Here is a 72,089-nt window from a genome sequence, read left to right on the forward strand (position 1 = left end):
GGAGACCATAATGCCCTGAAACTTTCTCTTTATATTTCCAGAGAAGGTGATAACCAGATGTGAAGAAATAGAAGGTTTAAAGGGCATAGCTTAAAGTACAAAAACGGGGCTTAAGACATACAATGCGCAGATGAAGTTAGCCTAATAGACATCGGTTTATTTAACACACAATAATATGTTTGCAATTACTGCTCCTTTTATGGTCTAATGTGCGCTTCGAAACTAGAGGGGCACGTCTTTTCAGGTGGTTGGATAATAATTGAGCATATTACATGCAATTTAAGCTACATATTGCAAGCTTTGTGATCACAAACACTCCTAGCTAACCTTGCTGCTCCCCTACTGGAGGAAAACGGTTTGGACATGTTGTAATCGGTTGAAGATGCAGCCACTGTTATATACACGCTAGAGTCAGCGCAAAAGTCTCCCTAAGGACATTTACGCTTTTGCCACTTGAGGCGGCAGGGAGAAGATCCACGGTGGAGTAAGACTGTATTTATTCTGTTTGACATAATTTTCATTGACGTGGATTTCAGCGACGCATTGAGGGAATAATGGAATGGCTACCGATGAGGTTGGAAGTGCTGCTAGAATGCTTGTGTCCTGTGTAACTCTGACGTTACCATTAAGCAGAATAGCGCCATGCTCAGTTGATTAGGCTAAATACTGCTTTTATGTAATGTTCTCTGATTACACTTGTCGCCCATGTGAACTTGCAAATTTACTGATTTCCGAACTATATTTGATTCACTGTTGTTCTGGAGTGGTTCTTGTTTTTATTTTAGTTGTACAAATTGAATTAACCTAAGTTTGCGCTCACAATACACGCATGGGCACTCCACGCTGAAAATACTCCAAAATTTGTCAAATCATACAACGATCATACAACAAGTGGTGCTGCGGTGGCGTAGAGGTAGAACACCCGCCTCGCGTGCAAGGGGTCCGTGGTTCGAATGCCGGTGCCGCAATTTTCCACCGGATTAAAAAAAGAAGAAGAAAAAAGACATCCTCGTGTTGATAAATTTGTATAAACAGGCCTGGAGTGTGGCCTGACGCCGGTGACCAGAACCGGTAACCAGAACCGGTAACGCACTCCCTCACTAGAGCAGGATTAGCCACCCTGGTGCAGTACTTGGCCACCACCTCCTATATGAACGCAACACAGTTTCGGAAGAGAGCAGCAATTTACAATAGGTAGCGAGGCACTGGAAGTGGTAAGGGAATACATCTACTTAGGGCAGGTAGTGATGGCGGATCTGGATCATGAGACGGAAATAATCAGAAGAATAAAAAGGGGCTGGGGTGCGTTTGGCAGGCATTCTATGATCATGAACAGCAGGTTGCCATTATCCCTCAAGAGAAAAGTGTATAATAGCTGTGTCTTACCAGTACTCACCTACGGGGCAGAAACCTGGAGGCTTACCAAAAGGGTTCTACTCAAATTGAGGACGACGCAACGAGCTATGGAAAGAAGAATGATAGGTGTAACGTTAAGGGATAAGAAAAGAGGAGATTGGGTGAGGGAACAAAGGCGAGTTAATGACATCTTAGTTGAAATCAAGAAAAGCAAATGGGCTTGGGCAGGACATGTAATGAGGAGGGAAGATAACCGATGGTCATTAAGGGTTACGGACTGGATTCCACGCGAAGGGAAGCGTGGCAGGGGGCGGCAGAAAAATAGGTAGGCGGATGAGATTAAGAAGTTTGCAAGGACGGCATGGCCAAAATTAGTACATGACCGGGGTTGTTGGAGAAGTATGGGAGAGGCCTTTGCCCTGCAGTGCGCGTAACCAGGCTGATGATGATGATGATGATGACAACGATCTCAATATAAAGAGACTCCCATGGGAGAAGCATCAGCTGCTGGCTAACTCGTTTTGTCCTCCTTGAATGAATAACAACACATAAGCAAATGAACAACGTGAGTAAAAGCTCCACCCAACATCGTAGTTAAATTGTCGTATCGGAGGGGCAGTATTTAGTGTAGCTGCATCAGGTGACTGATCTGCACGCTCTGCCCACGACGCATTCCCTAATCAAATCAGTCGCAATTGTTTTCATGAGGAGTATTTATAGCGTTAATACCGTAATCAAATGATTAACCTTCACCACTATAGAGCGACTACGCCTCTTTTTTTACTTTTAACACAAATAACACATCCGAATTTCTCCAAGGGGGCCATATAGCTTAAATAATATTGCAGGTAATGGTCGGACATCCATAGTCGACATTGTTGCGAGCTTCAAAAGAAAGCGCCCTGCCGCTGTACAGCCGCCTCCTACGGAAAATGAATTAATGCCAGTTAAGCGTCTCATGCTCGTCGACAGACAACGCCGGCATTTGAATAATTATGTAAAATCGTGATGGAATAATGATTACAGTGACCCTTCTTTTGCTACATTATTTCGTGATCAGCTAACGTTACATGGTACATGGTATTTCCCAGGCATGCATCAGTCACCCTTCGTTCTGATTAGTTATGGTGCACTCGATCGCATACTACACATTCTCTTGCATACTTTTTTACCAGTGCTGCTTATTCGCAGCCTATACTATTACGTATAATGTACAGGCGTGGACAGCCTGGTTCGTGGCCATTTTACTTTTTTTTATGGTTGCGTTACCCATTATGTATAGCTATGCCAAAATCACAGGTGGAAATGAATCTTAGAAGTGACAAGAGAGAAAAGCTGCCAGGATTTATATTACCGACAGAATCCCAGGATGGTCACAGTGAATTTTTATGTCCCAATCAGATTCGTGAGTGGTGAAAAGTTGTACGGGTGAAAATCTCTGTCAGTGCCCTCCGGCTCAACCTTAAATTTGTTACACTATTTTGATGCTGGGACCCGACAATTGTCCGCGAACTTTTTGATCGTCATCACTTACACAAACGCGGATAGAACCCAGTCTGATTTCTCAGATTTCTTGGGCCGGGTATTCGACATTAGGGACTTTTAGCGTGTCCGGTATCCGGGAAAGCGCGGGCGGTTTTCCGGTTTAGCGGGGGCGTAAAGGTGAGCGGCCCGATCGGTGGCGCCAGCTGGTGGCGCAAAGCTCAACCACACAACCACAGAGCTAATTACTGTATTCTGCTTAGCTGCTGGGGTAAATATTCGACAGTGGCGTAATCGTGTTCACAATTACGCCGCTGCCAAAAATTTGCACGAGTGGCGAAGCAGGATATGGTGAGTTACTGCAGTTTTAGCTATGCGTTTGTCTGGTTGAGCTCTCCAACACCAGGCGGCTTCACCGCTCACGTTTACGCCCCGACCATCCGGTAACCCGCCCAAACCGCTCCCGTTTACCGGATTAGCGTACAAGCTAAACGTCTCTATTACTAGCGAAATACGCTGTGAAAAGTACCGTATTGTTTGTAATCGAGATTGTTGTTAATGCTGTAGGGGCTTTAATGTGAACTTTGACCGCATGCATTGAGATGAAGCATTATCAATCACCGCAAATAAGGCTGCCACTTATCAACAATTTCAGACCATGTACTTTCCTATCGTCACTTAGCGCAAAGATGGAAATATAATGGAACGGCGACAAGTGGAGCAAGGTACGTCATGTATCAGAGACGACGTCAGTGGCTGTCTATCTTACAGAGAGGCGTATTATTGAGACTTCCTTGCGAGTGCACTAAGGGGCATCTGAGGTTTTTACCGTGAAGCTGCATACGGTGTGTCCCACGTAACTTGAGTGGATATTTTAAAAATCAAAGGCGCGTCGGAAGCGAATTGAATTGAAGGTATACTGTTCGCACTGGCGTATAGTACCTCAGCCAGTTTTGTTTTCCACAAAGCTCGCTAATTATCTACCATTAATAACCTTTTCTTTATTATTGACTGAGGACCCCGCGTATGATACGCAGATTTGTAGAGAACCTTCAGAAACAACTGACCGAGTTGTTTTCCATACGATACGTCATCGTAGTTCTTTTTTTCTGTGTTGCAAATCTCTCAAAATAAGGATAGAAAAGGCCACATGGTGGAGCGCTCGCACAGTGACATTGTGCTGCTCTCAAGCGTGCGTTCGGTGATCAAGGTCGGCTGCATCGTGACTGGTGACGGGGAAGCGGCAGGGCGTTCCATATCTCCTCGGCAGCGCTCGGCCAGCAGCACGCATTTGCGCCGTCATCCGACTAGGGCCGACCTTGTTTACCGAACGCTCGCTTGAGAGCAGCATGATACCACTGCGCAAGCGCTCCGTCACGTAGCTCTTAATATTTCGCGGGCTTTTTTTGCAACTCGGAAAAAAAGACTTCGTGAGACGTACTTTACACGAAACAACTCAATTGGTGGTTTCTGAAGGTGCTCTACAAATATGCTTATCATACTTTGGGTCTTCAGGCGTAAATAAAAAGCTGGGTAATGAAATTTCCTTAGTTAAGGGAAAAACAAAAGAGAATGCCTGAGTTACCATAAACTATTGCAGATAGTATGCGTTTGGTTCAGTTTGCATGCTTCCGATGCACCTTTAATTTTCAAAATATTGGCTCAAGTTACGCGGGACACCCTGTATGGCTACCCTACGGAGGTGGTCAATGTCTATCCGTCTACTCGTCGCGTAGACACGAAACAATATTCTCCTCCAGTTTCTCGTAAATGCTCCGTAGCTTTCAATCAATCTTGGAACAAAATTAAACTGCTATTGATCGCTACGACGACTCAACCAATAGCCTGACTTTCATCTACGTATCATAATTAGTTCACAGAGAAGTTTTAAACGTCACGAAATTACCGTCTGCTTTCGTTACATGACCGTCTTAGGATGGACTATGGATACAGAAAATGACTGTAACTCTTGCTTTATCAAAAATATGCGAAAACAAATTGTATGAGAATTAGCCGCCAAGACAACTCTAATATTATGCCGAGTTTGGCCTACTTTTCGTATTTACGTAGTCAGAAGTTAGGTGGTAAACATTGTGCGATTCCCAAGTGCCATGCGGCGGTACTTGCAAAGGACATTACTTTAGATAAGTATGAGAACAAATGATTCCGCAGTCAAAATATATATTTCTGGTCTGCATCCATCATCATAAACAACAACAACAACAACACCTATATAGATAGATGTGTTGATTGAGGTAAAACGCCCCACAGGTTTTCTGCTCCTCCTTCACAGAGTGAAAGGGCTGATTGATGATTTTTTAGCATAATCCGCAAGGCAAGTTTTAGTGCTCTTGTCTCTGCTTTATTCATCATAAACACACAAAAACTAGTGCTTCCTCCGCTATTTTTGTTTCTTTCCTTTAGCTGAGTGGCGATATCTTTTATGCTCTGGAAATGTTCAATATGAGCGCACCAGCCCAGTGACACGTATACTTCAGTTACTTTTTATTACGCTTCGCAAACCGTTGCTACAGAAACACGAATGTTTCCAACACTTCAGCAATGAACAACTCCTGCCATCAACTCAGCAACACAATTGTAACTATACTCCAAGCTTCGCTCATGGAGGGCTAGAGTAGGCATGATGATCTATGAAGAAATCAGTTGGAGTGATTTGATAATGGCATTGTATCAACTGTCGCAACTTCAGTTTACTATTTGTAAGACACAAGCATGAGTTGCTTCACTGACTGAAAAGACGTCGTAAGCGTATTGTGCTCCACGAAACCGCAGCCTACCTTTTACCGACTGCCGGCTAAAGTTGTAGTCTTGCCCAAAATCGCGTCTTGGGCTTGTTGGTATAACACGGTGATTTTGACAATGCGGAAAGCAAGCGAAAGACGAACGAAATGGTTGCCAAAGTGAATTTCTCGTTGCTGACCCTCTCCGTACTTTTCTACGCCATTATTCGCTCAAATGACCACGATATATAGACGGGATCAGGCTGCGTTAAGCAAATGGTGCTCAAAGTGAACCTTTTTCTGCCTCTTCCTTCGACTTTTGCACTGCTGCTGCTGATGTTGCGGTAAATGTCTTGCATGCCACGTCCGTCGCGCTGTGGTTCAGGTCATGTACATACATTGATGGAGCGTGGGAGAGGAAAGTCAACGCGAGCAACTCCTTTGCACCTTTTTATCGCGTTGCATGTACACAATGCCCTCTGGAGCAGTGTCTTGATAGCTGTAATCACCAGTGAAGCCCAGCAAAAGCTTTGCAGAAACTGCAGCGCTTACGAGTGAATAACAGCCTTGCCATTCCTTGCTCGCCGTTCTATTCCGGGGGAAGGGCACGGCCGAAGAGGGAGAAGGTGACGCCAGAAGGAAAGGAAACAATACTACTAAATGTACGACAGCGATTGCGCGAACTGAAGTTGTGGTACGGGACGGTTCTGCTAGTTCCGGAAATTAAACATCGTACAAATTTGTCAGGCGTACAATTGATGCAAGTCGTGCAGACGCAAAGCTGCTCTAATTCATCGTATCGTCTAGGCGACTCTAAGGAAGCGGTCGCACGTGAAATGAACACTACTGCGCTGGTCCCGGTAGCTTTGCGGCTATAGCATTGCTCGAAGTCACGTGTTCGATCCCGATCTCTGGAGCCTCTCTTCGACGCAAGCGAAATAAAAAAAAAATCACAGCGACATTTCTCTTGCTGAACACGGGTTACGCGCAAGCCTACGGATGCTATTCACATATAATTGCAGGAGCAATTATATGGACACCCCAAACACATTTCTCTCGTCGTCATCGCCGCGATGTTCCGAAGAAAGTGCAAAGGGGATACAATCGTACAAGCGAGCCGTATGCTGTATGCCCGAGTGAAAACATGCGACTAGGAGGCGACGATTGCGGCTCAATCTCGCGCACACAAGGGAGGAAAGCGGGAGGGAAGCGTGCCCTCTTACGCCCCGCGCATGTCGTCTCCTGGTGGAGGGGAGGGAGGGCGCGGAATATGCTGGGCTGGGAAACGGGCTTCACGCTATTGAGGAGTTTCTTTAGGTACGGCGTCTTGCCCGATACACCAACAGTGACGGAACCTGCCTGGCACGTTCTTCCGGAGTCTCCTGGCCACGCATAGCCGGTGCCCTTTGTCCGACTTGTTCAGTTTGGGCCCGGTGCTCGGCGTCGACTTCGGCTTCGGTCGACTCATGGTTGCTCTGTCGTTGATTGCTTCGCTGCATCCCCGTTCTCGCTAGGCCACTCGATCACGAGATGAACCCGGCACCTCCATAACGCGCACTGAGACCGTTGCAACTGCCACAGCGGATGAACCTAGCGCGCCTCAGCCTACTCTCCTTCTCCGTGACGTTTCGCCGACGTCTTTCCTCCTGAAGGCGATGCTTTGTCGCACGCTCAGCACGCTCCTTCGTATTTTCCCCGGCGCGCCACTCTCTTCTCCACTTCCAGGCGCCTTCCTCCTTCGGCGCTCGCTTCCTTAGGGGCTTCAGCATCGCGTCGCCTATTTGGCTAGCTAGCCATGCACGCTGGGTCAAAAACGCTCGGCATATAGATTTAGGTGGACGCTAACGTACAGCGAAGTGTAAAATTATTTCTCAGTCCGCCACTGTGGTGTGCCTAAAATTCCAACTGTGGCTTTGGCACGTACAGCGCCATAATTCATTTAGGTATTACACTACTGCCATGGTGCAATGTACCATGCGTGACAATGACAATGCTAAACCTTCTCAAAGGCTGCGGACAATTGTCCACAAGAACGCCTCAAGCAAACAAGTGTCCCAGTGTGTTCTGTGGACTGCACAGACAAACAGTAGGAGTGTGTGCATGGTAACACAACATCAGTTCACCACTTTAGTTTTTAATTTTTGAAGAAATTACACATTCGTCCTCAACATCACCGCTAACTACAGTCAATCAAGGTAAACAGCGCTGAAAGCTCCGCTGACATCGTTATTTACAGCGCATGGGATTTTCTGAATTTGTTTACGCCTTCTGTCGCCTGACCACGTTCAGAGATCTCACCCAACACTACAGACTCTAAAGACGCACATTCCCGCCACCACACGACAAGTTAAACAGGAATGAGGCCGTAACTTTACGCTTGCTCCAGACACACAGCTACCCGAGCCCCGTTGTCCTACATCACTTCTATCCAGGTTTATATCCAACAGATGCCTGTAAAGCTTGGGGACAGCGAGCAACGCTGCGACATATGCTCTGGGAATGTGCCGGCAACCACGGTAATGGGACCACATCCGTTCGGGACGCGTCCGTAATCGCGGCCGTTACCACAGTACGGAAAGCCTTGAGCTCGCTTCTCCCCGACACCGCCCCGGCTGCGGGGCCCGCCGGGGACCTTCTCCATCGGCGTCGCCGCCACTGGGAGGCGGCTCTCAAAAGTTCAGAGATGGCAGACCAGCTCTGGGCCGTCCGACAAGCCAAAGATGCCGCCCGAGTCCAAGGACTTGGAGCCGCCACCTGAGGCCACCACAACGAAACTGCCGGCCATTCATTCATAAAGTTTCTTCTCTCTCTCTCTCTCTCTTATGTCAATCAAACTACATCGTCTCCTTCGTTCTCGTGGAAAGAATGTCCGTGAAATGCCCGTACTGCATTCTGCTTCAGCATTAGTCCTACGAACGTTGAGCAGTGCCTATTTCTTGACAATGTATAGTTTATTATGTCTGCATGCACAGCGGAAATACTTTCTCTTTTACATTTTTTACACAAGACGTGCTGAAGCTCCTCTGACGGAGTATTATGCGACTTACATATGTTTCCGCGTCTAGTTGTGAATTATGATGCGCCTCTGAAGCCCATTTCAGCTTCTGTTTTGGGGATAATACTCGTTGGTTTTCGTGGCGTTGTGAAAAGTAGGACGATGCCTTTACAGAAAGGAGTCAGACAAGGCGACACAATCTCCCCAATGCTATTTACTGCGTGCTTGGAAGAAGTACTCAAGCTATTAAACTGCGAAGGCTTAAGAGTAAGGATCAACGGCGAATATCTCAGCTACTTTTAATTGGCAGACGACATGTCAGTTCAGGAATACTGCGGACGACTTACAACAAGTGATTGAGGATCTTAAAAGAGCGAACAGAAGAGCGGGGTTCGAGATTAATATGCAGGAGACAAAGATAATGGTCAATTGCCGGGCAAACGAAGAAGAGTTCAGGATCGCCAGTCAGCCTCTAGAGTTTGTGAAGGACTACTTTTACCTATGTCACTTGCTCACAGGGAAGCATAACCATGAGACGAAAATTTACTGAAGAATAAAAACGGGTTGGAGAACATTCGGTAGACGTTGTCAGATCCTGACTGAAAGCTTATCATTATCATTGAAAAGACAGGTGTACAATCAATGTACTTTACCGGTGCTGACATAAGGGGCAGAAACTTGGAGACTGGCAAAGAAACCTGAGAACAACTTAAAGGCCGCGTTTATGCAGGCTACGACATTAAGAGACAGAAAAGGAACGGTTTGGGTCAGAGAACCAACGGGGATAGACGACATTCTAAGTGACATCAAGAGAAAACGATGGAGCTAGGCGGGCTATGTAATGCGGAGGATAATAATCGGTGGACCGTTAGGGTTACAGAATGGGTGCCAAGGGAAGGCAAGCGCAGTCGAGGATGGCAGAAGACTAGGTGGGGCGATGAAATGAGGAAATTCGCGGGCGCTAGTTGAATTCGGTTGGCGAAGGACACGGGTAATTGGAGATCGCATGGAAAGACCTTCGTGCAGCAGTGGACATAAAATAGGCTCATAATGAATACGTCTATCATGGCTTTACATTGGTTCCAGAGATTTTAAGTGATTGCAAAGAGGTAATAACACACATCCGTTTTAAGACAATATTTTTAAAGCACTCCTAATATGGGAACCTTTCTCTGCACACAAGGAAGGGACTTGATGCTGGTTTGCCCCTAAGATTTTAATTTTCTCGTAGTAAGACGGTATCACCAGGTGTTAGTTCCTATAACCATTTCCATACGCAATACATTGTTATAAATTCGAGATTATTAAAATAAGCGTATGTATTGGAATGCAAGCAGCATTTACGTATGTAAATTACCAGAATCAATGCAACTTCATCTCACAGAGCCACAGAAATTAAGCACGCCGAAGAAGTGCGTTTTTCTTTCTGAGAGCTAGCTATTTTGCATAAGCAATGCAACGGTCTCCTAATTACTAGGCAGCAGCGTACGTGCGCTTTTGTTGGCCAGTTACTGAGGCTACAAATGCACTGGAAACGAACCAATTTCCTGCCTCGCCATCTGTTCAGTTCTAGTTGCAGGTGAGACTTTACTAAGCACTACGTAACCTTCCTTTTTGTGCTCCTTGTGTATGTGTATTCTGCCTTAGCCATTAACCGTCGCTAACCTAACCAGTCTACTAAACCTTTCCGCCTTGAATGTTCTCGACAAATCTTTGTATGTCATGTACGGAGCTCCCATGTTGAGCTTACTTTGAGGAGAACTTGAAAACCCGTTATGACAAAAAAGTACATCTGCCACTCCAGAACAAGATTATCCTGTCTTTCTTTCGAAAATGACATCTGGCGTTTCGAAAGGGTGTTACAGGCCTGCACCACTTTCGCGTTCATGGGATGCTGAACTTCTTTTGTCTGGCCCGTCTGCAAGCAAATTAATTAATGTCAGACGACCTCTGAAGCCAGCGATTACCATTTGCTCTGTAATTCGTTTAGAAGTCTTCTTGCCAGGCAGTTCAACAGTAAAAAAAAAAAAACATTGTGAAAAAACAGGCAATCTGCTCTGTATACAGGACTTGACGTGCGTCGCATGCGGACATCTGCAGCTTGAATTTACACGATGTTGAAAAAAGGCTGAACGCGAGTCAAGCTTATGAAGAACAGCGCCACAGGCTGTTAGACGGAGCTTTTTTTCAGCTTGTACTTATTTTCGTTTAGAATGTGCTTAAAGGTACTCAAGACGTCGTACGAAAACGTTATTCACAGGGACGTTAGGCGGTTGCGGAGGTGTTCTTATGAAAGTTGTCGGACGTTTCGCGTTTCTTTTTCTTGTTTCTTGTTATGGCATGTTGGCCGTAAGCACGATGAACAGTTTTACACACGTTTTCCTCACGTCAGCCCTTATTGTGTTTGTGTTGTTGTGCACTGTACCTCTATCGTCACCGTCTCTGCAGGTGGGCATGCTCACCATTGCTTCACAGAGAAAAAAAATGCATAGCATTCGGTCGCTCCCGAAATGACACCATTACAACGTGCACTTTTCGCAAATATAAAAATGCTGCAATTACGTTACGCCACCGAAAGAATACGCTATTGGTGGAAATTCATTCGGGTGGCAGCAGGAAGCAACTACGCAGACGCCGAATGCAAAAATATTTCGATGACGCTTAAGCTTCACCTTTAAGAGTGGAACGCGATAGTGTACAAAAACCCATTACTGCTTTTCATGTTTCCTGGCAACTGCAGCTTATGTAACTGTAAAGTTTACCGGGAAACGCTGAGTTCGAGCGCTATGCATGAAGGCGAGCTTTCTAGTAGAAACGCGGCCTCTTGCGTGGGCCAATCTCCTGTTAGTGTTTCGCAGTTCAGTTATTTCAGTCTGAGAAGAACTAACATAAATGACATGCGCTGTGAGTGTTTTTGTTTCATTACAATTGTTTTGTGGGCTGCCGTTCTCAAACTTCCGGGGAACAACTTTGTAAAGAATGAAAAACAAGGTATGAGCATTTTTTGGCCGCAGAGAATTGGTTGGGTATGCGTGGTTCGGAATTTGGTAAGAAATTGTTTTTGCTGGGGCGACGCCTGCCGCAGGACGCCGGACTTGCTGCGACACGGCCTCGTTAACGCTCTCACGTTAAAACAGCGGCCCTCATGTTAGCCGATTCGTAAACTAACGAACGCCGAGAAGCGCAACTTTTGCCCGTGCAGTTAGCTTCTGCCGCTTTTCAATTCACCCTCAGTTTTTGTTCGCGAATAAGCGCGAGTGACCCTAGTTGCGCAGCTTGCTTTATCGTTGAAAGAACATTTTTCTTGACTCCTTCGGGAGAATGCATAATCCCCATCCCTTCACAGGTCCCTAATAAAACTTTAACGTTGGTAGCTTAAGTTACCGTGTCGTATTAGACATCGCCGTGTGAGTTCAGTAATAAAATTTTTCTAGACTTGTTCCTCCTGATGTTGTTCCCGAACCGTTTAAGGTTACTTTTCAGCATTGTGGGAAGAGATAGTTTAACGAGGTAGAATTGCTATGAACTTAAATTGCTCTGGTAATTAAAATTCGCTGTCTTATAAGCCGTCCAACGTGAAGCGGTCTGATGTGCCCTAGCAGCACGATACAATCGTGCAGTTAGTTTGCGAGTCTGTTAAGGTACTATTGTACCAGGGTACTGAGCTGTTCAAGAAAACTTTTCTTGAAGGGATAAACTTGTCGGTTAGTTTCCCCGTACAACCGGTATAATTGGGAAGAAATTCTAAGATTCAGGACAGCTCGTAAAAATCTCTTTTGTTGAAATCCCTAACACATATACAGTTATTACGTAAATGTTATATTTCGAACAATTATTAAAATTGAATAACGCTGTTACCACTTAGACCTCACACGGGCATTATTGATACGTTAGAAGGAGCAGCTTCGCCTGTGAGTTCGTTGCCGGAGATACAGCAATTACCCGGTAGCCACTGAAACACGACGTCGTGTCCTTCCTCTATCATGGGATGGTGGATTTCTCGTATCTCCGACATGAGTTGTTCAGAAGACCCGCGACGAAGAGATGACAGAAGGCATTGTAAGGCCGCCTTCCAATCACAGGATATTGCCCACCGATTAGCCGGTTTGCTGTTAATATAATCAACAGCACCTCCGAGGACAACAAGCTCCGAACCGGTTGACTTTGTCACGTAAGAAGTCTTGCATCTGTAACGGTTGCTCCTTGATCGCTGCTCAATGATTGACCACTGCGCCGGTAGGGCTGGTCCGAGTGGAACAGCCACACGTATATATGTGGACTCAGTGAAAGTACAAAGTCTTCAAAGCGTCCCGAGTTGCATGCTCCAAGGCCAAGGTAGGCAGGTCAATATTCTTTCTTATCCCTGGAACCATAAGACGCACTTGAGCTTGTTTTAAACACCACAAAGATGAAGTTTAACGTGCTGAGGGTGTGAATCCCGTTGGCAGGGAAGCATGACGGATGCTGACCTCTCTGGACAATAACGCCTATGGTCGTCATCGGTTAAGGCGTGCTTCCAAAAAATCCAGCAGAGACGCTGAGTCGTGCGCAGGCTGACGACAAGTGGAATCCTAATCGGCAGAATTATTCTCTGAGTGTATCGTACCACAATCTGCAGCCTGAGATGGTGGCCATTATTGCGTAGTGGTGGCGTCGCTCGTAGAAAGCGCGTGGTCCAGTTGAGTGTCCGATTACGTTGCCGGCATAGATTGCGGCACCAATGCGAGCGGCGGCACCATACCGGGGGACGTCTTGTTGAGGGTTAACACGGCAGTTTTCACTAAAATGAAACGGCAGTGCAGCCCATACAACGGGTTCCAAGGGCCATAGGATGCAACAATCCCAGCCATCTCCAAAACAACTATTCCTCTAAACAAATGCTACTCTATCTCCCTGATTGCACTTCTCTTCTTCTCTCACTGGCGGCGTTTTTGATTCTTGACAATGACATGACACAAAAATATTTTCGATAGAATGCCGACGATAGATGAGAAGATCACGCATGCACGACAAGATGGCATAACGACAATGGCACGCCGACTCTTGAACAATTAAGACAAACGAGAACGAATGCACGGTGATAACACAGTGATGGCGACTGCATGACAACAACGATATCGCTACGACTAAATGACGGTGATTGAACGACCACAATGGCATGAGGACGGCTGAATCATGGCGACAATATGAAGACAATCCCAGCACCACAGTGTACATGCTATGCTGTCGCTGCAGTGACTACGATGGCATCACGACAATAGGATGACGAAGCATGAATGACGACGAATCTATGAACAAGATGGCACGACGACAACTGGATGACATACTCGAATGATGACGAGGGCATATTGATGGTAGAATAGTCACACCGGCAACATAACGAGGACTTCATGACGACGTGGGGATGGCATGATGACGAAAGCATGACGACAATTGGATGACGACACTAAAATCAGTAGTACAGAATGACGAGGGAAGCACCACAATTCAAGTGCGACAATTTAGGATGATGATGAAGTGAAAATGACGGTATAATGACCGTATAGTAAACACATAACGAAAATTTGCTTTAAAAATAGTTCCACGGAAATCTGCGCCTACAGAGGCTGAATTCAAAAAATCACTGCACAAGCATTCCGCACAGATGGTTAACCAGCGAAGTTGAAACGTGCTGCCGCGGTATTTATTACGGCTCAATCCCGACGGTTCACTAAATGATGGCTTGGTAGGCTGTCAGATACTCGGTGCGCAGTTGCTGCTTGATCTCGGCTGCACGAGCCTGATGATGTGTCCGGGCTGCAGCATTGGCACGGCGTAGACGAGCTCAATCCCGGTTCTGCTGGCGGCATTGCTGATCAAAAACTTCCTGCTCCTCAGGAGTGCGTATGACGCGTGGCCGACTCATTTCGGAGCCAGACAGAAACTGCTGCGTGCGCCCTCGGCTGCGACGAAGAGCAACGACCTCACTATTTGACGCAGGTAATCGAGCACCACCTAGATCACAAGGTCTTTTTATTCGGATGCATCACGTTATGTTACCTGACCCGACTGCCATAGACTCTAATGGGGAGGCTCCCGAGTTGGCGACAGTGATTTTGACGTCACCGCTTTGATCACGTCAGCCCTGTGAATGAAAATTTTGGGACCGGTAGCATGACGTCACGAATCGTACTAAACAAGCCTTGTACTGTCTAGGTGGTGCTGGCTAATCGCGCAGCTCTCTTTCTGACTTTCCTTCTTTCGCGCATGCGCATGGGGTTGCCCCAGATGAGTTTTGGTATAGAGGCGACTGACAAACAGACAGACGGACGGACGAATCGGTTAGCCGTCCAGAGCTTTGCTGTAATAATAACAGTGTGCAGATTCGAAGCACATGCTGTAATCAATGTAAGGTAAAGCTTTCCAGAGCATGTTAAATGAGCAAATAAACACTATAATACAATCTTTGATACGTACAATTCTTTCTTTCTTTCTTTCGTCTTTCTTTTCATTATATGCCATGTCCAATATCCACAAAACAGATCAAAACTTTGCTATAATGCAATGCTAAATCAATAACCGTTACGCAAGGTGCACCGAAATTCAAACAGGACATAATTCAAGGGACTGTGTGAGAAGTCAGCGCAGTGATGTCGCCATAGCGAAGGCGATGTTTGATGTTCGTCGATGGAAGGATGGTGTGGACACGTGTATGCTTTGAGAAGTGCAGTGCTACAGACAGCCTTCCGTGCGACACTACGCTGGTTTCACAAGCAAACCCGGTGCTACTTGATGGGGCCGGCATATCTCGTTCACGCGATCCAACATTCTTGCGGAAGGAGGAAAAAAATTGTGGCATCTCATCACCAGCAGCCGCATGAGAATACATAACGTGCACTGACAACGCGGCTCGAGTGACGAATCAAGAATATTGCAGGCTATACTACGATGAAGACTTGCCTTAAGGTGTACACTTTGATGTGTAATATATCTTTGTCGTAATCGTGTGTATGAATTGAAACAGTGTTTTGTGGCATCTGTTATGCACTCTGCAAGCATTATTGGTCGTGGCACTCTAGTGGTGGCCAGCTTGCAGTAGCAGACAGGATCATTGATTGTAAGCCTGGAGAACTTTCTCCAGTCCAGTAAAGGGACAGGCGAGGAAGTAGACACATGTGCGGAAAAGAGCGTATGTGTCCTGCCTGAGGGATTTGTTTCCTCTATCGAAGTAGAGGTGAGAGCTTGGCGAGGGGGATTGACGGAAAGTACGTGTTAGGACGACTGCGTACCTACTGATCAGTAACAATGTTATCGGTCTTCGCTGCACGGCCTTGAGTCCAGTGTACCTTGATAAACGTTGCAGTAGCAATTGAGAATGTGTACGTGGGGCCTGCCAGCACCCACTAAAGCCGCGGCTCACCTACACAACCAAGCTGTTATAATCATCTATGCAATACACTGTACAAATCAATCCTTGAATACCATGCGTGTTTGTATTAACAGGTGTCGTTAGGTTACAAATAACTACGAACGGACTACACTATAACGAGATAACCTAATTCTAAAAGGCGTCCCGGTTAAGTAGAGCCAGAGTTTGAAAATATGACGGCGCGCTCTGAGATGACACGACTAAATTTATGTTGCTGACTATTTCATGAATTAGGTCACACTTTTTTTTTGTACTCTGCTTATTCGCCGAATTAGTCAAGATCATTTAACCAATTTCTGAAGCAACAAACTTAGGCAAAAATTTCTATTACAGAGTGGTAGAGCGCTTATGAAAACGTCCAAGTACATGGTTTTCAACTATCTATCTATTAGAAATTAGTGTTTTTCGCCTACTTCAGATTTTCGCAAAATAAAAAAGCATACCACGTGACATGTATGCTTGCGCGCCGTGATTACAGCGCCGCCAAACGCTCCGCTACAAGCGAACATAGCATTTAGCCGGGTGTGCTGCCGCTTATTGCTTATTCATAAAAGCTTATTGCTTTCATGAACCACCGCGAGGGAAAAGCATCGGTGGCGTAAATTGCATTGGCCACGTCTGCGTCACTGCTGTGTCGCTTTTTAAGCGGCAGCACACCCTGCTAGATGCTATGTTCGTTTCTATGAGAAATGCTTCGGAGCGCTGCAATCACGACGCGCAAGCGGCCATGTCACGTTTCTTTTTTTTGTATTTCGCGGGAGTCTGCAACAAGTGGAAAAACACTAATAACTGATAGATAGAAAGTTAGAAACTGCTTAATCGGACATTTTGCAGAGAGCTCTCCTACTTTCTAATTCGATCTTTTCGAATAACTTCGTTGCTTCAGAAGTTGGTTAATTTGCTTGGCTAATGCAATTTGGCAGAATACATGAAATTCTGTGACTTAATACGTACAATTGTCAGCGACATGCATTTGGTTGCGCCGTCTAAGAGATCGTCGGCATATTTTTAAACTCTGGATAGAGTTAGCTGGTACACTCTGTATATCATTCCACTAACTCCATAGGCCGGAGTTAAGGCGCATCATTAAGTACAACAAAAAGAAGCGAAGTAACTTGCAATTTCTGATCGTCAAAATTCCATGGAACACAAGGCGATTGGCTTGGGCTACCATTTCTGCTGCCCTAATGCTGAATGTACGCATGTGTAGCTTCCTCTCATGCGTTCTGTTCAGTGCGATAGAAAAAAAAACACCAATAGAAATCAACGAGAAGTGTTTATATTTACCTCGCCGCTATAAATACGCAGGCTCTCACATGCTACGGTCGTGCCGTAGAAGCCCTCATTTTAAGTATATCTGCTGCTGCTTCTGATCGCTGCGCATGATGAAGCTTGCTACGTATGAAAACTTTCTCTCGAAGGGTTACTCTGGGAAAACGTCTTCCCTCGCAGTTTGATGTTTGTGCGTCTCACGCTGCCTCGTCTAGTGAGAAGCCGCAGAAACGTTCCAGTTTGATGGATTGTGCCCGAAGGACCGCACGCAGAATTTTCGCCCTTCTGAGTTTCTCCTCCTTTGGTGCTCGCAGAAATGGGAACGCAGTCGTTGTCGAAACGCAGGCACGTTTCTTCGCTTCAGCGAGTGTCGTCTGCAATGCCAGTGCCTTCATAGTAAAACAAAAAAAAGAAACTTGCGAAAGTCAACGTTCTTGTGTCGTTTGAAGTTGTCTTCAGGCGTACCATGACGCGAAAAGGTACAAACTTCTATAGGACCTGTATATACCAGTAGGATCTGGTTTTCAAAATTTTCGCGTAGGGAACTTCGTCTAGAATGATGGTTGAAAACGTGATAACTTTTGTTATAATTGGAAATACAGAAGGTGCTGAATAGAGTGCCGGCTCTATACACAAATGTGAGAACCTCGACGACCTTAAAACGACTTTCTTATTTAGTACGCCAGTATAGCTTTGGTCATAGACGACAAGCTTGATGTATTCATACTATATTTCAGTGTGCATGCTGCTGTACAAACTATTCTCAAAAATATATTGATCAAACAGGAACCGCCAGTATGCGCGACAGTCCACTAAAATAATTATTCAACAAGTCATGCCACAGTTTATGAAATCACAGGCTCACTCTACAAAGGAATATTCCTTTACGCACAGATAAAGTTCTGCCTCGTTCATTAGCCAAACATCTTAAAGCCAGCACTAGTTTAAATCGTGAGATAGTCCTTGGAAAGCTGGCGCTATGATAATCATCCAAAAATAAAAGACGCACTAACGCGTGAAGGCACGCATCACCTTAATTGTGCTAAGTATTGCTAATGCGCTTGTTCTCCGTCTATTTTAACCGTCTTTGTCTATCTCCCCATGTGCTCAGTCTTACGTAAAGCCGAGTGGCGTTGGCGCTGAAACCACGCTGTTCCACTACGGAAGGCGCAGGCACCACTCGCTTCATAATAATAATAATAATAATAATAATAATAATAATAATAATAATAATAATAATAATAATAATAATAATAATAATGATAATAATAATAATAATAATAATAATAATAATAATAATCGTCAGCCTGGTTATGCCCACTGCTGGGCAAAGGCCTTTCCCATACTTCTCCAACTACCCCGGTCATGTGCTAATTGTGGCCATGTCGCTGCAGACTTCTTAATCTCATCCGCCCACCTAACTTTCTGCCACACCCTCCTACTCTTCCCTTCCCTCTTCGTATACATATTTTACTTCCTTATGTCAGCGGTCTTACGCTTGTTTTGATTAGCTTGGAATGTTTTGCCAGTTCAATCCTAGCTGTAGGGTTAGAGGCTATCATACATTGGCATTTCTTAATCATATCTTTCGTCTCCTGCGCTAGCTTATTGGCATCCTGTCTAACGGAGTTACTACCGCCTTCTAGTGCACACTTCTTATTGATGCCTATATGATTGTCGCTCATATCTTCGACACTAAGGTCCTCTTCCTGAGTTAAAGCCGAATACCTGTTCTGCAGCTTGATCCGGAATTCCTCTATTTTCCATCTTACCGCTAACTCATTGATCGGCCGCTTATGTACCAGTTTCTGCCGTTCCCTCCTCAAGCCTCAGCTAATTCGAGTTCTTACCCTCCTATGGTAACTGCAGCACATCTTGCCGAGCACGCCCACATCTTGTATTATGCTAGGGTTAGCGCGGAGTATGAAGTCTATTTCATTTCTAGTGGGGTCATTCAGGGGGGAGGAGGGCGGGGGGCTTCTCCACGTTCACTTTCGGCTATCCCGCTTGCGGAAGAAGGTATTCATTATCCGCATATTACTTCGTTCTGCAAATTCTACTTATAACTTTCCCCTGCTATTCCCCCATACCCATGCCATATTCCCCCACTGACTTGTCTTCAACCTGCTTCTTGCCTACCTTGTCATTGAAGTCGCCCATCAGTGTAGCGTATTTTGTGTTGACTTTACCCATCGCTGCTTCCTCGTCTTCCTAGGAGGTTTCGACTTCCTGGGCATCATGACTGCATGTAGGACCGTAGGCCTGTACGAGCTTCAATTTCTACCTGTTTTTAAGCTTCAGAACAAGACCTGGCCCCCTCTTGGTAATGCTATAGAATTCCTGTATGTTACCAGCTATATATCCTTATTAATCAGGAATCCGACTCCTAGTTCTCGTCTCTGCGCTTAGCCCCAGTAACACAGGACGTGCACGGTTTTTAGCACTGTATATGCTTCTTTTGTCCTCCTAACCTCACTGAGCCCTATTATATCCCATTTACTGCGCGCTAATTCCTTCAATTGTACTACTAGACTCACCTCGATAAATAACGTTCTAGCGTTAAACGTTGCCAGGTTCAGATTCCTATGGCAGCATGTCCGGACCCAGAGATTCTTAGCACCCTCTGCTGCCTCACAGGCCTGACCGCCGCCGTCGTCAGTTGCTTCGCAGCTGCGGGGGACTGAGGGCCGGGGTTTGATTGTTGTATTCATATAGGAGGTTGTGGCCAAGTACTGCGCCAGGGTGGCCAATCCTGCTCTAGTGAGGGAACCGCTCGCTTGGGAAGAGTTTAATGTTTTCATAAATGTGGAGCTGGTTTGGCTGCAGAAACAGCTAAATGAAGCGGACGCAGCATAAGCGGGCTCAGTGTAGGTGCGAACCCAGAGTTTTTGCAATCCGCTTCTGACAGTACCGTCGTGTGCCGGCATACTAGAGCACACGAGCTTCCCTGCAGACTGATTGCCCTGAGAGCGTATGTGCGGCAGTTAGACAAGCGGCATAAAACATGCATGCGCCGTACTTCTCAGGGATACACATCAAATCAACATTATTTCCTCGACAAGCATCAAACGTCGCTTCCGTTCTCGATGCGCCGAGGTGCTCGACGCAGCCAGAGCGGCCTCTTTAACTAATAATTAGTAGCGCACACTGTGGTAGCAGAATACAAAAAATGTTTAAGAAGTTACTAATGAAACATAAATAGTATTGATTACTGGCGTTCCTAAATTCTATTACTGAAGCAGCGGTACGCACGAGTTAGTGTTTGCTGTGCGAAATGCCAACAGCATGCATGGTGTGCGGGCGTCGCTGTCCTAATCTTTGGATAGAACTATGACTTATGCTGATAGAGTAGACTGCTACATAGTAACTTCCCAACAGTCGTACGCCGTAACCAACATGCATCTAATGACTTCATTTGAGTAGGCTTATGGTTGCGATATAGTGTCGGAAATTTGTTGTCCTTGCTACGCCTGGTGCCAAAATAAGAAAAATAAGTGCATAGGCATGACTTCAAGTTGAACGACGTACTGAGCTAATCGTACCAACCAATGGCTGCCAGGCCTTGCACTCGTTCTTTGCATATTTCGTTAAAGACTCGAGCTTTTACTCTTTCATGCATACAAAGGCTGGACAGGAACGGCAGCAAATAGAAGCGGGGCAGTATGTTTTGAAGCCCTTCTTTTTATGCATAAATATTCCAGCATATTGGTGTGCTTCAATGCCACCAAAGTTTTTCACGTGCGGCAATCAGAAAAATTGGTACGTGGGAATTTTGGAAGAGGGAAATACAGAAGATAGGTAACGCAATTGCGAATAGAAGAACATGGAGAGGATTAAGTGACAATATTGCGACAAATGCAAAGGAAATGATTGAGCATTACGTCATACATCTATGAACTCCCAGATCTAAGGTTTAAACCACGTTCATCAGATTACAAAGTGTTGTTCAGTAGCTTGCTCGACGCACGTCCTGCCTTTTTGAGGAGCGAAGAGCAACCGACGGGGGTTCAGAGAAGACCGCCGCCAGCAGCACTGTGTATATTCTCACGGTGAAACGAGAGGGAGAAAGAAGACGATGACCCAACAAAATGACATTATATACAGCAGATTGGACTCTTAACTGGCTTGTTGCTAACAAATTAAAATATCGAAATGGCACACAATCCTTACTCTTGAGTCAAGTACCCATTTGTACGATTATAACGCGCATGTTTTTTATAAATAAAATGTGCATGCAAATTGGGGCGCGCGTTACCATTGTAACTGTTTCTATTCGAAATGAAAACCAATACCAATTTCTCACTAAAAACCTAATCGCAATATAAATAGCCATATGACCATCAAACAAACGTCGCCTTACGCCTTGGTTTGTGATCGCCATTTTTTAGTTTGTCTTATGCCTATCGTAGCGATTTTGCTCAACCGCCTTTTGTGGAGGTAGTCACATGGAAAGATGAAAAAAAAGACGTTTTCATTACGAGGCGCCGTTCACGCGTAAGGTGATCTTTCTGGCAGAACAGGGTAACCGGACAGGGGACAGGGACCGGACAGAAATGCGTCAGCAATCGGCAGTGACAAAGCAACTTGTAATGAAAATTACATAAACCCAAGATGACTTTCTCTGATCCCCAGACAGAGACGGAACGGAGGTGTTGTCAGGCTTCGACGCCGACTAGCCACTAAAATTCAGCTGTGTGCGTGTCTTTATGCGTTTGTATGTTGCATAAAATTATTTCCACACGGTACGCGTCGACTCAGGTTTCGTTATTTGATGTGCGCGGTAGAATCGACACGAAGTAATTTTTTTAATATGTGTGAGTGGTAAAATAACTGTGTGTTACAATCGAGCACGCGTTACAATCGTGTAAATACCGCATTTTATGGTATAATCTAACGTGATAGGGAGAGTGGAGAGAATAGTTTCAGGGCGGGACGTAATGGTGAATCGGTCGATCCCACAAAGTATGAAATTTGGCCAAGTATAATACATGTGGTTTTAATGCACTTTTGCACACGGAAGGTGTCAAGCTGCAGCCGGTCGTTATTCCGATCAGGCGCCTACTTAAGGACAATCGAAATCAAAAACAGTATTCGTTATGTGCTTTTAGCTTTACTTTATTATCATTTTCGAATGGTCTGTCATACGTCGCCCTGACTTTCGCAGTGGTTTTGTCAAAACCACTGCATTTCTTTGACTTGAAAATCACAGGAATAAAATCCATGTGGACCAGCATACGGGAGAATCTGCCTCATGAGATATCTGCAGGGAAATTGATGTCATTGTAGATGTTTATACTACTGTTTATTAAAAGCGATGCTCCGTGAGTTTTGTATTGCGTCTGATCTGTTCTTCATTGCTTCGCTTTTGCTTTAGGTCTTCTCGATCTCTTTTAAAGTAAATATCGGGCGCTATATTTTTTAGTTGATTTGTCACAAATAATACACACTAGATCTGGTCCTAGTATCAATTTTAAAACATATCACTGAAGTCCAACTTTTGTATAGTACTCCCAAAGACATCGTCAATAACAACCACCTATCATGGTGGTCAGTAACGCGTTGAAAATGACGATATGCAACGATGGCGTAAATGTCCAAGCACCAATTAAGGACGTAGGCAAAAGTGCTTCAGTGATCAACAGATGGCAACCATCTTAAAATATTGCTTTTTCTTTCTTTGTTTATTAATGCACCTTGCACTACATAGTTCATGCTAACAATCAATGCAACTTGGAGTAAAAATTCGCAGTTTATTCTGAAAGGCGAAGCATCGATTGCAATAGCAAATCAGTAGCTAGCTTATTAATGGAGAATCAGACATCCACTCGTCCGTACAAATTGCCACAAAGGAAACTCATACGGGTTCTTTGAAAGAAAAGCCTCGCAGTTGAAGAAAAAATCATTCTGGTCAGGGACTCGAACTCGGGACTACCTCGTTTCCCGGGCAGACGCTCTACCATATGAGCTAACCAGGCGGCTAGCAGATAGCAGGTCGATATCAAATTTGTCAACAGCTCGAAGAAAAAGCAATAGTTTAACGTAATACTTATGCGGAAATCAGCAAGGTGGAGCGTAGTAATTAATTAGCGGAAAATCAGACGTCCACCCGTTCGTAGCAACTGCTACAAAGCACACGAGATTGAGACACGCTCACCGGTTCACCGTCGCACGCTGTCGCTCGCACATACAGCATACGGCTCGCGGCGACGATTTTAGAGAGGTATAGCGCACAGAGCCGCCAAGCCAGTGGGCCAGTGTATATACTAATGCCCATGTGTGGTACAACATGCGCAGTAGCATCTACGCTGGCCCATGGGCGCGCTGGCTCCCTGAGCTATGACTCTCTTTTGTCGCTCCTGCACATTATGCGGAAGCTCAAAGAGACGCTGACAGCAGAAATGCACTTGGAGTGTCCATATAATTGCTATCGTAAAAAAAAGAATCCAAAGGTGGCCCTCAAGTTGAACGGGGTCATTAGAAGAACACGTAACTTTCAACTACGTTTCAACTCTATAAGACTTGACTCGGATAGTGGTCTCAAAAATAACACGAATACGTCAAGAATCATATTAGAACAATGATTCCCTTTAGAAACAGTTAAGTATGCATGATTGGAAAGTTGGTTGTGTCATGAAACTTTTGCCCCATTTCCCTGTGAAATTGGTCGCGCAAGACATCGCTTGAGAATAACTTTTTCCTTTCTGTCAGAAAAGCTAGGTCCGCAGATTTAAACTTGTAACCAGGATCCTCTGTTATTTCTTTCTCCAAAATATGATGCATCTCATATTATCATATCTCATCATCACTGCTCCTCTATAGTAGTGTGAAATTACGGTGTGAAATCTGCAAATGCAAGAGATTCTTGAAACCATGTCCCTTTATCTCAATATAATAGGAAAACGCTTCTAAATATTGCATTGAGCACCATGAACACTGTTATGAATGAATGTGTGTTGTTTAGTGGCGCAAGAGCAAGGTACGGCCAAAGAGCGCCAAGACAGTGTTATTGATTTCGCGGTGGAATGATGAGTTCAATGAAGTTGATGTTACGCGGCTGTAGAGGGGCCTAAAAATAGTCTCTGTAAAATGCGTAAATTCTACCTACAATAAGATTATGACGAAGACTAATGATCAGTGCGATGAGCATTACACTGCAGTGCGGAAGAATGATATGATATGCAGAAAATGTAAGATGAAGAATTAGCTACAGCACAACTGCCTCACCAGAGCCCTTGGAACACAAGGGCCTAGAGGCATCTGCTATACAGTACAACTATCCCAGTGGCATCCTCTAAAGAGAGGAAGCGCTACGAATGTACGGGAATAATAACATGTAAGACCACATCTCTGAGAAAACCTAGGACTGGGTCTGCATTGAAAAACGGTTCATGACCGAGAAACATTGCAGGATGAAGAGGATTGTGCTGCCGATATGCTAGCGAAAAATCTCTCTTTCTCCCAGATTCGCCTTCCCGACACTCCAAGAGGACGGTGAGTACGGTCAGCCTCTCCCAGCATCTACCACAGGTTGGAGGCTCACTTCAGGTGAGCAGAAAATTATGGGTGCCAAATGCATGTCCTATTCTGAGACGACAGAATAGGACATCTGTTCGGCGCGATATTGTAGTAGAGGGCCCGAATCCTAACTGTGGCTTTATCAGGTGGAGCGCATTATCCGTTTCCGCGTCCCACATGCGTTACCAGTGGTCTCGCAGCCTCATTCGCAAGAAAGGCCTCAGATATGTGCCAGGCAGCTCATAGGTAGGGTTAACGGCTTGCGATGCGATTGACGTGGCCATCTGATCCGCCAGAACGTTAACCTCGATGCTTCTATGGCCGGGCACCCAGCATATAATGATATGCTGGTTAGATATGTACGCTTTACACAAGACGGAAGAGTTAATTAAGTACTGGATTTTTGTGTCTATAGAGTGACATCAAGGCGTCCACGACGATTAGGCAGTCTGTATATGTAGTTGATATTCAAAGTTTAGATTTTCTTATGCGCGTCACAGAAGACAGTAATGCGTAGGCCTGGGCTGTAAAGATACTTGTTTCTGGATGCAGTACACCGGATTCTGAGAAGGATGGGCCGACGGCACCATAGGACACCCCGGCATTTGACTTCGAAGCGTCTGTGTAGAACACTGCGCAGGAGTGCTTGTGCTGGAGTTTTAGGAAATTCATTCGGATTTCGACCCTGGAGCGTGTTTTGTTACTTCTAAAAAGGATATGTCACATTCTATCAGCTGCCACTCCCAAGGAGGTAACAGCTTGGTTGGATGCATTAGGCGAAGCTCGAGGAGTGGGGCATGCTTTTCATCACTAAGCTCCCTCACACGCAGCGACAAAGGCGTTCCTACAGAGGGATGGTTATGGAAAAGTGTAGGACACTTCGTATCGTTAACACTATTAACACTGTTATGAGCAGGCTTCTGCTTATTTCTTAATTATGTGGAAGAGGTTTGTTAGCGCTCGAGAACTACTTTGCACAACAGTCATGCTTCTTCAGAGGTCTATCATTGTGTTGGCAAAAACAGGATTAGTGGGGTACTGCGGATAAATGGCTCCTGCAAATGATAATGGTACTGTATGTATAGGCATCAAAATCACAATTTTTTATGTTTGGTGAAGTTGTCTTTAGCTGAAGCATTATTGTATATGAATCATGCCCATTGAACCGCAACTTTTAAATCCAAGTAGCAATATTAAATGGTTTAGTGTGGGACCATCAATTATTTGCTAAATTTATATGCAACTGGTGCTCCGTATGCAAAAAAATCGCTGTAATGTCAATTACGCTTTGTATGATATTTCAGATACTGCACTACAGAGAACCTAAAACACATGAAAAAAATTTTATGGAATACCGTACAGCAACATTGGACCTCGCGGTTATCATTATCACTTGTCATTATCACTTGTCATATTTACGCTAAAATGCCGGGCAGTTCATGACACTGTTTTGGCTGCAGCATCTGTTATCTGCTTCAGCTGACTGCTTCGCGATGCAAGTAGCTTATCTTCAACGGTGACTGTTGGTCCAAACCGGTGGGACGCGCTGTTCAACGTGTTTGCGCTGCTGGTTTTCGCTCATAACCGGACCGCATATCTCGACATGAAAATGTTATTTCTGATCTTGTATAAGAATGTAAACTGCTTGTCTTCCGCAAATAAAGTCGGGCATCTTGTTCCCCCACTTGTGGCATGTATTTATGGGCGTCAGTAGAGGCTATTTGGGCTCCCGGCAGTTAGAACCCACCAGCTACACTGCGTCTAAGGTACGGAGGCATGCCGCAAAGACAGCAAGGCGATCGCGGGGCCTATCAGCGTGCGCTGCTTGAAAAAAGCGGCCATAATAGATTTTGCTTTCATTTCTTTCCGCTTGCCGTTTTAGCAATGCCACCAGCCTCATTTCTTCGTAATTTCCATGTGCTTCCGTTCCTTATTTTCGCACCACTATGGAATGCACCATTTGCCTTCTGTAAAGCTGGTTTGTAATTCTATGATAAATGCCTTAACGGCGCTGAGACACGCAACAGCGTGAATTTTTCTCTCCTACCATCACAATGTTAGGCATTACAGACAATGTGCTTGTATTTATGCGGTATTGTGCATTCATATCGCCTTAACGGGCCATGTACAATCAATGCGCGAAAGCTTTGCATGTGCAAGACATGTCCAAATCACAAACGCATTCGACGTCCTTTGGATGACCCTTGGACTGCCATGTACTAAAGGCACATTCGATAGATGCGTAGTAGACATCGTTAAATGTCTTCAATGTTTGGTCTTTTGTGGTATGTCCAAGGGGTACTTGCAGTTTTCGGGGGGTGATATTTCCTGTTTCATGATAGGTCATATTCAGTCATTCAGTCATAATTCTTCGTTGGCGTCACACAAATGTCATCGTGGTTTTAACATTAACTCCATGACACAAACATACGTACATACGCTTTTATACCCTCGGTGATCGTGCCACAATCCCGTGTTTGTTTAGTTATCGTCCGTTCAGTACCTACGTAGAACTGAGCAGTTGGCTCGCACAGCCACAGTAGAAGCAATCGCCTTCAATGTTGTCTTCGTGGTGCTGTCTTGGGACAAACATACGCCACGCACACACATGTGCGCCACGCACATGTGTGTGGGACCACGTACACAAGTGCGCCACGCACACAGACGAGTTACACAAACATGTTGCTGCACCTTGCATCACTTCATTCGTCATCGCGCTGTTTGCGCAAACAAACGCGTCGCACTCACAACTCCTTTTGCACAAGCACGTTGTTGCAATTTGTACCGCTTCGTTTGATCCCACAGGACGCCAGTCGCACGCACAAGTCGATTTACACAAACACGTTCTTCCACTTCATACCACTTTGTTTGTCGTCGGGCTGCTTACGCACACAAACGCGTCACACACACAACTCGATTTACGCAAGCGTGCTTTCTAACTTTGCATTGCTTCGCTTGATGCAAACAATGCACGCCGTTACTTCGGCAATGTTTCGCTGGGATTGGGTACTAGGGGTCTCAACGGAGCTGTGTCCGTGTCGCGCGACCTAGCTCAGCCTAGGATGAAGCCTATGACGAAAAGGACTTATATGAGCATTTCGCCTTGGTGACACGCGGGGGCGCTGCAATTAACAAGAGGAAGCTCTGAGGGAAGCTCACAGTGAAACCGATTATGAAGAACGACTGAGGAATATGGAAGAAAGTGAATGGGCTGGGTGTGTTTTTAGGTATTTGTACAGGAAGAACATGATTTCCGAATGGAGGGAAACTAAGAACCTTACCGGCAAGTATACGACCTGTATGATGCGCAACATGGAAACAAAGAACTTCAACAGAAAATCAGACAGGCTACAATAATCTCATGGGTGGCGACAATGGAAAAGAAACTTGCTATGAGTAACTACCTAACACAAAAAAAGGGAATTAGAAAAAAACAATTTCTTATAAATCAAAAGAAACCTTTAAACTTTTAGAAGCGAGATCAGGATACCTTCGAGCCCACACTTAAAAAGCGAGATACAACAAAAAGAAGACGCATGTGCTTGCTGCGGCAAAGCTAGGGGAACGATGGAAGCATGTTTTAATGGAATGTGAACATACCTGCCCAGCGGTCGATTAAGGCCCCTGTGGCCTTCTTGAAGCACTTGGGTTACGCTAAAGCAGGGGGAAAGTGAACATGTCCGCACTAGAGCTTAGTAAGACGCTATCGGAAGATTGGTGGAAGAAAAATAGGGAAACTACAAATAATGGAGGCGTACAAGAACAAAGTTCAAATGAGGGGTTCAGAATGTTGGGTTATGGGAATTTATCTTTTTTTAACATGGGCAGTGCATTAGGAAATATACTACAAAGAGCTTAGTGGCGCGACCCAACAGGCCGTTCCGAAAGGGACGCTCATAGCATCCACCCATCTATGGACGGGTGCGTGAATGTGAATGCTGTCAGGATTGGGGGCTCAATCCCATCGTCCGTGGTCCTTTGCCAAGATTGGAGTACGGCATGAATTCGAAGGTAGCTGGCCCATGCCGTCGTCCAACTTATTTACGCTGAGATCGTTGATGAAGTGAAGAACTGCTTCTCATCGAGAACGAGGAAAAGGGGTTTATTTACAGAAATTAACTCAGTCTAACATGACTGCTTGAGAAAAAGAGTATTAGTCCAACAGGACTGCATGAGAGAAGTGACTCAGTCTAACATGACTGCTCAAGAGAAGTGTCCTCAGCATTCGCACAACCACAGTTTTTATACACTCGATCCGCCGGTCCTACGACGCGGCGACTGTTCGTTTACTCATCACCAACGCGCCGCTGCTCTGCAGAACAGTTTACGTACACAAAGGCAACCGCGCTCTGATGCCCGACGACGGCGTTGGCGGGTGCCGTTCCGGGAACTATCGTTGCCGCTCGAGGGTCACTCGTTGTTCCGTGCCACTCCGAACCGTGAGAAGCACAAAAATACGTCGTTCCCGCGGCAGCTTGTCCATGCGTGTCAAATCAGCTCCGCGTTGGGGAACTCCGGAATCATTGTTCACGCACCGAACTAGTTCCGTCACAATGTCGAAGGGGCTGGAGGAAGGCGGCGGATTCCAACGCAAAGGCCGCTTCTTTGAACGCCTCCCAGCTGCAGCGACGGAGAGGGAGAGGTGCGCGTCTTGCACCCCTTGTCGTAATCGGGTGGCAAGGTGGCAATCTTGCTTAGCGGCTCGCCATTCTTAACAATGCGCGTCCGGGAATCTAATCTTTTTTCAGCGGGGTCGCTCCACCATGTTACCTATCCAGGAGCCTAGCAGACCACTGGGCCAAAGCAAATTAACAGATCCATCAGAGTTCGCAATAAATGGGGCAATTCAGAACTGTGGAAATGTGGGAATCGGAGGCCAATTTACGAAAGAAAATTAGTTCGAAGTTTTTCTTTGGAGAAATATGTAGGATTTTCAAATCTGAGCGTTATTTGCAGTGCCAGGCAACAATAGGCTGGCGACAGTTGTTGCCATGTCATAAACCACCTTCCACTCTGCGGATTTCTGCATTACTGATATGACTCTTTCCGTGAACGCAACGTTCAATTTGAAGTGATGTTTCATATCTATGCTTGAGGGCATCACTAATTGCTCTGCATGCGCGTTTGTTTATCGTTCTATTGCTTAGTTTACATTTCAGTGCGATGTATATGCCGCTAAAATTGCAACAGTCAACCAATTTTATCGCCCTTATTTGTTAACCAGACCAGCTAGTTATCTTATTCTATTAAATATTTCGTCAATGTAAAAAAAAACTTTGGTGGTCACTAAGCCTTAGTGACAACGCGCACCTCGAGTATGCCTACAGAAAGCATCCGTTAGTTCGTCCTGAGCTATTGCAAGCGGGCTTTGTTTGGCCACGCCACACTGTTACCTGCTCTCGTCTCATATTACCGCGAGTGGTGTATATTCAGCATCATCTTATTATTTTATTCTACCTACAGTGTCATTTTAGCTAATTTCACGCTTTACGCTGGAGAGTTGTGGAGTTAACTTTTTGTTGTGCGAGCGGGCGTGACGGATATGAAAGCGTTGAACATGGGAATTCTGGTGTTTTAGCGGTAGAGCTTGAGAAGAGGCCTCAACTTGGACATCTTGAACAGGTTGAGGTTTAACGATTCGCGACTGCTTCCAGTTGCACTACAAGCTTACCAGCCAAACAGCATTTGTACGAGCATTCATAATATTTTGTATGCGAAAAGAAACGAAACAATTGCATCTCGCAACAGCTATTTATAAAAACCAACAATAAGATCAAGAAGAAACTACTAAGAAACAAACGAGATGTGCCGTCCACGCGGGAAGCACCAAGCACTACCAGCTCGAGTAATAGCGAGCACAGTTAGGATAAACATGCGCGAGAAGTCTGCAGCGCAGTCACGAGCAGCAGACCAGTTCGCCTGCAATCATTTGGAACGGGTGGCAATTGTCGCGGCCTATTCAGAACCCTGCCCCCACCACCTTGCCGGAGAAGATAAAGAAACATTGGAAATGGGCGCTCCTTTCCCAGCGCAGGTCGTTAAGCCAAACGACCATTATTGATTTGATACTTATTTTGCTTCCACTGCTTTGTAACCAATCAGTGCCCTTTGTGTTAACAGTGGCCCACGTGTCACGCAGTCTATATTAGCACCGTAGTGCAGTTTAGGTCTTCATTTGAAAACCTTGAATGAATTAGCGAGCCTGACTTAAGATCATTGGCTGCATGTTTTTGGAAGCGACTGAAACTAGTCACAAGTATTACTTCGCTTGTCAAATTGTAATTAATATGAAAAGTCTTCATGAATGTTTCTTCTGAAGGCACGGTGAATTTCATGCTCGGTTTCTTGATGATGTTTGCAAATCCTTTGCGACTTACCAAATTTCTAATCCGTGCAATCTGTCCTAACGTGTTCAATGCTATAACGAGTAATGTAGACATAGGAAATATCCCTTTGAACATATTTTGTTACCTTTTTCACCTGACCAAAAGAATTTCCTCAGCGCGACAGCTGGAGATCGTCCGAATTTACCCGGACAGTTGTGTTGGTGATTCCGAGTCTAATTAAAATCAATCAATAGCAGTGAACGAACATCTGGAGACAACACGCATATAACGTAAATATACAGGAGAATGTTAGCACAATAATAGAATTAACTGTACTTATTCTTATAACAGAGAGTCCAGAGCTTGTGTAAAATAAGCGTGAGAGAAATTAAGGAAGGTGCGAATGTGAGAAGTAGCGGCGACAAAGCAAATAAACGGCAAACAAACACAGTGTGACCTAGGAAACAGAACAACTTGCACTGCACCAAGCCCCCATCACCACAGAAATATTCCGCTCCTGCGTTTGTGATTCCATTCTATTTTCCTGCTTTTTGAGGCAACTTGAAGCTGAACCAAAACCGAAATAATTATGGAATAGCTGAAGTGGCATCTCGCTGAACACTGGCGTCACTGAAGCGCCATCGTACGAGGGTGGTCTTGGCATGCTAATTTCCGAAATGTTACGCTGCACCACGTACACAAGGACTGCAACTTTAGGCACAGACTCGCTCTATGGATCTGTTTGGCTCTGGAGCACCAAGCCAGGTGCCTTATTCTATACTAACTGGGGGTGTTTTTACTTACTACATTTGAGTGATATCATAGATGGGACAACTTCCGAGTCAGTTTTTACCAGCTGGTGGTTCTACACATAAAGCGACGGCCTGCGTTGATGCCCGAGCTGCTATAAGTCGAGCAAATACCATCCTGTACTTTTCAGGACCCTCGGAGTCGTAATAGTAAAGCTGAGCGAGCACAAGGGCCCTATATTGTAAGATTTTTTTTTCTTCTAATCTAATTGTCTCTTTTCATCTGCATCACCGAGTGACCGACCCTATCTAACGTGGAAATGTGGCTTCCTGCGAGCAAACGACAAATATCAAAAAGCAAATAATGCAGCTGACTAAATGTGACTTTGCAGCCATTTGTTTCTGAGGACACATTACAGTTCAGTACTCACAGCTTCGTTGACGCCATACACGTTTTTGAGGTTCCTTATTCGGAGTTCCGTGGTTTTGGAAAATGCGCATGCCCACAAAGCGCGGGGAATAAAACAGTACAAAATCTATCTTGCGCGCCACAGGGACACTAGGTTAATAGGGCACTGGCGGTACTAATATTTATTGTAACAGCACGCATACGAGGCAGCTCACATAACAAGCAATTTTACACCAATCATGTTGAGGGTGTAGCATTTTATCACTTTTCTACAGTAGAAAAGCAGCTGTACGCACAGAGGCACATGTTTTCAGTTTATTGTGACAGTTTTCATATAAACAGCATTTCGATTGGCACGAAATTGTAGAACAGGCATCTGGTGCTCCGCGGAACTTTCAACCCGTGTTTGGCATGCTTGGCATGCTTGAAGAAAAAGATGCCAAGGCATCGGAAAATATTCAGTACGTTTTCTTGGTATCTACGGCATAAGTTTCTTTTTCGAATAATTACTAGCTGCTAGATCACTATGTAAGCCTGCATATCTCCTACTATAATCACAACAAAATCCTACACATCAATGAGCTGTATTGATCGATGTAATTCCGAGCTCGTTTGAGTTTTGGCGAATCATTGGTCAATAAACCATACTTGGATTAGGAATAACAAACAAAGGATGACGCCAAAGTGATAATCGTGCACAGTGTCACAATGTTGTGGCAATAAAGAAGGAAACACTACCGAATTTCAGTAATTAGCTCTATATTAGTTGAACTCATGCTAGGAACGGCAGGTAGCAATCAAATCAGAACAAAAAAGCCAGCACAGCTGCCGGTCATGGAATCTATACTGAAGAATAAAGTTCCTTTTCTATTTACACATGGGCTATTATACAGTCCAGAATACTTACTGATACTCCGGTACACGTAAGCAGGATCAACGGTATTTACATGCTGCGTCCAATCTGATTTTGACTCTGTTTCCAGAATCACGACAGCACTCAGTAAATTTAGGCTTTACGTCACCGCACCTTACCTCAAGTGACATAAGGGTAATGGTGATACCCTTGTCAATGACAGTCACCGAACACGTGGTAAAAACTTACACTTAACGATATTAACGTGGAAGGTTAGATGCACAGAAAAACATTAATTAGCCTGAACACGCACATATTTTTGAACTCAGTCTCACGACTTCATTGATGGAATGCACCACATACCCGAGTCAAAGGTTTGTTCACGCACGCGTGAAGAAAACTAAACTTCGTCCATAATGATGTTCTCACCTCCGCGTGTTCTAAAACTGTCGCTGATGAATATCCGTAGTAGTGCCGTGTTAGACAACAGGAAATAAAGCTTTTACCCTGAGCACTTTGTAGGCTTCATGAGGATGTTGGTAAGCCATGGTGCCACCGCATTTGCGATGATGTGAATTGTGGCGTGTGGCCGTGACAAGGCAATGAGTTTGACCAACCAACTTGGAGTGATGTTGAGTACAGAATACCGCATGCCACGAAAACGGAAGCGGCACGCAGAGAGCGAGCGGGAGGATCCAACGACAGCTCGCTGACCGGAGGTGGACACTCTGGTACTGGCGACCGGGTATCGTGCTAATGTGCGGACCTGGACTGAGATCTCGCTCGTGGCTGTTCCCTCCTGCGCACCAGAGGCCTCCTGCCATAGCGGCCTGGTGCGATGCTTCGTGCTGCGAACCGAGACGTTCCAGGAGTAGCTGGTGAGCCGCTGGGCAGGTACAGCAGTACCCTGGGGCCCGGATGCCCTGCTATTTTCCCTGTTTCGACGTCGTGACTAGGTGTGGCATGGCGGTGATGGCCTATGGCATGGCCGTGGAAAGTAACTTACCAACTGTGCTGAAGAGTGGGACTAAGCAGCGACGCAGCGGCTACGACAAACATAATGGCCGACGCAACGACGACGCACACTGGTGAGTCATGCTGCATAAGTGCTAGGGTCGTCACTATTTAGACGGAGAGACGTCTTCAGAGCTCTTACTCTAGTCCGCATGCAGGTAAAGCATCCTGTACCTTGTGAACTTGTCGGTAGATAGCCTGTGTTGCGCGTAAAAGGGTCCCATCTGCCGTGCCTTTATTAAAAAGATCCTGGGCCCAAAAGGAAACAGGAAGTTTCCTTCACAGCATTATTTGTGTTACGATAAATTAAGGGCGAACGCAAAATTTATTACAGTCTCGACAAATATTTTTCAGTACGGATTTCTATAAAAGCGAAGGATTTCTTTGGCTTTTTCGCCCGTTTACGCTGTGGATGATAGGGCTTTCTCTGTTGAGGGCATGCCCTTTCTCGCAATCCAGTTGGGGGAGCGTTTTCGTCGCGAACACTTACCTACTAGCTGTTTGAGACGCATGTGCTGTTGGGCCAGATCTTTGAGTTGACTCAAGTTATAGACACCTGGGATCGCTGGTATTACTGTGTCGGGTTTCTCCGCCACCTAGGCTGACGGCAGTGGGGCGCTTTGGTCGCCGAAATCAGGTGTGCCTCGTTTGTCAGGACACGGAGCTTTGCATTACAGGCATACCGCAGCTTCGGCTACGCGATCTCCTACAGTTTCTTGGACTTCCAGGATTATAGAGCGTTCGGTCGGAGCACTATTTGGCCTGCACAGAGTGAATGAATAGAGATGAAGGCGTAGGTGTCCAGCAGTTGTCATTTCATATTTGCGACGACATTGTCATTTTGTCGTTGTCATACCAACATCGTCACGCTGCGAGATCTCGTTGTGGCCATGCATCTAGGTCACGCTGTCTTCGTTGTCGCGGTGCCATTACCTTCTTCATCATCAGTTTGTTATCCCACCATCGTTGTCGCCCCATCACCATTTCCGTATTGCTGTCATACCGTTACGTAAAACATGTCGTCGATGCTGTGTACCTGTCGTCATCTAACACCACATTCGACATCAATAGTTCAACTAAGAAGTATTGCTACTGTGTCGATTAGATGTCTGCGAACAGTATGAGCTATCCACTTACCTTGAAAGTCATATTTTATGGTTTCCGAAACACGTGTTAACCTTCCTAATTTCCGTTAGGTTTGGAACTAATTTAGCATAATTACAGCTTGAATGTTTATTCAGGCCTTAATTTCTAAAACTATATAAATCAACTTTTAAAAATACGGCTTTAGAGAAGATGATGAACAAATTTTGTTCTGCAGCATAATAGCGGCCTAAAACAAGGCGTATAGCGCGAATAGTAGATAAAAATTTCGACGCTTGTAAATGGCTCACTGCAGCTGGCCTGCTGGATATGCCACCTATTTGATCCGCCTTGCGTATCCGACCCGCATTTCCACGGCCTCATACGTTGAAGAGTGTGGTCGCTTGGATAATGACACGCATAACGCCAAATCTTCAGGCGCTTTTTCGGTGCGCCATACTAGGCGGCTCAAATATTAGGCGGCTAATGATCTCACAGCACAATGTGCATTTTTCGTAAAACTCATTTTTTTTATATATAAAGGTGCCACCTACAGTCTCCATGCGGCGGTTTCATACACATAGCGTAGAACCAGATTATAAGTAACTGATAACACATCACAGGGACATAGAAAGAGACTTTACAGAAACATGGAAACACTGGCAATCGAACCGGGGTACATCGCCTGTCAACCAAACACACTAGCCACTACACCACGTCACCGCCCTGGCGCAGACTACTCGCATAGCTATTTGTAGATATCTTTGTGTTTAAGAGACAGTCCTTTTATGTCAATTATTCACCGTCGGCAATCGTGTTTGGCATACTTATAGTTTGTGGAGCGGTTACCAATGCTCATTTGATTCGTGATAGCAAAGATGCATTTAAATGAGTAGGTGTATATGACTATTGCTTCCAACATCTGTCACGTTGGGCATAACGGCTAAACAGGTTAAGATAACGCACCATGGAAGCTGAGCGAAAAGATAAAATTCGCCAAGCGAATGTTGTCCTCCCAGATGTTTCGTCTTTATTCGTTATTTTGCCGAGTGTTAGCTTCACTCGCTGTTTAACCTCAAAACTGGCTTTGTCTTTGAAACTTTCAAGCTTGTTCACAAAAGATCCGCCATCAACATGCACACCTGCAAATATATGTAACTGCACTTGCTTCAAAGTTGCGTCGCATAAGTTCTCTCCTTTACCTTTCGCTTTTATTTCTATTTCGAGACCAGACGCGTCAACGCAGACACCTTCCTCAGCGTTCCTTCCATCTTTTACTTTGTAAGATCATCTCAACGCCTCGGCGTACTTTTTGAACGCCAAAATTTCAGGGCTGCATTTAGATGTGTTTGCCAATAGACCGCATAGAACCGCGACAAGCGGGTCCCCTGGGTTTTGTCAGGCATGTTGTCGCTTGAACCTACGCTGATATAGGGTGGCCTGAACTAAATTGAAAACATAGAATTTACAGAGGACGTTATGCAAAACTTGACCAAGAGTGTAGGCATTAATTTTTTTTTGCGCTTGGATTTCAATGCGGCATAACGTCATAATGGAGCTAAATATCAGCATGCAGGCCCGTTTCGTGGAGATACTGCAACAATGACTTGTAAAATGTGTTGTCCATAATGCGTCTCTCATAGCCCTCAGCTTGGTTGCAGTTCAAGTTTATACTCTTGAGCACACTTTTGCGAATTGTCTTTGTCCCAGAGCTCTGCCAAAGTAGCTGGCGGGTATCCACTGCAGACGCAGGAGCATTAGCCTTTAAAATAATACGGGCGCTCCAAGCGCCCGCACTTTGCTAGCATTTGCTCATACCACGCCTGCATACTCGCAATTCCAGTGGACACGACGCTCCTTGGAGGGCACTTTGATTATGACAAATTTACATTGTAACACGAATAATCACTGGTAGTACACTCACAAGTATTGTATCCTTGTATTTTTCTTCGTAGAGTCTCCCATCTTGGTACGTTGCAGTGTTCTGTTTATTTACTCCAAATCCATTTTACTTGATTTAGCGGAGTGTTGCACAATTCTGATGTGGCCGGTGCTTTAGATGGCTCTATTTTCGAAATGTATGTAGTAATAATAGGTGCATAGGATACATACAGCACACTGTGACAGAACATCATATTCTTTTCATTCGACAGACTGATGTGTTTGAGCATTCTGTGAAGTGTACTGTGTCCTTCACTATGTCCTTTTCATTATCAGCACCATTCGTTCAATGCTATAATTAGGTTCTAAGATTACTGCAAATGGCAGACTCATCGTTGTAAGGGCGTCTTCTGCCATGCATCATTTCAAGTACACAACTTCGTTTTCTGTGTGCCTATTTTCACTGCCTGGATTATCGTCATGATTGTTTCACCAAAAGGGGGCCCCGTGCATGGAATGTTAATATTCCGTCACGCAAGACGAGAGGCTATACGTACATGGGCCATGTTTTTCTAAGTAGTAACTCCTTGTCACTGATCAGCTTTAGAGACGCACTGCTGCAATAGGCATATGCGACTTCGAATTTTGAGTGCATGGGACGAATCGCAATTGCGCTTTGGCATGGGTCAGGATAGGGATAACTTTAATCCCTAACTAGTTTCAGCCATGTCGGCTTTGCTGATTACAGTCCAGCCCTTTCATTGGGCGGGATTTGCGACCTCGTGAATTCGCAGTGGTCAGCGCGTTGCCTCCTCTGCATTACTATTGGTATAGCCACAATTTGCTTTACTGTCATAATGTATGCTTTTCGTGAACGTGTGGAGCACTTCCACAGTGAATACCTTCCTGCATGAGGGAGCACGAGAAACCGAAGTGCCCTACCAGGCGCCATACGTTTCAGTGCGCCTCAGGCACCTACCTGTTAATCATAACAGTATTCTCGGAGCTTTTTTGTGTGTATTGGGAATGAGAAACCTAATTATGCTTCGAGGAAAGCATTTCATTCGTTTAGAATCATTATTTATTATATCTGCTAAAGGCATCCTATTGTTGTCTTTACTTACATTCTACGTGTTAAACCATGCTAGTAATCGACCTTTTGCAGTTTAGCTTGCGAGAATATACAGAGATAAATTAGGTGGAATACATAGGCGGGTTCAACCTGAAGAAATAGACTGCGGTACGAAGTCTCAAGGTTCAAAGTTTGCTTACAGAAGTCTGGTATTTATCCATCCAATAAACCCTATCTTTTTGAAGAGGTTGATGCGATACATATACATTTCGTAATATGGTGCCGACACGCAGTTCAAAAAAAAAGGAGCACACAAGTATCACTTTGGAAAGTTTTGCATAAACTTGCGTTGGACCTTTCGTTTGATTCTGCCAGTTTAGCTTTTAACGAGACAAACGTTTGTTAAGACATTTGTTCATTTCTACTAAACAATAATCGATTACTTGGAGCCTAATGCTTTTGCTTCATCCAATGTTGCTTTGTGCGATAATATTTATTCAGTTAGCATTATTTGTTCTTTTTATGTATTCTCTAAATCCTAAATTCAAAATTCCAGGTCCATAATTTCTCTTATTAGTTATGTTCCCAATTTTTATATACTTCAACCCCTTCCCTCTTACTAACAACCATATTCTAAGTCTATCTTTCAGAGCTGGTCGCAAAATTGCACTGTCGATCAACCAATCATGAATAGAGATGTATTTCCATTCTGTTTGTCCTAGACACACGACCGGCATAATCAGCGTGACTGCAAATGTAGACAGAACCTAAATGGCTAGCTTTGTCGTCTTCGTCAATTTATTCTTCTATAACCAGCCTAGCCATTTATTTAACAGCACCAAACATACGTACCGGTATGAGCATAAGCCTTGTGCGCATGCGCTGTAGCGTATTTGTATATACGCTTCGTGTATCCTGTTTGAATACACAGGTGTGCGAAGAAACAATTGGACAGACTAGAAACTAAACGAACGTGTTTACCAAGCTGACTTAGTCCTATGGCTTGAAGAAGTAGCGCAACGTTCTCTCCTTCCCCCCCCCCTTTTTTTTTTGTTGCTGAGCTTCTAGCGCACGAGTGCTATGGCTCCATCGTAGTGGCTGTATGCAGTTTTCAAGGTTTCTCGCAAGTTAACGTAGGGTAGAGTATTCCAAATGCTCACAAAACACTCTTTACTGAATAGGCACCAGATTCTCAAAAAGGCTTGTAAGATGTAGTGGTTTCTTAGAACATTCCTCCGGCAGTAGGGATATTACACATTGTCCAAGGCTGACAATGAAAACAGTCATTACAAAGAGTGTGTTTTAAAATGAGATCTCAAAAGCGTACAATTCCGCGGGAACACCAGGCAAAATAACGTGCCTGGTGTGCCCACTGGATTTTTTTTGTTTTCGACGCGAAATATATGAGCAAATGATGCTGTGGGAAAAAGAGCTTTCAGTGTTGCACTTTGTTTGCATCCGCACAATGAAGCGCGGAAAAACACCATCACTCCGCGATTTCATCATCTGAGATGCGTCGATAAGAAAACTGCACATGTTAATTTTCTGTGCGAATCTTATGGGAGAGAAAATATAGCTTTTAATAGCGGAACACTAAAGGCCCCTGAAGTACAGTCCAAATATACACGTTTGCACAGCAGGAAGGAAAATCAATAGGAATCCCCTAGCTATCAACAAGGCCTCCTATCGGTTGAATCAAAGTGCATACAAAACTACCAGCTTGTTTTGTCAGGCGACAGGGAATCAAAGCTAAGCACAAAAATATGTTGGGGGCATTTCATTATGCATTTGTCCTAAAAAATAATTGGGTCCATAGACTTTCATGCTTTCATGGGGAGGGAACTTCATGTCCAAGAGACTGGTAACACAAGACTGGTAAATAACTTAGTATAACTGGTTATATTCTTCTTATTATTATATTTATTATTGATATTACAATGTACAACATGATTTATTAGTATTTTGTGTCTGCTTCTCTGAACAACCCAAATGTTTACGCTGTAATCCCTTTGGCATGTGGCTACACTTAGGCAACATGATCAGCAGACCGTTTCCAAACTTGCATTTTGATAATGCGTCTCTTTATTATGATCAAGGGTGTCTATTTTCAGCTACGCCTGGAGCCAGCTTACATTGAGACGAGAATGATGATGATGAAGCAACATTTACTAGCCCGAAATAAATCAGTGGTGCGCGCAGGCACCAGACGGAGTGGTTCCTTAGTTACGGGACCCATATGTTTTCAGCAGCTCCTGGCCCCTGTCCGTCAGTGCGAGCTGAAACAGTAGGGCGGGGCTGGATAACAAGGTCTCCCATCGCTCAAGGGGTTGGGGATTGGGGGTGTTGGTGGGAGGGGAGGAGGGGGGGGGGGTTTGATTTCTGTGCTCTCTGCCAAGATGTGCGGCAGAGTGCCCTTTTCTCTTCTGCAAAAAGGACAGAGCATATCGTATTCCGCAGGGTACATGTGGTTTATCAGTACGGAATGCGCATGCGATCCCGTCTACGCTCAATGCAAGATCGTCTGTTGTTGCCTGGTGAGTTTAGGGTGCGGTTCTGGCAGTCTGCACCTTTGCTCTCGGTACAACCGGGTTGTGTCCCGAAAGCTGGTAACCGGATGCGGTAGCTCTTCCGGCTCATGCTTGGCCCGGATTGACATTTCTCGGGCATGGTAGTCGGCGATGGTGTTGCCTGCTACCTCGAGTGAGCCGGGACCCACACGAGCTCTATGGTTCTTCCCGGAGGTTTGTGCTTGGCTAGAATGGCTCGGGTCGCGGAGGAGATTACCCCCCTGCGTAAGCTTTTTTAGGCTGTCTTTGAGTCGGTGACTATGGAGTTTACGCTCGGCTGTGCGAGTGCGAGGGCCACGGTCGCTTCTTCGGCAACTGCGGGGTCTGCTGTCTTCAGGGACGTGCTGACGATCAGCCTGTATTTTGATGTAACCACCAACGCTGCACGGTCACTGTGTTTTCGGAGCAAAGCGTCCACGTAGAGGACCCTAGGGTTCCCTTCCAGCTTTCGGGCTAGTGCTTTAGCTCGCGCGGTGCGCCTCTCGTCGTCCTTGGCCGGCGTCATGTTCCGGGGAAGGGGTTTTGTCTGAGACGAGAAGGCTGCATTGGTGCGGAGCACAGTTGAACATTTCTGTACTTCCTGGGAAGCTGAGAGTTTCCATGAAATTGCCCATTTGTTGGGAATTTCTATGAAAAAAAAACAGTGCAGCAGAAATGTAATAAAAAAGACCGCATGACGAATTTGTGTTATTTCCTTACATTGAGGCTTCTTCGCCAATGGACATATCGAAAAAGGAATTCGGGGGCGACAACTGAGATCTTGGTCGGATGAATATTGCCGGTACTCTTCTGCCAAAATGTTGCAGAACAGTTCCCATGTATTATTTCCCAACATTACGCTGGTAGCAAATTTGGAAATGAACGTGCCCGTTTTCTTCTAAGCCACTGGTGTTTATTGCTTTTTCTTGTACATGCCTCGAGATGTTCGCATGTTTTCTCGTTACATATTTTTCACCCACATAGGTCGATTTTTGTGAAGCGTTTCTCCTACGTCGTAAGTGACAAATCCTCTTATTGATGCTTCGGGAAATCGTGTTCAACCAATGCAGGCATTTTCCAACTGCCACAGGGTGAGATGTAATATCTGTTCTGAAGGATGAATCCACAATACTTAAAGGTTACTTCAGAACCTGAGGTTTCTTGGTGAACGCACATGAGTGGCAGAATTGAGTTGCACTATACAATATTTTAGAACTGTTCCTGCCACGACGCTTGCGTAGCAGCGCTAGAATTTAGATCAAAATGAAAAAGAGGAATCGTAGAAAGACATGAGGTTGTGGAGATTAAATTTACGGCTGGGTGGCAAACTGCGAAAGTTTCAATAGAAGTATAAAAATTTCTCCTACAACGAACGAAGTGACTTGGTGCAATAAAGGGCATACTTGCGATTGCTCTGCCACAAGACTACAATCATCTTATACGCGCTTTTTCAGATAAAGTTAGGAAATACCTTAGGCACACGCGCATTGCTTGCACTCAAGATTCTTGTAACTCCATGCAATAAAGAAATTCAACATTTTACGCATTTTAACAAAAGTACGCGTCCTTAAAGGAACCATTATTGCGACATATTATGTTAACTTTATGAGTGCATTGCTTTAACGTAGCAATAATATAGTAACTGTAGCCCTGAAAGGAGTACTTATAAGTTACAAAAGTTGCAGAAATGGAATATGGGTTGGAACGCTACACCAATGTCCTCCAAAGGGTCCGCTCATGCTGTCTTTGGCGTCATCAGTTTTCACAGGCGCTCTGCTGGTTTAGTGACTGCTCATCGAATAATGTCGCCTACAAGTCCTAACAGAATAAAAGGCTCAACATGGCAAGATTTGGTTGTTTTTCCTACTTAAACACACAGAAATAACAATGTACTTTGAACCTCCTGATTTGACAATGAGCGCAACTGAGCGGAGATTTCAGTGGGGAGCCCGGGCCTTCGTTTTTTACATGAATAATAAACCCATTTTCGGCACGTGAATGGCAGTAGAATTGTGTACTAATGCATTACCAATCTAAACTGATCTAATATTTCTCTTCAGTGCCCCTTTAATAGCATTGTAAGAATTGCTTAAGGTGACTTTCATTGAGCGCGCCACTTTCAACAGAAGTACGGACTTGGCAAAAAAGTTTCCAAATCCAACTTGAAATAAAGCCGCCACCTCTGCCCAATGGTCCTCCAGACTGCTTAAAGAAAGATAAAACAAAGAAGCTCAGATTCGTGCTGGATTCAACTCTATTGCTCGAATAGATGCAAGCGCCAAAGAAAGAAAAGCTACTGCCCACCGTAAGTCGAAACGGATCCCTTTATCTCAGACCACCACTCGGCAAGAGGCCCCAGGGTTCAATCTGGATTTCCTAAAGGTTGATCAGCGGCACCGTTAAATTGTATGGAAGTGAACAGAAGAACACATAAAGAACGTACTAACAACATAGCGAACGATTCCACTAACGGACGCCGGTACGTAAGAGCGCATGCGGTTAAGTTTCGCTTCCCTTACTGCGTTGTTTGAATAAACACTTTTACGTTGTACAGTTCCCCCCATTCGAGCGTACCACTTCGTGTGCCCTGCTAGACTTTATGCGCGTACGGCCGAGTATTTCCTGATATAAACAAAATTATTTAGAAAAATAAGCGCAATGTAACTTCATACACCAACAGAGGCGAGTTTGGGCTCAATGGCAGGCTGAGGTGGTTTTCGCGCCATTTGCTCCTACTGATCTCCCGTCTCCAGTCGCGATACGAGGTTGTAGCGTCTTTGGCGTCGTTCTGGTTTCAAAAGTCTCTGGTCCTGTTGACGTTGTCATCGCTGTTTTATTTCGCGGAACACTCATGGTGCTAACTTTATTTGTCGCTTTTCTTCTGGTACATTTTCACATTCGTTGCCCGTAGCCACTTTCCCGCCATGAACAAGAAGGTTGTTTATATAAATACGCTGGAAGAAAATTCGTTGAAACACACTTCCCAATTTGTTATTCTGCGCTGGTTGCATGAGCTAATCTGCCTTGATAAAGTAGAGCGTAAAAGAACGCGCAATAGGTCCCCAGTGCTTAGCTCGCCAAACTTTTTTTCTGTTCAGTCTTGCGGCAGCATAACGCGCAAGTAATGTGGTAACTGTGAATAATAATCACATCGAGCCTATCTCACAAGAAGCGCTGAAGTTTTACTGCGACGTGAGTTTGGATCTGAAAACTGTGTTCGCTTTTAACGACCGTATCATTTCATTTTATTTGGGCCTATATACAAGCAAAGGGGGTGGGGGGGGGGGAAGAAGGTAAAAGCTGCTTATTGGCAGCTTGAGTGGTCCCTGGCCCCCTTTACATACTGGCAGACCAGTGGGAAATAACAATTTCAGAAGTGAAAAAATAAGGAACATTGGTTACTTCAATTAGAGTAATTACATTTCGTTCACTGTGCATACACGTGCTTTTACTGAACCATGGTGATTTAAATCATAGTTTTTGCCAGACAGATGAGCTCCGATGGTGTGAAGGCATGGATGTCAATGCCGACTTCTAGATAAGAATTTAGTAGCCGTGGCAATGTATTTGCGAACATTTGATAGCCATAATTTGCTCTCGAAAAGCGTATGAGCCATTTCCCATGGTTGCTTCTGGTTAGTTCTTCAGGTAAAAATACAAGTTGCTTCTATTTTTTGCCTGAAAGTAGTAGGTGCGTAGGAGGGTTTGTTTGTAGAGATGATGACTTTTTGTTATGTTGTATTTGGTGAAAAGACCCTCAGTGTGCGAATTGTATGGCACATTTGCGATAGCGCGTATTATTCTTTTTTGCATCAGTAGTATTTTAGAGTGATTGGAAGCTGATGTCGTGCACCATACAAGATGGCGATAATTTACACGCGAGGCAAACAGTGCATTATATATGATGAATTTAGCTGACGTTGGTAAAAGGTAGCGATTTCGATGTAGTATACCTGTTATGCGGCTCAGTTTCTGGAGTACAAAATCCATGTGACCGTCCCATTGCAAGGTGTCCGTAAAGTATACGCCAAGTACTTTTACCATGTCAACAACCTTTATTTTCTCAGAGTTGTAAGATATGTTGTGGGTCAATGGAGTACATGTACCTCTTGTTATAAAGATCACTGTTTGTGTTTTATTGAAGTTTATTTCTAAACAGTTGTCCTGGCTCCATTTTGAGAGATGGGTTAAGAGGTTGTTCGCTGCACCAATGAGGTCTGTATAAGAGTTGTTTGATAAAAAAAAAACACTCGTATCATCTGCGTAGTTTATGAATTTTGCTTCTCTGCGGGTAAGAACTATGTCGGTTATGTCGATGTTAAACAGAAATGGACTAAGGATACTTCCCTCAGGGACACCTGTTTGTTTTTGTCGTGTGGATGATATGATATTGTTTATAGACACGTATTGCTGTCGATTTCTAAGGTAGGATGTCAGTAACTGAAGAGGAAGGCCCCTGATGCCATATCTTTCAAGCTTAAGTATTAGGACGTCATGATTTATGCAGTCGAACGCTCTTGTGAAGTCTATGAATAGACCAATTACAAGTAACTTATTTTCGAGGTTGTGCAGTTTCTGTGCTATAAGTGCTAGTTCTGTTGATTTACCTTGTTTAAAACCGTACTGAGCGTTTGTTTTTAGTTTTTGTTTATTGTTGAAAGATGTTAATTGGTTAAGATTGACTTTTTAAAGACCTTTAGGAAACTGCGGGAGAATACATATCGGACGGTAATTTTTTAATTCAAGCTTGTCACCTTTCTTATATAACACAACTACTTTTGCAATTTTCATTTTTTCGGGAAAGGTACCTGATGTTATGCATAAGTTGTAGATATAAGCTAACACAGGTGGAATGTCACAAATGACGTGTTTGATAGGTCTTATTTGGAGGCCATCAGTATCGCAGCTGCATGAATTTTTCAGTTTGAGAAAGACTGAACAAACCTTGGTAGGGGTTGTCGCTTGGAAAAAAATAGTGTCCATAGTTGCAGGGAATTGAAATGTATAAGGTGGGCTTAGTGATGACTGGGAATCAGTGTCTGTAAAGTATTCATTAGATGCGTTAACGAAATGATCTCCGGTTAAAAGGCATCCGTTTACAGAAACTTCCGCTACAGGCTCAGTGTTCTGTTTGAGTCCCATTAGTTCATTTAACTTGCTATACATCTTCTCTGTTTGTCCCTCGTATAAAGAAAAAGTACGTAATTATAGATGATTTCTTGTATTTCTTAGCTCTTTATTTATTTTATTTCTAAAAATTTTGATGCATTTTATATCCTCGCCTTTCCTAGACTTTATAAACCTGTCATAAGGTTTCTCTTTTCTTTATTTTTTAGACGCTCTTTGGTGATACAAGGTTTCCGATAAGCTTTGTGGTTTATTTTCTTATGTATAAAATAATGCGCATAAACAGCTGAGAATTTTTTAAAGAAAATGTTGTATGCTGGCTCAGCCTCGTTTTGTTCAAAAACCTCCTTCCAAGATACATGTCTCAAGGCATCTTGAAAGGTAGTTAATGTGTACTCGTTTATTCTCTGAAGTGTTTTTTTCAGTGTTATTTTTTTCGGTTTCGTTTGCCCTTGTATGGATAAACATGACTATTGGCATGTGGTGACTGAGAGGACCGTTACTCCACTAGTTACGAAGAATGGATTATAGTTCGTTATAAAAAGGTGAAGCGTGGTTTTCGTAGCTTCCGTTAATCTCGTGAAGGTTTCAACTGCGTTTATACATCCGCCTGACACAAAAATTCTTCAAAATATCGTTTTCCTAGCTTCATCGGAACTCTCATGAATTTTGAAGTCTACTGCTAAGACTACTTTATATTTCTTTTCTGACGCTAATTCTAGCATGCGCTCTAAAAAACTTAAGAAAGGTTCCAACAAACAATCCGGCGATCGGTAACATACTGCAAAGAGTACACCCGGTGTTTGGACACACAACATTTCAAAGTTTTTCTCATACAAGAATATTCGGCCAGCAATTCACGTGTTAAAGGATCATCTATCAAAACAAATACTCCTCCACCGCGACGTGAGGTTCGGTTCTTATGAAATACTTTTTTGCAAGGCAGGCGAAAGACACCATCAGAGCAATACCATGTTTCGCTTAGTATGACTACATTGCACTGACAATTTATATCAGAAAAATGAGTTTCTCATTTAGATAGCTTGCTTGACACTGATTGAATGTTCATATGTATGAAAGACAGTCTCTTCTTTTGAGTGGCCAAGAACGTGAACCACTGCTCCTTGCCAATGCATCCCAAATGATTCATTTCGCCAAAGAGTCAAATGACAGCCACAAGAAATTGGCGTTCATTGCAATAGAGCACGAAGATCATTTTCACACTTAACGACAATTGCCGATTCGCTATTTGCCCTACGCATGAGAACTTTTCCATTTGAGTGCCACACGAACTTGCATTACGCCTCATGTGCCCATTCTTTGGCAGTGGCAAGGAGCTTCCTCGAGCGAGAGGTTAGGTTTTCGTTAATGAAGGTGTTGCCCTGGTAGTCCCTTAAGGCTCGCCTTTTGGCAATCGACGCATCCTTCAGTTCCTGCCATGCAAGACGGATAATAATTCCTCGCGTGTTTGCTTGCTTTGCCGGGAGCCTTTGAACTGCCACAACATCTTCCTCAGATAGAGGTTGAAGTTCAAGCTTCTTTGCAAGATCATTTACCTTTTCGAGTAGGTTTTCACTGTCAGCTTCAGGTACACCATGTATTTCAATGTTAAGACGTCTGCTATGCCATTCAAGTGCACCTGTGTCAGCCTGAATCTGTCGATCTCCCGAGCAGAAGCCTACTTCTCTATTTTTCTACTGTCTGTTTGACAGTGTTTAATTCCTTTTCGTGGCTCTCAAGCCTTTTTTGAATTTCATCAAAGTAATCTCAAAGTGTTTCGATGGACTGTTTGATCCCGTCTGCCTTGTTTGGCAGACGAACAAGCAAGTTTAGTTTTTGGTCCATTTCAGCAAGTTTTTTTATTATCTCGCTTTCATTCTTGCACGCTTTGGCAGAGGAGGAGCTTTTACTTCCTGTAGGTTTGCAAGACTCGCACTTTCAAGTCTTTTTTATTTGATCTCGTATGCCCTTAATGGCACTTACGGCAACGCCGGAGCAGGTACCGGCATGATACGAAAATTCACATTGTGAACAAGTCAGAAACAACTCGCTATCATCTATCACAGAGCGACATTCACAGCAACGTTACTACATAGTTTGCAACTGTACAGGTCCATGACTTTCCAAAATAGGGCAATAAGAACAACAAACGAATAGAAATTTGTAAATTGGCTGTAGCAGGAAGAGCACGTTGCAAGATGAGTTACGTAGAGAAAGAAACCAGCCTGAGAAACACAAAACTAGCGATAAGCGCCGTGTCCTTCGCGCTCAAGCGCCACAGTCAATGTGATAGGAAACGCCCTCGGTTCAGTTACGAGCTGCGCTTCGTCGACGACGATGGCGGCACACGTGGTCTGGGTTGCGAACAGAATGCGCGAAGTTCAAATGTCCAGTTTAGCAGAGGCGATAAAAATGCTTTCGGCAGGTAGCGTACTACTGAAGATGGAAGCAGCTGGGCAGGTCCAAGAAAAGTTGTACTACAGTCTGGTTGTAGCAGCGTTGGGTCTCCAGCTAACCTGAGAAACATAGAAAGAGCGCTAAGTGCCGTGTCCTTTGCGCTCCACCGCCGCAGCCAATATATATCATTACATCCATTACAGTATCATTACACTATAGTATCTTCCATTACACCAATGACGTCATGCAATCGTTACCGTCGTCGTTTTCTTATCGAGTCATTGCAGTCAAGCCAACGTCTACAACTATTCTAGCCCTCAGACACCAGAGGTAAACAAAGAGAAATCCACCATTGCGCATAGCTATAATAAACAAGGGGTAACTGGTGTTTAGGAATTGCGCTTAAGAAGTAAGGGTGTGAGGTGTCTTGTGTACTGTACAATTTCTGAGTCTGATGGTGCCTATGAATCTGAAGGCCAGAGTAAGCACTACTGTAAAGCACAAAGATGGCATTTTCGGGATCGAAAGAGTGTGTATATGAGATGTTCGTTGTACATGCTCTGGGAGCCTGCTGCTGTTGCAGTAAACCAGTTGGAAGCTAGACAAATCAATGAAGCCTGCTGTTTTTTTTTTCTTTGCGCAAAGAGGTCACACCAAATTAATAAGCAAATAATGCGGCAGACGTATAGGCAAATGGCATATTTCACTTTCAGATGTAGCAAAGCACAAGCGTGTAATATATGGAACTCTGGCACTGTGATCCAAGTGACCCAGAGGTTCTACAGGAAAATGGGTGGTTGAAATCATGATCATTGGTGAAGCACTAGAAGTCTGAAGCTGAACGCATCATTTCTACAAAAAGACACTTCATTTCGTATACTGGTGCACCAAACACTCTCTCACTTTTTCTTCGTACATCTCTTCCCTCTTTCCGCGTCTCCAAGTGTGGAGCAGCCAACCGGGCGCGTCGATGGCCAATCTTGCCTGCATTTTCTTTATTAAAGATCGCTCTTTTCTTTGTGTGGACATTATGCTGATGGAGACAAGTCCTCTTGTCTAACGCTGGCTCTCTGGTAAAACATTTCTTGATCGACTGCAGTTCATAACATTGTAGAGACAGATACGGACGCCTGCAAAATACTTTAAAAAAGATCGTTGTTGATGCTCGCGCTGGCCCAGCTTGGCCGATACACTTTCGTGTCCCTTGGTCCCTGCGACAAATCACTACACTTAAACTTGTGATTCCATTTGTTGGAGGTGCTAGTTTCCCTCTTCACCTTGAAACTGCGTACCCGGACTGAATACCACGACGGCACCGAAGACCACGACGTGCAAAACTGACTCTCCGCCTACGAACGAGTCAGTGCACATAACAGGTGAGATGACGCCTCCAAATTAAACAATGTCATCCTTTATTTGATCATTGTGGCTAATGTGTGGTTTCCTAACTGCAAAACTGATATTGCCACCTGGTCGTCATTTAAAGCAAGCTTCGCGGAAGTACTTGGTCGACCCGCTGTGCGAAACAGTCGCGCCCACCAATCAGGTGAAAACTTTACAGCCTATATTACCGCCGCATCAACTCAGCCATGTCGGTAGCCTACAAAATCATTCAAATAATAAAAGAAATCGAAGACCCCGTGTTCCATCCGCATGACCGTTTCACAAAACCCTCAAACGGTGGCCGACGTCATTAAGTTCTGCCAAAGTTGCGAAGAGCTGCGGAAACAGCAAATTTCTACGTGGCTATCTGACTTTGACACGGCACGCATTTAGGCTCTCGCTGTCGGTGATGTTTCTGGTGAACACACTTCCTTACTACAGCAAATATAGAAGTTTCTTCACCAGGAAGCGACGCGACAATTGTCCCTTGCACCATACATTTCGCAGCAAAGGCAATCGCTCACCCCAGCGCTTCGACAGGACAGCCATCAACATGTTTCTGAGGCGCTACCTGATCCCTAGTGCCTAATGCCTAATCCGTAGCAGCATCCACCTGCTTCGGCACCTGTAATCTACGGTGGAATCGCAGCCAGGCATCGCCCTTTGTTTGCCGCGCATTCTGGGCAGCCACCAAGCGCCGTCTACGTGGCGTGGCCACCTGTATACGTCCGGCCTCGCCCCCTTTTCTGCGAGGGTGTTTGCGGCGAAGTCCCTTTGCGTCCTTTTCACCACAAGGAACTGAACTGTCGGCCCGGCGTCGAAGGCGAGCTGTGGTTCGCGCTACTGGCTGCATAGCGGTCTGATGCGCCCGACGTTGCCTGCTTGTAGTTGAGCGCGCAGTTCCACTTTTCACTGCTTCAGCAGCGGTTCCTAACTTGCGCGAAGACGTCATATTGTGTATAGAAAAGCAAACACAGGTACCGAATCTGTGCATTGTACAGGTCACACTCCTTGACACAGCGCACGATACGATACAACGGCTAGATGTTGTGGCACCTGCTAATATACAATACAAATGCAATACAAAGTCTGCGCATATCGACGCTACGCAACGCGCATCGCTCCTCGCGCGCTAGGACACCTGTACAGGACCGTGTGGAGTAGTGGTAGACTAGCTGACTCCTACGCAGAGGCACAACACCGGGTCCGATCCTGACGGGAACTGTGTATTTTTTTCTCATTTTTAGTGACAGCTGCAACGGACGCTGGCGTCCGGGTGCAACACCGCCAAGCAAAATGGTTATTGAATTGGACCTGTAACAGTTTACACTGTAAAAGTACATGCAGCAGTAGCAGTTGCATTTATTTAACAAGAATTAGGGTACGGCATCTCTATTTTGGAAAATATAGTGTCAGTTCCTGAAATGAACCAACACCATTACACAAAAGCACGAGAGAACAGCCAAGAAATGCTTTAGGTAATAAACTTTAAGTCTATCTAGATTCATCCAGGACGCGACAGCCACACGCTTTGATTGCATCCTTCCGCCATCTCCGGGATACCAATATGTTGAAAAAAAACTCTTGTTTTCGCATCCCCTAGTTTCGACAACGAATTCTCTGTTTGCAACAGAGACAGCCAAGGCAACGCGTAAGCGGCTCTAAAATATTCTGCTGGAGCTCAAAAGAGCCTGTATTAACAAAACAGTTCACATGACCCTGCGCAACTGGTTGAGAGCTCGCAGTGACGCAGATGCAAATCAACAAGTCATGACTATGTCTCATCTCGAAGATCTCCGCTAATGGTGCCTGGAGGAAATTCTCTGCCACGCTACACAGCATTGTACGTCTGGCTGTTGTTTACGAATACTATAGAATTGCAGCTCAACTATCAGGCACTCATGAGTGAGTTTGACCCAGTCATGGGAAAGGCCATATTTGCTGAACATGACTTTATTTTTTACTGTGTGCACCAGCGCTGTAGCCAACAGGCCACGATTTGTTAAAGACACGAATTTGGTGCCGCCTGATAGACCTCAAGTGTGGCAAATAAATGAAAGAATGGTTGCCGAGTTCTGTGTTTATAGCTACTGCATAAAAACTGGCCTCTGCTCTTGAGAGAAAAGAACATTTAAATGTACTCGCAGCAAACTTTATTTACCTCGGATTGTATTTTCATGGAACCGATTGCACCAGACTTGGATGGTTCAGTTACATGCAGTATAATAAGAACTAACCTTTCAACATTGATTATGCCAGGCCCAAGAACATCAGAAAAGAAACAAAACTGAATTGAACAAGAACAAAGGAGGATGCTATTTAGGTAATGTTTCTTGTTTTTCTAACACTATACGCAGCATTCCAAGGAAATAAATAATGAATGCCTTCTTGTTTTCAATAGTTTAATTCAACTTCATGCATCCTCAGTCCGTTTATTCAGAGCCCCGCCATAAGGCTTTCGACGCGTGAGCTCGATGCTGGTCGTCTTCGGCCTCGCTTTGGAGCAAGGCCTCCCAGGCATCTCTACAGTCAATCCGCCTGGCCGTTGAGGCCGCGAAGACTCACTGTCGTCAACGCGCGGGGCCTGGTTCGTCCTGCCCCCCTACCTGCCCGTAGGGTAATAGGCTGGCACGCCAGCTCGGTGGAATAAAGTTTTCAATCAATCCACGCGTGAGGATGTGTCTCACCGTCGCAGATACCTCGAATTTCTTATGTGTCCAAGCAGCGCCTTATTTTAGAACTGCAGAGAGACGACTTGCATGCACTGGCGGCGGCTGTGAGATACAGGTCTTCGCGGAATCAACGCGTTTTGAATTGTCTCACTGTACTCCCTTCCCCTACTGCCCGCTAGTACCAGGGTTGAGATAAGTTCCGAAGCGCAAGAAGAGAAGGGGAATGCTTGACACTTTAGCGTTTCTGAATGTTATTCTTTACATGTACCACCGTCTCAGTGCGAGACATAGCATTTTCTGTTAGTAGCCACGAATTATCGTTCAGCATTATTTATTCAAACTCCCATGGGTGCCGCGCTGTTACTTGCCAAAGGGTGCTTGCTCTTGCGCTAGTGATACTTTTGTCGACTCAGGTAAAAGGCGCAATTTTATGACTAGTCTCATTATAATAGTTCCCGCCGTTGCACCATCGTGCGAGTTAAACTTGCCATGCGTGCTTTTTTTTTAATTGACATGCTTTCTAAGCATTCGGTTGTTGACATAGCTTTAAGCACACAGTTGATTCTTGCGGTTGCGTTAAATAAACAGCTATTTTTATAGAGCTAAACCACTCAAAGCGTAAGTGGTTTTATTCACAGCACAAACACCTGTCTCTATGGAAGCGGGGTATTAAATACACCAAAAGCTTGTAGCTGGCTGTTTCATTTTGTATATCCTACGCTATTCACAAGCAGTACGAAACAGGGGACATGATAGCCTTTATACAGGTACTGAGAGGTTCTTGAACTCGTAATCCTGTTCATCTAGATGTTTTAAGAAGTTTGATGAGAAGAGTTCCCAAGCAAGGACAGTGGTACAATTATAAGTTCTTTTATGTACAGGTAGAAGCGCATGTAGTTCATCAATTAGTTTCAAAGAACACTGCAAGGTGCCGCCTAGCACCTGTCCTGAAAGTTGTACGCCGATGGAGAGGCCATTTCTCGAAACGTCATAAACCCTTATGGCAGCGTTGTTTGAGGAAGGAATTACTATTAATTGTGCGCAGAAAGTTTGCGCACGTCGACGAAAAATTGTAAACAAATGAATTGTCGTGTCACGTTATGCCGGAGAACAATTTCTTGCCTTAGTTATGGCCATGTACGCTCTGTTTTGAACAAAAGGTACATTTTAACACAAACAGTGGAACTTAGCCACCCTTAGTTTATTTTGGCGAGTAAACTACAAGAAGTATGCAGTGACATCTGGTGCCGATTTTGCCCCATTGTAATTACATCACCTATACTATGCGCGTTATCGTGAGCCACTTTGTATGCCTTTAAATTTAGCCTGCATGCTTTTACTATACGCATCTAGTTCCATCCGTCTTCCGGCTTCATATGCACCACTTATCATTTCAATTGCCTTGTGTTCTCACTCTTCCAAAAGCGTTTAGATGGAGTGTCCCTGTAGAGCTTTCACGTTGGTGCCCCCGTCATACTTCTGTATGTCGCCCTAGTAGCTAGAAGGCACTGTAGAGAAAAAAAATAAAATAAAACCTGAATTCAAAACGTAACTTTTGCATATCAGATTATAGCATTCTGAGATTTCTTTAGCAAACTTGAAACGGGTCCTCATTGTAAGTTTACAAGTGTACTCAAATAGCAATTACTCCAATTCTTCAATTGCGCCGTCCATATTTATTTATTTATTTATTCATGCGCGCTTTCGCCATATGTGTCTAGTTGCGAGAGTTGGCAACGTTTGCAATTTAAGGACCAAAAACTTTGGAGGACGGAAGTTGTCGTTATAATGTCTGAAAACTTTCCAGTAAAATTCATTTTGGTTACAGGCATCGTCTGTTGAAAGCTTTCAATTGCACCACAATATTGTTACGGGGATCTTGGGAGTATAAACAGACTGCATTTACAATGTATATACAAGCAGAGTCAATAAGGTTAAGATGGCGGACTTGCAATAACACGCAGCAGTCAGCGCCTCGCGACATTCTTCTTCCTCTCTCTTCTTTTATCCCTCCGTAACAGGATCGCCGGGTGGGGAAGCGCCGTCGCGGCTCATGGTAGGTGAAGAACAGCGAGCAAAGTATGGCTTCAACCGCGAAACGTGCCCGATGTCAATAGGTGGCGGTCTTGAGGATTGATGAAACTGTAACGACGCGATCATGTAATTCGCGTCCTTAGCTTGACGTAGGACTTCATAAGGCCCAGTGTAGTGAGAGAGAAGCTTCTGGGAGAAGCCGACCCGACGACAAGGTGACCAGTTGAGCACCCGAGCACCTGGGGCGAACTGAACATCGCGATGGGACTGGTCCTAACGCTCTTTTTGCATATGCTGCGAGGCTAATAAACGAGATCGGGCGACATTACGGGCCATGTGAGCGCCATCGACGACTTCACGGTCGTACTCTGTGGCACCGCGTGGCACAGAAGGTAGGACGTTGTCAAACGGCAAAGTGGGATTGCGACCATACAAAAGATAAAGGGTGAATATCCTGCGGTGTCATGTCGGGATGAGTTATACGCAAACGTCATGTAGGCCAGTGTGGCGTCCCAGTCGCAGTGATTGTCGGAAAAGTACATCGACAGCATCTCTGTGAGTGTTCGGTTGAGCCTATCCGTAGGACCGTTCATTTGTAGATGGTAGGTGGTGGATAGCTTCGGCTCAGTGGCACAAGAGCGGAAGAGGTTGTCCACAACTCGAGACACGTACGAGCGGCCGTGGTCTGTAAGTAACTGTCGAGGTGCACCGTGCTGTAGAATGACGTCGTGAAGGAGAAAACCGACGACGTCAGTTGCCCAGCTAGCAGGCAACGCCTTTTTGATCGCGTAGCGTGTCGCGTAATCAGTAGCGACAGCGATTCGCTTATTCCCTCTAGTCGTCGTCAGAAAAGTGCCAAGCAGGTCAAGGCCTACGCGAATGAAAGGTTCAGAGGGAACTTCAATTCGATGAAGTCGTCCGACAGGTGACAGAGGAGGTTTGTTCCTGCTCTGACGGGACCAGCGGTAGGGACCCGGCCAGAATGGCAGGGACCCAGCCAGTACAACCGGCATCGTGCGCGGTCATATGTACGCAAAACTCCAAGGTGTCCCGCCGTCGGTGCATCGAGAAGTTGTTCGAGAACGACGGATCGCAGATGACGAGGAACGACAAGGAGCAACTCAGGGCCGTCAGGGTTGATATTGCGGCCGTAGAGGATGCTGTCATGCAGCATGAACATGCGGAACGTGCCGTCGGTACTGCCATATTGCACTGCGGCGATGCTGGAATATAACGATGCGTCCCGTTGTTGTTCAGCGCGCACGTCGGTCATGTCAGTCAATGCCATCACGTAGGCAACCGGATCATGCGCAGCAGGATCGGGAGGATCCAAAGGGTGACGAGATAGGCAGCCAGCGTCCTTGTGCCGATGTCCAGACTTATAGTTGACAAGAAACAAAAATTCCTGGAGCCGCATGCCCAGCGACTAAGCTATCTTGTGATGCCCCTGAGTGAAGACAGCCAGCAGAGGGCGTATTGGCCTGTAACGGCTGAAAACGCGCGGCCGTACATATATGGCCGGAACTTGGTGGCAGGCCAAAGTAAAGCCAAGCACTCCCGCTCGGTGATGGAGTAATATTTCTCGGGAGGTGACAGAAGGCGGCTCGTGTAAGCTATCACGCACTCGGTATCATTCTGCTGTTGGGCGAGAACAGCTTCACCGTTAAGAAAGACTACCACGTAAATTTATACCAATATAACTTCATGAACTTTGGGTGCTAATGGGAGTTAATAGACACTATTTTTCGGGATATCATGGCACTGCTTTTTTCTTTGTTTACTCAGGGTGCCGCAGTGGCAAATATTTTGGGTCCACATCACATCGAATCGCTTGCAATTTGCACAGTTTAGAAGTTCTGTCAGGTGTTCAATGTGTCACAGCGTTAAGACAATTGGAAAAGTAGCTTTTCTTTGGCCATATCAAATGGAATGATGCAAAAAGATTATCATTAGGCAGTTTGACCGAGCTCACACCCAACGATACCAAAATAATCATACCACATAATCAAGATAATCATCAATAATAATCATAATCAAAAAGTACGTACATTAAGGCAAGTATGGTATACTTTAAACCTAATAAGAAGACACACACAAGCTATACACAGCTTTATTGTAACCTGTGGTCAGTGCCATAAAACAAACTACACTTGCCTCGCTTCGTCTTCCGTAAGATACCCTACTTAAGGATTGTTTTCATAGTACGCATAGACAGAAAATGGGCATAGATTTCTCTATTGGTATAGCACTATGTGGTTTGTAGTGGCTATATGAGTGTTCTCTTTGCTCCAAACTAAATATACAAAGGGTTGTACTGCTGTTTAGTTCAAACTACTCTGCAAAAAAGTGTTTATCATTAGTGGTGCTTGTTTGTCACTTGGCTAATACTCTTATTACACGTGGTGCGAAATTTTATTGCGCACGACAGTGTTCTCGAACTACACCTCTAGGGAGACTAGCTGTAATTGAAAAATGTGTAATATTTGGAATACCTGCAGCACGCCAAAGTTTCTGACACAGGAGTTTGACAACGTCGTCATTTTTGGATTTGAGTGCATGCATTTTTATTTCTCCGTTTGGATGCTTGCAATTATTTATTTGCAATTTGTGTGCTCATTCTAATTACATCATTTGTACTTGCATTTTGCTTATGCGAGTGTGTTTTGTATTGTTTATATATCACTAATTAGATAAAACTTGGTCTCTCCATATCTTCTGCAAAGTACTGTGTAAGATTGCTGTAATATATTAATTTTTGTATTATTTTCCATTAGTAGTATTGGAATACGGTAGTGAAAGTATAGGTTTGTGATTTGTGAATATACTTTTTTTTCATTGACTCGTTTTTTATCCTTCTGCCATACATGACAACTATTGCTTTAAATTACAAACTGCTTATATTTTTGCGGCAAGCCATTGTCAGACGTCTGACCTTTAGCTCTACTGCAATTTTCTACACTGCTGAAATAACATGTTTTTTCTTCTTGATATATACAGTAGTTATTACTTATAGTTAATGCAGTTTGTGTGCGCTTGGTTGGAAATGTCAGCGTACTTGCTATGAGAAGTCGCCAAAAAAGAAAAAAAAATATTTGTCCCCGTCAACCATTTGATCTTACTTTAGGTTGACGATGTTAGCCATTGTGGAAGCCATATAGTACTTATACACCCTTAATGGTGTAAAAACGTTTAGTGTGCACTCGGATGCGCCGTCAACGAAAACGTGCGGGATAATGGCTGGTGCGTGCTTTGATAGCAAGCAGTTAAGTTCTTGTAGAAGTCCAGAAAGATGGTTGCTAACCTAAAGCGCAAAATATGCTCGGCTATCGCTCCTTCGAGAACATTTCTTTCGCTACGATCCTGCTTCTGCCTCTTATAAGCGTGACTACAAGCAAGCATTTCAGATAATATTTCCTGCCATTGATCCTATGAAACTGAATGATATATTTGAGGATACTTCGTTCTGTTTCAATAAGTGAGAAGAAAAATAGGATCCGGCAGATTTTACTCCTTTCCGCTGCAGGAAGTATCTTAAGATAATCAATTGCTAACATGTACGAGAAATATGATCACACTGCGATCCCCCTGAACAGTTATGCAACAGTTAAGAAAAGCTGATACGTTTGTCTGATGATGGACTGAGACTTCAATACGAAATTAAGAGGACACATGGTAAAAAGAAAGCACGAGCAATGAACTCTGTGTCTAACGTGAATACCCAGACAAAAGTAGTTAACTGCAATTTATTTGGCATTGCACCACACTTTATTTCAATATTATGTAACCAATTCGAGCAATGCATCCACCACTCGATTACTAGAAACTTCTTGCATTTAGTATAATCCCTGCTGTCTTGTATCTTTGTAGAGACGCTTGAACTGTGAAAGCACAGTCTGGGCCTGCTCTTCAAACACTTTTGGAACAGTACACATTTTACTGGATCAGTCGTTCATCCTGTTACACCTAAATCTCAAGCAGGCTGGTTCAGTAGCAAAGGTAATGCAGATTGTAGGAGTCAACCTTCATAATATCATTTGCGCTACTTATTTAACCATTTCACTATACTAATTTACTGGTAGTAAAACGTGTACGAGTATCCCCTCCTCAGTGTGTAGAACTATACGACAATTTTGTTCTGTTGGAAATTGCGATAACAATCTCGACGCAGTGAATGCGCTTGGTGGGTTATAGGCGGAAACTTTCCTTATATAAGGGATACTGAGATATCTGCTTCCTAAATATTCTGGTTCTTAGATTGTTATTTACTATTTTGTGTGCCCATTCATTGTATTCACTGCAAATATAGTTACAGAAAAATAACTATCAATGCCGCTATGAGAAGCAAAATTGCCGTAATTTTCAAAAAAAAAAAAAAACTACAGCTATCGGAACACAAAGCGTGACGCTTAGCTTCTCATCATCACCCTCGGTTAAAGAACAACGTTCCAGCAAAAGCAAAGGGCACTATAACGTAAAACTATTCCAAACTTTTCTATTCCAATTCTCCAGTCCGCCCTCCGCGATTGGTCAAACACTTTTTTGAACCTCCCACACTTCACCTGTCTGTCACGCGACGTCACAAAATCCGCGATAGCCCCCCATTTGATATGTCGTGCAGACGCTGATTATGCATGATTTGACTGTACAAGAGATAAACAATTATTTCTGATTCGACGCCTTTTCGCCTTTAGCCCTCAGCAATTGGTCAAAACTTTCGGGCTACACCTACTTCACCTGCCTGTCACGCGAGCTCACAAAACCGCAAAAACTCACCGCGTCAATGTGACGTGTACGCGTTAAAGATGCATTAACATGCCGAACAAGACTGAACTTTCTTCTGAATAGCCACAGGATGCCCCACTCCGAAAGGAATGAAAGATGGCTGCCGCCGATCGCTTAGGCACTGGCTACTCGTTTCTGCCGGACAGCATGGATTTATTTGCGTATAATAAAACTTTTTGCGTGGCCGTGTAACATTTTCGAGCCCTTTCGGCACGTTTGCGACCTCGTTCTGCCAACTCAGCTTTGCTGTGGATTCGTTTTAGCGTCATTCTTAAGCTGCTCTTGCACGCTGCCGCGATTTTCGGCCAGCCAACGCAAGCTAAGTAAAGAAAGCCGACCAATCGCAGACGCCGGCACCACCCTCTTCATCCGGTTATCGATTTACAGTGCAGTGGCTCGGCCCGTCGAATCCCTCTCCGCTTGAGCGTAGTCCTCACCTCTTGTCTGTCAATTGGATAAGACAAGCCGCTCAGAGCGGACAATGTTATTCATTTTTCAAGCAAACAAAATTACCTCTTGTGAACGAGGACAACGTTTCATTGGTCTGTTCAGACAGTTTGACGTCAGGAGCTTGGAATGAAAACATATTGGAATAGCTTTACGTTATAGGGCCCAAGGTTATGGCTTTCGAGTGCAACAGCCTATCTGAGTAAAGCGTCGTGCTCAGCTATGTGAAATTTTCGCGAGCAGAGCAATGACATACATGCATGCAGCGCACTGGTTTTTCATGTGTGGCTTACTTAACACCCGTGATAGTTTTTGGTGTGCAGCTTATCTGTATGAAGCTCAGATATCAGACATGCTAAAACTAAGTCAGTGCACTCGAATCATGTCATGTGCAAAATGTATATGCGGCAATCTCTAACGGGGACTTTGTACCACCATTATTATAATAATAAATTTGGTAGTGCGTGCGTGTGCTGTGGTGCGGCTGGCTTCCTTTACCCTTGTATGCTTGCGTTGTGACTGCTTACTTCCAGTGGAACGCAAGGCGCGAGGCCCTGCTAAGTATGCCATCCACCAGAAAAGTTACTTTCTTGTGTATTGCGAAGCTGTCATTCATTATGTTACGTTTCCTGAAGCTTAAAACCTGGATGTACGTTGAAATAAATCGAGAGCGGAAGACATAGGCAGGTAAATGGCCCTTCGGCCGAGTGTAGCTCCGACAATTTTTCTGGTTTGATTGAAAGTTGGAACGCACTCGTTGACCTAAGCTCCTGCGCGCAATTCGCCTGGCAAACATACCTACAAGCCACCCGTATTGGGCGCCGAAACGTCAATCCGTGTTTTGTAATTTTTTCAGTTGGCGAGTGTACGTTTATTCAGCCATGTTATTTCCTCGCCAGACGAGTTTTCGTCAAACCCTAGACTTCATACCTTACTGCTAGGCTTTTATTTAGCAGCATGATAATCGGATGAACTGTGCCCCCTTTTTCTTGAATAGAAAGAATGCCCCTCATGTCAATATCCGCATTGTTCTGTATGAAGCAATTCTTGGGGTTCCACGTCCAGCCTTCTTCCCTTTCGAAAAATGAGAATTGAAGGATGCGAACATACATTTTCCAGAAATATGTCAATCAGCGAACTATATTGTAGTTCACACTGTTTTGTGCTAGCGTAATTAACGCGGCATTGCTCGCAAATATACTTTAGTGAGGCAAAGTTTTCAGGTTAGAAGTCATAAACAGGAGCCTCCTTGCTCTCACAAGATTGACTGAAATCTCATGAAAGAAGCGATGGTTTCAGAGTGAATGCGTTAGATTTATTTGATTATATTAGTAAAGAAAAAGAATGATGGTGTCAAGGTAGCACGCGAGGTCGGAACGCTTGCTTGGGAATCGGTGAAACATTCCGTGCCAAGAAGCTCTACAGAACACATTCAATAACACGGAATGACACAGCTATACAAAGCCCAGGGCCTCACCTTTGGGCCTGACACATTTCCTACGAGTAGAAGGAGCGAAGAAACCAGTGAGGAAAGTCACGTAAGGCGTATCCCGCAAAGATAATCAGATCTAGTGGGCAGATGGCCGAAGCAGGGGGCGACAAACACAGGAAAAGAGGAAACGTGTATCGGACAAATCTCGTCAGGGAGACCGAACGCCGCAGCGAGCGCTTAAGTGAATCAGAGACGCTGATTACCTGATTGCAGGTCAACCACCGACGCGGCGCATACTGCCCACAAGCATCATTCAGCCCGCACCTCTACGTAGCATGCACTAAGACGCTAAGACGGTTACTGTACATGCTGAGCATATGTGTTCTCAATCCAATTTCTTGTGCTGGTAGCGTCAGACCAAGAACTGCTGACCATTGAAGCAAGCAAAGCGTAATAGGTGTAAAGGCAGTCATTCTGTTCCTAATTAATTATCAGTAGAATGAGGCAGAACTTATATAAAATCGCGTAGAGCGATGCGAAGGTAAGTTATCTACTCTTCCACTGAGCCAGTTCTCGCGTTATATCTGGTGGCAGAGATTAGTACCATAATGCCGCTGTTGTTTATTTGCTTACGTGTGCTTGGGAAATATTGGCATTGAGTCTCCGTGATTGTGAGGAAAGATTTTAATTATTTTTTCTAAACATTGGAAGCTCAGCAGACTGGACGACAAAGTCGAAGGTAAGATTCAACCCACATGGCTGCAAGGTATTTTCAGCCATCAAGCTGCTGGACGCGATGTGACAATAGGCCGTAATTTCCTAATACCACCTGCGAGCATTCCATTTTCCGTTCATCAAATCTGGCTGGTATGTCAGCCTATATCTAAAGCCCAAGCCTTGCTCCCGCCTATATAGCTTTGCGATCTCAGAAAAACGGTCGTTGCATAGTTACAGTGCACATCGGCATTTGGAGGGAGGCTTCAGTATGAAAGGAGTCGAAGTGTTAGCATATTTACTTTTTTTTTTTGCTATGGCGGAGTTAATACTAATGACGTGAAACGCATTTCGTTTGGGTCACTATGGGCGTTGGCTTGCTAAAACTACATGTAACGTTACAAGTTTAACAAAATGCCACGAAAACATATTTTAATAAAATTGTCTGTGTACTCGTAACTGTACTATCGTCGTACTTTGTTGTCGTTGAGCAGAGGAGATAAGCTATTACTCGATCATACATGTTTCGCGCGCACAGACGGCACGTTCTTCACGTCACGCATGACGCAATAAAAGGTTAATTTAGCATTTTGCTGCGTATTAAGCCAGGCGTAACTCGGTAGTACGTTTGTTGACCCTTTCGGGAATGGTCGTGTTTGGGAAAGCTCACAGTGGCATATTAGAAAGCTTGCTCTGCCGACCATCATACTAACACATGTACTCAATAGGAGTTACAGAGCATACAGATAGTCAATCTGTTTCAGAAATTTTACACTTGCGCGGCTATGGCACCAATACTTTCAATTCGTCAGCCCAATCACTAGCACTTAGACTGTGAAATACTTTTCCTGACAGTGTCGTTACACTGTACACCATGTAAAGTTACAACATGAAGTAACGGCCATTTCCTCATGAGCACTTATTTTCATTGCTGGTTTCTATTAGTGCTTGTTAACCATGTACTCGCATTTCGCTAACCACTCGATGAATTCGCCGTGTTTCATGATACGTAATTTCTTTTGCTTTTCTGCACCTGTTTTATTTGTGGCGCTCGCTTCTGCCTGCCCTGAATATTATACTTGTCACCTTGTTTCACTGTATATAACAAAATTTTGCGCATCTATTAACCAGTCATCTTAGTTTCTATGAAGTGCTTCTTCTTGTAAAAATATATTGTATCCTCCTCTTACATCATAATCCTGCTGTAGCCTGAGCGATTATAAATAAATAAATAAAAAATAAGTGGGTACATAAATGTATTAAACAAGGTTTTTGGTCCATCGGATCGATTAGAATGCTCAAAAGGTTCGTGCGAAATCTGGCTGGCATCGTTATCTTGTCCTGCTCCCCAAACGAGTGGTGTACGCATATTAGTTTTATCCTAGATACAACAGCTGGAACTTCAATTCCATCACGTGTCATCCTCCTTGACTTCACCTTGCAAGGATAATCATTCTGGATTGGTGCTCCCTCCTTCTGTTTAATTTTGTACTCATTGGGTAGATCGGCCAGTCTTTCACGAACAGCTTCGGACTTACTCTGGATCAGCTCTCGTAGCTCTTCTCTCTTTGAATGTTCTTTACAATCAAGCACACAATTTTGCATGTCTGCGGTAGTCTCTAAAGCAGCTGCGCATATTTCGACTTATGAATGCGCTAAGTATTTCCCGCGTGCAAGGCCATAGCTGCATATCATGGCCTGTTCACATTGCTTGTGCACTGAGCAGATCTGCTAGCTGTCCCTCGCGCACGACCTGTCCCACGCTTGCGCTAGCTTAATCTGCATCTCAGAGCGCCGAACTCTTGAGGGTACCGGTTCCTGTGAAGTGACAGCTTTTAACAGTCGTTATAATAACACAGGTGAAGGTACAGCTGAACTGCTTTTTTAAACTTGTTCGCAGACCTTTAGTGTTGCACTGAGTTCCAAGAGAAGAAATTACGTCACATAAATAAAAACCTACTCATTCAACTCCAGCCATATGCCTAAACTTAGACGAATGGCCGGGTTTGTAAACATGGCGTTTGTGTAGTTTGCACTCTTCCGCCATATTGTCGAATTTGCCACCACGTCAGCTCTCATTTGTTGACAGAGTAGACGGAATCTCTGGTACTTATTCAAAGCCTAAACGACATGCAAGAAACGATCGTGAGAAGTTCCAAAGTTTATGCAATATGAAATTCGGGATTTTTTTTTCCTGACTCGCCTGTGGATGCTCGTGGTTTTCTGTAATTGAACTATGAAAGCGGAGCTCAAGGACACAGCGTCATGTCGGCGGTTGCCGGCAGCTAACTTCTGAGTCAACCGATTTGCATCGATTCGCGCCTACCCGATGCAGCCAAGCCGAGTCGATCTACCCGCACAGCGTGGGTTACCGTCAATGACGCGTTAGCTCCATTTAGCCTCGCAGAACGGCCTTTAATTTTTTAGACATTAATTGCAACCAAAAGAATAAAATCTATGCTCCACTGGCTCTGTGGGGTTCCTTAGGGGCCTCATTAATGCAGAGAGCGGTGAAAACTTCTCTTGAACTCTAGAGAGCATGGCTCCACCTCGGCACCATGCCGGATGCTCTCTCCGGTACAGAAACACAAAAGACACGCTGCGATTGCGCACGGACAGTTCTTTCCATCATGTCGTCGGCTGCGGTGAGAGGTGTGGTAGCGGAGAGACTGCGTAGAGCACTTTGCTTGCGGGCGCGAGAAGCCCATCGGAATTCGGGATCGCGTCTTTGGAAAGCTTGAGAACTGTTTATTGAGCAAACAATGCTGATTGCATGTGCCTCGTGGCGCATAATACTGAATCTCCATTCTGAAGAAGGCACTTAGCGTCTAGTGGTATTTAGAGCTTCGGAAACACTAGGCGCAACTATTTACTGTTTACACTATTCGGGTTGAAGGGTACAGCGACAATTTGGGGGCCATCTTTAGTTCAGTGCCAACTTTGATTTCCCTATTAACATACGTAGGAAACGCGGAATCGATAGCGGAACACAATCGACCGACGAAGAAAGGAGAATTATAGCGCCTGTGGAAAACCTAATTTAGATTGAGGACCTGATATTTAGAAAAAAATGTCAAACTGAGAAAGTTTCAGCGCACTGAACCACTAAATTTTGGCTATTCTTACCCTAAACCAAAATCTAATATCGCAATTTTGTCAAAATTCTGCGCTAAAGCATATAAAACGAACAAGTTTGATGCATGAGTTTACAGTTTCTGCTTTATCCTTACGATGCCTACGACGCTTTCGCTGAAGTTATAATTCTAAATTATTTCTACATTTCTAAGCAGTGTACATTGCGTAAATTTTGTTCGCTCTCGATATATGAGCTGGTGCAGTTTACAAGATTGTGATATCCTTAATTGCTGCTGAATCACACATTAAATATATCCATCAGATTTTAGGGGGAGTTTCACTACTATTTTAGTTTCCTTGATGGCCTAATTAACAACTTGATACAGCCACTGGAGTTTACTTTTCATTTAAATGCACAAACCCTATCAAATTTGGTGCAACAGCTACCACGCCAAACGATTCCCATTCCCGCTTATTTACATAGAAATTGCCGAGCTCAAGTATCCTCTTGAGTGGAGTTTTATTTTATTCGGGTATGTCAATATTATGTCTACAGCCCGCACTCTCTCGAAAACTCAGCGAAAGGACGCACTAGGTTGTCTGGGCAGCGTAATTGTGAACAGTACTCATATCTTCATTGCAAACAAAAGTGGTCGCCTGGTCGTTTGTTAAACGATGGCGTGCGCCTGTGGGTGTTCATCATTCCGTTCATTAAGCAGTTCATTCGTTCATACGGCAATTATTTGTGATTGCACGCGGGTATGTACGATATTGAGTTCTCCGGCAAAGTTTCATGTACATGTGCCTGCAGGTGGGGAGACACGTCCTTAGCGGTTTAAATTGCAGGAATATATGGCTGCCATGTTTTCCCGAACGGACACTTGGGCATGCTGTTGGAGCTTCATCCTAAGTAAATGAACGTAAATGACTGGGTCAAGAATGAAAGGATGGCCCAGAATGGTTCAGAATTTGTCCCATTTCGTGTTGCCATTCCTGCACTCTTACTTCAAGTGTTTTTGTATAAACCTGCCATGCGATAGTGCAACAGATATAATTCTTTTAGGAAGAAAGAAGGATAGGTTTGCTTAAGTGAAGTGCCTCTGGCCTACTACGCCACGTTGGGGAAGACCAGAGATAGGTTGTGTAGAAGAAAGAGGGTACAGGAAACATGTATGTGCGATGCGAATGCTGTGTATCTTTGTGGAAGGTGTTTATTTGGAGGACGTCTTCTTCTTCGTTGCAAATTTCGACGATCACGTTAGGCGGCTTGCGAAAGTACTAGAAGCCATCAAGTCAACGGGGTTCACTCTGAAGCCGGAAAAATGCCGCTTCGCTTATGATGAGCTTCTGTTCCTTGGCCACTTAACTAGAAAATCTGGTGTCCACCCCGAACCGCAAAAGGCAGCTGCCATCGCAAAGTTCCCTCAGCCCATCGACAAGAAGGCAGTGCGTAGATGCCTTAGCATGTCTGCCTGCTACAGGAGCTTTGTCGGGGACTCTTCACGCATCGTTGAGCCGCTGAGATATCTAACTTAATGTCATGTTGAGTTCAAGCGGTAAACGCCCGAGGCCTATGCATTTCAAGAACTCAAACGACAAATGCAGTCGCCGCCGGTACTCGTGCACTTCTACGAGTACCTCGATACAGAAAACCACACTGACGCCAGTAGCCTAGGCCTCGGTGCTGTCCTAGTCCAGAGAGAAAAGACAGAGAGGACTTGAACGGGTGATAGCTTACGCTAGCCTGTCACTGCCTAAAGCAGAAGGCAATTATTCTACGAGAGAAAAGGAATGCATCGCCATTGTTTCGGCTACAGCAAAATTTTGCTGTAGCCCAAATGCTACCGACGAAGAGAATCGTGACGTCGCCACCTATCTCCAGCACGTCAAAGAAGCCCGACAGCTCACCCGCCTACGAATCAAGAACCAGCAGAAGACTGACAGGCGACACTACAACCTTCGACGAAGCTACGTCGAGTACCACCCCCGCGACCGTGTTTTGGTTCGGACCCCAATTCGCTGACGAGCACTTAGCGAGAAGCTTTTGCGACGCTATTTTGGACCCTACAAGATCATCCGACGCACTGGCGCACACGACTATGAGGTCGTACGAGACGGCATTTCGCTATCAGAGTGGCGCCGCTCACGGTCTGAAATAGTCCCCGTCGAGCGACTCAAGCCGTTCTACCAGCACTAATGAACGTTGGGACTTTGCGTAGCTGAACCTTCGATTTTTTTTTACTTTCTTTTCGTTGTTTTGTTACATTCATTTATTAAGGGTCCTTTTGGGTTTCGCTTTGTTATGCTTGTAGCATCGGGACAATGCTTTTAAACAGGGGGTTATTGACACGTGTACCAGTATATCTTTATCGGCTGACCACGTTTCACCGCCTAACAAATGTTATCGCACAGCGCAGGACGCGCCTGCATGTATCGGAAGTTTCTCCAAAGTGATCGATGGTTCTATCCGCTGTCTGTTGTCACCGTACCTTGTATAATCTGATTGTATGTATGCACGACGCGAATGCTGTGGATCTTTGTGGAACACACACGGGTCCCAGCAGTGGCCCTGGAACATGCGACGACCCATGTATGAAAGCCGACGCGCTCGGCCCGCTGATAAGATTTCGGACGATCGCTGACTGTGTTCACTCCTATTGCTGTGCTTTAGGTGTAACTTACTTTCGAGCGCACAAGTTCGCCCAATAAAAATTTAGTTTCGTAATTTATTTTTGCTACTGCGTTCTTTACAGTCACTACCACGTGACAATAGTGGAAGTATAGCTGCTATGCCGTTCGGCACGCACCTTTGCATAGACGCATATGTACGTATACGCATGCATTAGAGAGAAATAACCCTCTGGTGGGAGTTCAGTACTTGTCCTATGACGAACCCCTGGTTGGGAATTTATTAAATTCCGTATGAACGAAGAAGGATTTTTACTCCGTGTGAGCGAAACTTTTGGGCCTGTAACATGGGAGTTTTATTTCTGACTTTTCCTAGTTTTTTACTTTGCACTGGACGGAGTTTTTCTTGGTCCAACGGGAGTATAAAAAGAGATATTGCGCCAATTTGCGTGAAGATCTTTATATACATAGGCTACTGGTAAAATTATGACATATACGCACAAGACCACGTCTAATTCAACGAGACAAATCAATAAGAACGCATAAATCATGACAGACATAAACGTTTTACAAACGCCCAACGCAGAAGTTTGAAAGACATCCAACGCACACGCGACACACAAGGAGTAACGCTGCCAGTATATATAGCCACTATGCTGTGTGCCTCGAAACCTCCTTGCGAACAGCTCTGCTCTTTTTAGAATTACGACACATGTGCTCGCTCATACGAGATCTAGCTTTCTCAAATTAACAGAAGACCTTAAACGACCGTAAGATGCTTATTCTGAACAGTGAGAAAAAAACGTTAATTGCATAATTTTTAAACATTAGAATGCCGTTCTGTAAGTGCAGAAGCGACATCGTGCATTGCGGGCGTTCGCGGCCAAAAAGTAGTGCATTAGTTACACTTAACAAAAAAATGCAAGTGCGTGTGCTTTATTGAAAAATTAACTTTGTTCGGAACATTGGTAGCATAGGAAAGATTTATTACGTGTGAGGATGACCGGCAGCAGACGACGTAACCGCGAAAAGTGCGTGGTCATTCACTTGCTTGGGCGCACTACTTGCTCAGCGTCCAAGCAATGTCTCTCGCTTGTGAAAAGGAGCTGCATCTTTGATTTTTCAAACGAATCCTTAGAGTCGAAGCCAGGAGGCATGCTTCAAAATCAGTGTGTGCCATAGAACATAATGCTAATGCAATATCGGAAACAGCGACGTGATGAAAACAGAAGTGCGCGATAAAACTTTGATTCACATAGCTCAATAAGAAGCTTTATTACAGTACACATACTAATGTCGAACCGTTTTCCTCGGGTGTGGATATCCGTGCGCGGATACATAACACAGTTGATTGCATTCCGGTCTTTCTCACTTGCAGCACGGCATCGCACCGAACTTGGAATATGCCATTCATGTTCGACTAGCACAGACGTCGTCGCTCGAACAGTGGCTGCTGTAGCCATTCTTACATGGTCTTTTCAAACATTGCACAGGACATTGTCGGCACAAACTCAAAAGGACATAAAAGTCGTACTTCACATACTAAATACGACAAGCCAAGATCACAGAACACGAAAGCTGAGTCCACATCTCTAGTTTCGAGGTTTACCTAAGCCGTTTTCCGCACTTGAAAACATTCTTGCATTCATCTTTGTCAGCAAAGTGATCAAAGCTAACGCACTTGAAGCTGATATACAGCGAGCTTCAGGCACGCCTGTCACACTTTCTAGAAGGAATTAAATATTGGAAACAAATTGACAAAATGCTCTTACGGAATGCCACTTCACAGACGTAAACAAACCGTGAGCCATTAGCACTGTCGACTTTGCCAGACGCGACCTGTTGCCGGCGCGGCGCACAGCTTCACGGGAAGCGTCACCTGACCAAGTTGTTTTGGCGGGAAGAGTTTTATAAAACTCCCTGTGCGGAGTTCTCACAAGAGAACGAGATTTGCAAAAGAAGTAAAAGCGCGTCATGCGGCCCTAATCCTGCCGCAGCTAGCCCATGCAGTACAATGAGGGAATGCCGCTGTATTTCTCCGGTCATCATCATCATCAGCCTGGTTACGCCCACTGCAGGGCAAAGGCCTCTCCCATATTTCTCCAACAACCCCGGTCATGTACTAAATGTGGCCATGCCGTCCCTGCAAATTTCTTGATCTCATCCGCCCACCTAACTTTCTGCCGTCCCCTGCTACGCTTCCCTTCCCTTGGAATCCAGTCCGTAACCCTTAATGACCATCGGTTATATTCCCTCCTCATTACATGTCCTGCCCATGCCCATTTCTTTTTCTTGATTTCAACTAAGATGTCATTGACTCGCGTTTGTTCCCTCACCCAATCTGCTCTTTTCTTATCCCTAAACGTTACACCTATCATTCTTCTTTCTCCCGTACATCGGAATAAATACTCAAGGATGGCAAGGTTTTAGGGCACATCACTTGTTAAAAACTCCCAGGTAGGTTTATTTTTGTTTATAGTCTACAGTGGGCAAACACGGCATTGTTGTACAATAATACACGCGTTCGAAGAACAATGTTTCCATAAATGCCTTAGAAAGCCGGAACTAATATGTTAGGCCTCGTTTTTTACGTTATGGTAGCCACAAATAAATTTAGTTTGTCATTTTCGGGACACGACTCTAAAAGTCACAATTAATTTGTAATTTTCTGTTAGGTGCACGTGCGCGTTCGTGAAATTGTGACTCGCGAAAGCTACCACACAACCAGCAACAGAATAATTATTGGTCTATGTTTGCCATAAGAATTCTCCTGTGAATTCGTAGTCGTTGTAAGAATGGGATAGCTGGTGGAGAAGTTGGTTTCCCGGATTTTCCACAAATTATTTAGAATGTTGTCTCTTGAAAGACAGTTAAGGGAAAGTGCCTATGATGTCAAGACAGTAATAAAAACAATTTGAGCAATTCCATATTTGCTCTGCTCCCTTTTCTCGAGTATACTGGTGTAATGCCGAATTTTTGTTCCCCCCATTCAACGGGAAAGGCAACACTTCGCGCTCCTACGCTAACATGATGGCAGTACGATCACTTGAGCAATGCACGGTTCACGTATGTGGGATGCCTTGCAAGATTACGTTTCTCAATTCCTTGTTGGTCCTTATATTAGAGAGCACGCAATTACTGTAGTTCAGTATCTCGTCTGCATTCCGCTGCTCGTTAATTGAACGTTGCGTGGGACACGCAAATGAAGGAAGGCGTTTTGTAGCGTAGGCGTTTTTCTGTTCTTTGAAATGATAATCTGATAACTTTAAGTGCTGGTACATCTCTTCGTAGGTGTGTTCTTGTGAGCATACTGAAACTGAAAAACAGGCGAATAATAGGTAAGGTGCTTAGACAAGTAAAGAATGCAACGAAAAAAAAGTGCAAATTGCAGTACAATAAAAGAAACACGGAAGAATGTTATCAGCGTGCCATGTGGCCCCTTATTCGAATTTAGTTTAGTGTACAGTTCGCTGAGTAATCTGTTTAAATGCTAGGTTGGACTTTTGTATTTTTCAGTTGAGTAAAAAAAAAACAAATACTTTTCCGGTTTCTAAAATATTGATTATTCAAGAAGAAACTATAAAGACTTGATTTCTGCAAATCGTGCATTGTAAGCAAGCAGCGGCAAATGCGGTGTTTAGAATGTGCCGTGACATCCTGTGCGAAATTAACAGCAGAAGTTCTTGATAATTACAAATTACCATATCACGTACCTTCACTGAAGAGATGGCAAATTAATCCTGCTCTAACGCCGAAAGAAATATTCAATAGGCCCAGCCAGTGATGATTCCTTTACACTGCAGCATCCTCAATATTTACGCCACGCATATTATAATATTTTCCTGACATCACGATAATCGATACGATGGCGGTCGTAGAGATGAAAGATGCTGGATCAAAGACACACATGCATGAATCAAAATGGTTGTCCCGGTTGAAGTACAATGAGTGACTATTGTTGAGATCTGCATGAAATTGCGTGCACTAGTTTTGCAGAAATAGAGCGAGACTTTGAAAATTTGAATTGCATGTTCCTCATTCCGCCTAAGAATGTCCGTCATGCATCCCATTCCTTCTTACTGCAAGAAAGCCAGCAGTTGTAATGTACCACAGAATACGGAAAACATTACCAATGAGTAAGTGCGTTTTTTTTTCACCGAATAAACGCTAGTGCTCGAGCTCTGAAAGTATTACTCTTCATGGAAACGTAAAGCAATACATTTGAAGTTATGTGAAAAGAAAAAAAAATGCATGGTTGCACTGAAAGAAAGGGGAACATCAACTGGCGTAAATTCCTGTTTGTAGTGTAGTGTACACCTGACCATCTGTTGTTCCGTGAATTAAATTTCTAAAAAACTCAGAAATAGAAGTATTTTTATTCCACTTTTATAGTTGCTTTTCTGACTCGATTGATAGTGTAAAGACCACTAATGTGTGAACAATCTCTGTATCTGCAGGCTACTACTAAATTTTATATGCGGCGTTCCATGGACAACAAAGTGGCGATCACTTACTTTCTGCTTGTTCTGAAGAACAAATAACCCACTCAGTAAAGTTGTTCAAGCTGCTAGCTTTCATGAAATAGAGGTTTTATGCTACTGTACTACTAACAATGCTTAATAATAGTGTGTAATTACAAACCTAACAATGCAGTTCTTGACAATGTCGTTCAGAACATTTCCCCGTGCTATTCCGT

Source organism: Dermacentor albipictus, chromosome 3 (genome assembly GCF_038994185.2).
Source record: "Dermacentor albipictus isolate Rhodes 1998 colony chromosome 3, USDA_Dalb.pri_finalv2, whole genome shotgun sequence".
Taxonomy (NCBI): Eukaryota; Metazoa; Arthropoda; class Arachnida; order Ixodida; family Ixodidae; genus Dermacentor; species Dermacentor albipictus.